Genomic DNA, 72,089 nt, shown 5'->3' with positions numbered 1-72,089 from the left:
TATCCGAGCGCTGGAACGGGAACATACGCGCTAATAGGGTTATTTCATCTCTAAGAACACATTGTTACCACCAGAGACATGAACACAATTGAAAATCATTTTCTAAAATGTACTGTATAATACGCGTGTTATAAACAAGGTATTAGTCAAGCTCCGAAACGATGTACACCCCGCTAAAACGTTTTATAGCTGACCATGCGGTATGGGCTTTGCTTATTGTTGAAGGCCGTATCGTGACCTATAGTTGTTAATGTCTGTGTCATTGTGGTCTATTGTGGGGAGTTGTCTCATTGGCGATCATACCACATCTTCATTTTTCTACAAGCGCTAAAAGGTGATTTCACCTCTTCGAACCAAGAACCAGATCTTCAAACATACGAATATAAAACATTTGAAAGGTAGAACGTATAAAAATCAAATAACAAACAAATAAGTATCCAACATAAAGTAACAGGATCGGTTGAGCACAAACACATATAAATAGGTCGTAAAAAGGTCATTTTACCTCAACAAATTTAGAACTATAACCAGAGATAAGAATATAAACAATTAAAAAGGGTGAGGATATAAAAAATCAAATAAGTAACGAATAAGGAATAAGTAATAAGTAACGAATAGGTAATAAGGAATAAGTAACGAATAGGTAACGAATAAGGAATAAGGAATAAGTAACGAATAGGTAACGAATAGGGAATAGGGAATAAATAACGAATAGGGAGTAGGGAATAAGTAACGAATAGGTAACGAATAGGGAATAGGGAATAAGTAACGAATAGGTAACGAATAGGGAATAGGGAATAAGTAACGAATAGGTAACGAATAGGGAATAGGGAATAAGTAACGAATAGGGAATAAGGAATAAGTAACGAATAAGGAATACGGAATAAGTAACCAACTTGACGTCCATTTCAAATTTATACCCTTCCAAATATGTTTTACATGTAGCGATGAAAATTCACAAAGTATGTTAACTTACTTCTTTCAAGTCTATTCTTGTTATTGTTTTATTTATTTATTTTTGTTTTAATTATTTGAAAATCGACGGAGAGCATAATGCATATAGAACTTAAACAAAACATAACCTAAACTTTGAAAATATGGTGTAGTCATTGGACAAAAGTGAGTTCCCACTAAAAAAAAGTCCTATCATTTCAACTAAAATCTATTTAAAAAAACATGTTCAAAGTAACTTTTTGAATGATTTTCATTTAATAGATACCATAAGATGTAGAATGTCGGAAGTTTTATCGTTTATTTTGTCATAACTTTTGTGAGGGATGTTGAAATGGGTAAAACACAAATGCAAATTTTACGATTTTAATTTGGTTAGAATACATGGCAAACTTTTCCAGATATGTTTTTCTCTGAGTTCACCTCGTCAGAAAATAAATATGAGCCTGAAAAATATCAGGGCCAAATTAACAATTATACTTCAAACATTTCTACATATTATTGTGTTTATTTCATATAAAATCAGTGGTGTAGTTATTATGAAATATGTTTTTGAATACACTTCGAAATTTATACTCTTCCAAATATGTTTTACATGTAGCGATGTACAATTTACAAAGTATGTTACTACTTTCAAGTCTATTCTTGTTATGTTTTATTTATTTATTTTAGTTTAATTATTATTGTGTTTATTTCATATAAAATCAGTGGTGCAGTTATTATGAAATATGTTTTTGAAAAATATTGATTTTAGTTGAAATGATAAGACATTTATTGAGTGAGAACTCACTTTTGTCCACTGACTGTACTCTTTTAGGGAAAAAAGAACTACATAATTCTAATATATCAAATTTCAAAAAGAGACAAAAAATACCTATGGGATAATCCAAATTAATTAACCGACAAACGATTTTAAAAAGCATGAAACAATGAACAGTATTCAAAATACTACATAGAAACTAAAAATAAAAATTGATCAACAAGAACTTTACCGAAAATTAGAGTCGAACCGAAAAATTTGTTTTCATATATGATTGAAAGATTAGGATAACAAAAACTATTCGTGTTCTTAAAACAAAATTCTTTTTTAAAATATTTATTTGATGCATCAACTCAAAAACATAATATTTGGTGAATCCTTTGATGTACTCATTTGGTTACTGTAATTACATTAAACTTGAAAAAAAAAAAAATTATCCATATTTTCATCATTTTATTTGCAAAAAAGGAAAAGAAAATACTTTGGTTTACATGTACTTAAGTTTGTAGTTTCAATTTATTCTGCATATTAACAGCAGTAAACATTAAATATTTTTTTAAAGGAAGCAACTTACAAAAGAAAACCTTAGATATTTTTAAAGGAAGCAACTTACAAAAGAAAACATTAGATATTTTTTATTAGCACTCATTTTAATATTTTGTTTGATGAAGCCGGCAATCAAAAGATACAGTTTGATAAAAATGCACTAAATTATTATTTTAAGGAAACAACTTTTAACAAATATTTTTTTGTCTGCCGAAAACAATTGACTTTGCAACTCGTTTGAATGCTTTTTCTTTAGTAATAAAAGAAATTTGTTGACAAAATTTACGAATGATCACCTGATAATGAAATCTTAAAAATAGCATTAAAATACACATAAAAAACATTTGATAAAAACCTAGCCCTTCTGACATGAATTAACATAACAACAGTTAAAATCTTATCAACGTTTTGCTTCAGTGGACCATTGAAATCCGCATACTCTTTCTCTTATTTTGATTGGATATAATATCCACCAATCAAAAGTCTTCATCCAGTATAAATACAACGAACGGCGCTTAATTCAAATCATCAACATATTCAGCAGCAACAATATTGATCCAAGATGAAAATATTAAGAACATTGGTACGTATCTATTTCTATTTCAATTCATATATTATCCTATAGAAATTATTTTAAAGTTATAACTGATTTTTAAATATGAACATTGGTTAATAATATATATATATGGGCCTCTAATTCTCACGTACAAAATGGTTCTCCATAAGTATTTCATTTATTTATTTTTATTTAATTTTTTTCAGTATGTATTGACCTCTCGTTTACTTGATTATGTAATTATTTTCTTATTCTATTTTTTTATATCTTTGATTTTGTATTTGTTCATTATTTTTTTCATCATTTATATATTTTGATTATCTATCTATGCATTTATGCCATCATCTTTAAATTATAAGCTATGGACATTTAAAAACTAATGCTCATTTGTCAAGTTCCATTTGCAATATTTGATCTAATTCAAATATGGTACCTTATCCATATTCATTGTTTATGGAAAAAATAACGCAAGTTTTGAGCATTAATAAACAACCTCTGTGCAAAAAGCAATACGACACTTACATTCATCAGACTTAAAACTAAGTATCGTCCATCGACATCCATTGGAACATTGCATTGTCATTTCATAAAACTAAAGTTAAGTTTGTTTACATGTATAAAAAAAGTAAAATCACAAAAATACTGAACTCAGAGGAAAATCAAATCGGTAAGTCCCTAAACACATGGCAAAATCAAATGACAAAACACATCAAAAACGAATAGACAATAACTGTCATATTCCTGACTTGGTATAGGCGTTGAGTTTTGTTTACATGTATTTTATCTTTGATGATTTCACATGTGTGCTCAGAAAAAAGGTGCAAACTAAATAAACTGTATTTGATAGATGCATATTAAAATACACATAATTGATTTGTATTATCAATGTCTTCTGTTTTGTAGGTATTCTTCTGTGTCTTTGCATGTGGTTTCTGCCAAGAAGAAGACCAATGTGATGCCCAGTATAATGATGATATTCTAGCAGGATTTGATTCCGATGATGAAGATAAATACCCTGAGTGAGTTAGCTTTACCTATGATAGTTTGTCTTATAATAATATGAAAATACAAAATTTAATCCTGGTTTCTATGATGAGTTAATTTGTCTTATAATCATATGGCGTTTGTTATTAGTGTATCCTTGTTTCTGTAAAGTTTCCTTATAGTTTCACTTCAAGAAACTAATTTATAAATGATTTGCGATCAATCTAAATTTAAGTTATTCAGGGAATCCTGCATCACGCAGATGACCAAAATTTCATAATTTTATCTCTTTTCTACATTGTTTTCTTAATAAGAACAGTGGCGGATCCAGAACTTTTCCTAAAGGGGGGCCCGCTGACTGACCTAAAGGGGGGCGCTCCAGTCATGCTTCAATGATTCCCTATATAATCAACCAAATTTTTCCCACGAAAGGGACCCCCCCCCCCTGGATCCGCCTATGAAGAAAATGCCTGTACCAAGTAAGGAATATGACAGTTGTTGTCCATTCGTTTGATGTGTTTGAGGTTTGAATTTATCATTTGATAAGATACTTTCCGTTTTGAATTTTCCTCGGTCCTTCGAGTTTGGTATTTATGTTATTTTACTTTACACCTACAAATGAATTTCAAACAGTTCACGATTTTTCACGTTTTAAAAATTTAATGCACTATCTTTCGCGTGGTTCATATTTGGTTCCATTTAATTTTTATTTTAGGCTAACGCCAAATTCAGATTTTCAAAAAGACATTCCATTCCATTCCATGTTTCGAAAGAATTTTCAAACCAATATCTTTTTCCTGATAATTATCTAGCCAAATTAATTGTTCGTCTAACCCCAGGTCTAACCCGGTGAATATCACTTTTCTTCGGAGGTGTATGCTACTTTATTCAAAATACAAAACGGATAAAAGGATCATACTAAACTATTCTTACTATATAATCCTTGATAAAACCACAAATGGAATAATTCAGATTATCTAATATCAAAAAGTCAAAAAAAAGTATATCCAAGAAACTAAGGGCCAAATGCAACAAACAAAATAAAGATAACATATCCAATATTTTCTGATGCAAATCAAGGCATAATTATGGTCATGTCGTTATAATTTATTTAAAAATTGATGATAGTTTAACCATTCGGATTTCATACATTTTGTACCTATATTAAAATATTATATAAATCATGTTAGCTGATACCAATAAAGTATTATAGCTAGCATGAAATGATTCCATGGTGGAATGTTGATTAAGCTTAGTTCAAACAATATTTTATTTCAAAAAGTGCAAGAAATATAATTAAACTATATAAATACAGGGATTCGGAAATAAGAAAAACTTATATAAATCCGTCTCCCTCTTAAAAAAAAAGACAAAATTAGGAACATAGTATAAGAAACTCATATAATCTAATTTTCAATTCACATTTAATATGTTTATTCTGTGGTTTTCCAGTTACTCAGAAGTCAGTTTGATCGAAATATGTTATCAACTCATTTTTTAATTTTGGTTCACATATCTGAGAAATATGTAAATGTTTCGATAATAAGGTAACATTAAATCAAAGTTTCAACATCTAAATCAACATCGACGATATAAAGATAATGGTTATGGACCAAATCTCCCTGTTTCTAAAATAAGTCTTTGATTAAGCTTAATTACTCTAAATCTTATTCTATCGTAGGTCTGAAATAGACGGAGCAGAGAAAGAACTCTCTAAACAGAATGCAAGAGATTATGAGCAGCTAAAGAGTGACAAAGACGCTGCACAAAGCCTCATTTCGTTAAATACAAAAGACCCGTGGATCGCAACACCGTAAGAAAAATATATTTACCATTATGCATTATTTTTAATTGATTTTCTCATTCCTGCTTCAATCTGGACCACAATCTGGACCACAATCTGGACCACAATCTTTTGAATTTCTTTTTGGAAGTGTGTTCTTTCCAATCTCCGGCCGCGCAGAGTTCATATCCGTTCCATACATGTTTTGCAATACTGTACTTTATATGACCTCTAATATTGAGTGTAGTGTTACAAAGTATTGAACGGAACGCATATGTGATCTCTGCGCCGGAGATTTTGTTCTTTCTTGACTGTTTTATTAAGGACACCAGACGCTGACAGAATAATTATTTCTGCTATTACAAGCTCATATAATTATTAATTTCAAAGGTAGACACACACTTACATCCTATATCTACATATATTTTACTGAAGATATGAATTATAGATATAGAAACAATATGAAAGAGAGGCGAAAGATACCAAAAGTATAGTCAAACTCATCAGTCGAAATCAAACTGACAATACCAGGGCAAAAACACACAAAAACGACCACAAAACAAACAACATATTATATAAAAGATATAGGAAGATGTGATATGAGTGCCAATGAGACAACTCTCCATCCAAATAACAATTTATAAAAGTAAACCATTAGGGGTCAAGGTATGGCCTTCAACACGGAGCCTCGGCTCACACTGCAAACTATAAAGGGTCCCAAAAATTAGTAATTTAAAACCATTCAAACGGGAAAACCAACGGTCTAATCTATATAAAAAAAACAGTACACAAATACAGTAATTGAAAAGTAAAGACTGAGTAACAAGAACCCCTTAATTAATCGTATTTTCAATATTTGTCAGTACTACAAACGACTTCAGATTATTAATAAAACAATTTATACTGTATTTGTAACATGTTGCTTTTTTGTTGATGTATATTTCTCAACTCCTTGGGCTTTATATTTATATGTATTTGATATATAGTGAGAAATTGGTTCATTGGCATTCATACCAAGTCTTCTTATATTTATATTTAATTTTTTTAGACAACCTGCTAACGCATCGATGTGTGAGTCTAAGTTCAGATCGTTGTATATTGGTAAAACATTTTGGTATTACGGGAAAAAGTGTTACGTGTTTAAACCTTGGTGGAATACTCTATTTACAGCTATAACGTATGCTGACTGCAAGTAAGTTAACTTATTCTTTGGTATAAAACTTCAAATAAGGAAACAGATTTAGAATTAGACGTATAACTTTTAAAAATCATGCACTGGTTCGTTTTTTCCAACCACAAGTTAAAATGTACTAGTAATTGCTTTCAAAATATCCATTTCTGAAATGAAAAGTTGTCTTTATGTATCCTGTAACCCTTGAAAGTTTTTAAACACATCTAATGTTGGTTTTAAAAATTGTCATTATTGTTGCAGGAAATACTGAACCAATTGGCCGTTTCAGAATCTAATGCATCATGGGTAATTTCATTGTTCGTACCACGCCATTAGTTAAAATTCCTTTGTTTATGACATTTTCAACCAATCAGGACGTTTTGGTGTACACTTTAAAAAAAAATTACCCAGGATGCATCAGATTCTACAACGTTATGATGTATTAATAACAAATTTACACAGAATGCTTTCATTAATACAAACTACTTGACCCATAATTATTAACATACATTGTGACTTGGATGGAGAGTCGTCTCATTGGCACTCATACCACATCTTCTCATTCATACTTTACTCATTTCAGACCACAATATTGTAAGAATGTTCCTTGCATGTCCTGGATGTTCCCATACAGATATAAGTGTGTACAAAGCAACTACAAAATCTTCAACATTTGGCTATACTGTCCACAACCATTCCCACGTATACACAGACTACAACTGAGAGCTCCGCAATGTTGTGAATGTAGGAAATTCAAAGCACCTTGGATTGCATGGGAGGATTTAACCAAAGGGTAGATAACTGAGCATGTACTTATTTGAACCAGACACTTGGAGCTACAAGAAATTCAACTGCATATTGCGACGAAGACATTCGGACATTGTTTTTAAAACATGTTATTTTCCTTCACTTATATCAGTGTTTTATAAATAAAAGGATTTCCCTTCAATTATAGTACTTGAAACTGTTATTATTGGAATTGACTCTAAACACTCCCCTAGTATATTTTGTCTGATTATACCACATTTGCACTAAAAAGCAAAATTCCTTGGTACCAACCTTATTGCATTTCATGAACTAATATAGAAGAGATTCACTATTTCACTAAGTATTTTAATTAGAATTGTTTTATATAATTTCATGTATGTTTGTATGTAATTATCATTGTTTTAACACGAATAAAGTTCTTTAAATCTGGTATACAGTGGCGTAGCTTGCATGTATGCTCGGATGCTCAAGCATCCACATCATTTTGACAAAAATAAAATAAAAATAGCAGCAGTTTAACTCGGAAGTATCCAAATGTAACAAGGCTGAGGATATGAGTATAACGTCCAGTCATTTTCGAAGCAGTATGTCTGGTCTTTCATTTAGGATAATTTAGTTTATGTAAACAAGATAGTTGAATCGCAGAATAGTGTTCCAAGTTAACTTTTGTTCGTAAAAAGGTCTACGTCATCGGCTAAGGCAAGCGGAAAGGACTGATTCGCAGACCCGTGGACATGTTTCATCTAAAATCATGAACCTAGTGGAGAGATGGCTCCTCATTTGACTATAGCAACTAACAAAAAAAAACATATCATGATATCGTTTCTTGCGACATGGTAAACGACGTGATAAAAATAAAATCAATTTGTAATAGATCGTGATAAGTCCGAGGCTTATTAATTATCTAGGTTCAAATACTAATTTTATTTTCAATCAGTAAAGAACAAAGATCCAATGTTCCCCGCCATGCACATTATATGTCATAATTTATCTATCAAAGGGCAAGGAACAAGGCATAACTCAAAAAGCACTTTTTTTCTTTTTCTTTTTTCTTTTCAATATCTTAACAAGAGAAATAAAAGCTTCCGGCACAGCAAATGAAATGTGATTTCCATTACAATTTATATTTCAAAGGGTCCATGATAAGGCAGAATGGCCGCTATGCAAATTAGCAAATTACCCCAAATTTTGCCATATGTCATAACTGGTTAACAATATTTGATTACGACTTATTTTCCAAATTGTCAAAGACATTGCTTATGATTTGAGTTTCACTTAATCTAACAAGATTGTACACATGAGAGTGCTAACAAGACCAGACGATCGGACGCCCGGTATCTTATGTCTCCTGCAACGCGTTTAGCTCAGTAATAAAAAATCAAAAACCCAATGTAGACTCAAATTCCTGGAAAGAGAAGTCACTTCAGTTACTACATTCCGAAGTTCCTGAATTATACAGAAGTGCCGCTGTAATGGGGTCCGTTTTTGATATGTCAAATATAAGATTGGGTGGGAAACTTTACATCAAATATTTATGAATTGAATGATGGTAGTTTCGAGGAAACAATAAAATTTGGTTAAAAATATAAATATATGAATTGGTGGGTATTTTGAATTTAAACAAAAATATAACTAGTGTCGGATTCTGGGGGAGTACATGTGCTTAAATAAAAAATATTTTTCTGCATAAAAAGGCCCAAAAAATTTTTCGCATAGCTCCGCTCGGCGAAACATCCACTTCATTTCAACCCTGGCTACGCCACTGGTATATGTTGTCATGTTTATTTTGTCTCTAAAAAGCATCTTATTACCTTAAATTCGCCATCACCAAAACGTTTCCTGAATTTATAAACTGTTTATAAAACGAATGAGAAGATCACAAAGAACCAAACGTTAAATAAAATCGTAATACACTATGACCAAAATGAAGAACGTCGGGTTTCCTATGTACACTGCAACAAAAGATTGAAAAACACAAATCCAACCAAAACAGAGGGTTTCCTTTCGACTGTCATCAAAGTGAGAGGGTTAGCACTATAAAACCAGGTTTAATCCACCATTTTCTACATTTGGAAATGCCTGTACCAAGTCAGGAATATGACAGCTCTTGTCCATTCGTTTTTGGTGCGTTTTGTTATTTGATTTTGCAATGTGATTATGGACTTTCCGAATTGATTTTCCTCTAAGTTCAGTATTTTTGTGATTTTACTTTTTTCAACACTACACATGAAACTATAAACATTGAGAAATCCAGGGATGAATTCCTGTTCTTCTGCAGGAAGTTGCAGTTTTTGTTCCTTTAGTGATATCAAGTTAGTAAAAGAGAGGCGAAAGATACAAGAGGGACATTCAAACTTATAAGTCGAATATAAACTGACAACGCCATTGTTAAAAAACCCAACAGACAATTAATAGTACACAAAACATAGAATAGAAACTAAAGACTGAGCAGCGCGAACATTATCAAAAACTAGGGTGGAACTCATGTGCTCCGGAAGGGTAAGCAGATCATGCTCAATGGCATTTGTGGCACCCGTCGTGCCGCTCATGTTTATACAAAGTATTAAATATAATTCGGGAGGTCAGATTTGTGAAAAGTAAATACAATGTATGCCGTCTATACCTGCGTATGGCGCTCGTATGTAACCGAACGAATCCATTGTCCTCTCATAGTACTGCTGTATCATAGTACTGCTGTATTTAAGTTTTGTTTTTTTTTTATATTATTTGCACTTTTTAATCAAAAGAAGTAGTTTCTATCACAAATGATAACGTGTCTTATATATTTATTTCAAGCTTAGAAAAAATCTGTTTTTTTAAATTGAAGATCATATTCATGAGGAAAAAAACCAGGTCTCATTCGATTTATTTTTATCCATGCATAAAAATGTTTTTAATTCCGTCTCATTCTTGTTGTGTCGGTCTAACGGTAGAAGTATTGTATTAAAACGGTACTCCAGTTTCCGGATCAACAGATGGTTGAGTGAAATAAAAGAGTCCATTTTTTTCTGATTCTTTTCTGTACTCATTTTTTTCTGTTTAATTAAATCAAAGACAACAACCTAAAGCCGGGAGCATATAGTCCAGTAGTTCACGTTACTTGCTAAATGCCTGGTATAACTTTTTTCTATTTTTAGATATCATTAGCTTACGAAGGGTAGCTGGTTTACTTTAGTGAAGTGTTCCACGTTTTGTTATTAAGGGGCCTTTTATAGCTTATACGGTAAATGTTTTGCCAGTTGTCGAAGATCGTGTTAATTATAATTGCAGATTAATCCTTACACCGGACAATTGATTGGTCGATTGATCGTTGCGTCCAGTGGCAAATATTTCATGAATGGTCAGGCCGAGAAAAAATCAACAACAACTATATATAAGGTAGGCCCTGCAATATAATGGTCGATCGTAATAAAGGGCAGTATCTGGACTTTTACTTGACCACAGCTGTCATTCGGTAGAAAAATCGTCGTAAAAGAATACAGTTACGGTGGTCAATAGAAATAAAATATAATTCAACTGCAAAACCTTGGGTTGAGTTCAATATCGTAGCAGCTACGTAGATTTTGACTATTGAACGTGTAGCTATAGACTAGTTGTTACTTTAAGAATTGAATGCTTCTTTTTGTAAATTTATTGGGTTGTAAAAGCGTTGACCGAAGTACATTTTGTATGAACTTCATTCTAAAAATGTACGCACGGTCAACGCTTTTACAACCCTATAAAGTTACAAAAAGAAGCATTCAATACTTATAATTACATTTTTTAGCTATGATTATGAAAACACGAATTTTATATATTTTATTATTTAATTCACCTGTGCACTTTATTGTTGGAGCACGTGTTATCATGAACGAAAAGTTGTATTGAGCAATGCAACTGCTTACGGAATAACACGAGATGTGCAGTTAGCCAATCAGAATAAAATATTATAATGAAACATACATCTAATGTAATTATATAGATATTGGTAGCAGCTAACGATATTGAATATATAACATTGGTAAATTCACATTCAATTTGTATTATCAAAAGGCGGAATAATCATAAGAAAGAAAATATGTCTTTGCCACTAATTTAATGATATACTGTACAAAAAGGTAATGAAAAGTGTTATACTTTTAAAGAAAACTCAAAAGGCAACTCACAACCATATGCGAAACAATAATTAATGAAAGTTGTAGATCCAAGACTTATAGGGTTTGAAACCCTATAAGTCTTGGATCTACAATAGTCACTTTCCATTAATCATGATATATTGAAAACTAAATAGTTTGTTTTTCAGATTGTACATGCACTCGGTAAACTGAAAATAGTGTTAAAACAGTGGAGATCATTTAAAAAGAGAAAAAAACGTGCGAAAGGGTGACGGGTGTTTTTTTTTTATCGTCAAAACTTTGAGAGAGCAGTTCAATTTTTCTAGTTTCATCTTTTGGCACTTAAAAATTTGTTTTCCTAACTATATGTATCTTATTTAACAATGTATCTATTGGTTTTTTTTTAATCAAATCAAGATATACAATATTCATCTCTGGTGGACATATATTTTTATATAGTTGTCACACTCATCCATTGAAAACTGACAATGTCATTTCAAACAAGGAATGTTGACGAAAAGACAAACAACGGTGCAAAAAAGACAACATCGAAAACTTAAGACTATGCAATACGAAGCACACCTAAAACTGGATCTCAGGTGCCCTATAGAAGGGTAAACAGATCCTGCTCCACGTGACACTCATGTAAGTAAACCTACGGTGATGAGTCAAATTAGAGGAAGAGGAAAGAATTGTGGTGAAAACAATTATGGAACATGTCCGTCGGAATCTGTGAAACCGTCAACCAACTCGAAATAGCGCTCTTAAATTGTTCGAAGGTATGCTTGTAATTTCACCACTTGGATCTCTTAGTTGAATAGCTTCCGTGTAAGAAGCAACCTAATTCAAGAAAACTGTGATAGGATCGAAATGCAAGTCGGAAATATTGTAGTAACTGGAGAGACCGGTATAAACTCCATTTGCAGGTTTTACTTGAATTTTGCTACATAGAAATGGAAAGCCCACAACTGGGAAGCTGAAATAATCTCCTATGAAGAAATGTTCTCAACCAACCATGTATGTTGCTGTTGATGAATTTGAACGACAAAAATTGTATCTTTCCGTCGTAATCTGTGAAACCCTCAACTAACTCGAAATAGCGATCTTAAATTTTTTCGAAGAAATGCTTGTAATTTCCCCACTTGGCTCTCTTGATTAAATTGCTTCCGTGTAAGAAGCAACCTAATTAAAAAAAACTGTGATAGGATCGAAATGCAAGTCGGAAATATTGTAGTAACTGGAGATACCGGTATAAACTCCATTTGCAGGTTTTACTTGAATTTTGCTACATAGAAATGGAAAGCCCACAACTGGGAAGCTGAAATAATCTCCTATAAAGAAATGTTCTCAACCAACCATGTATGTTGCTGTTGATGAATTTGAACGACAAAAATTGTATCTTTCCGTCGTAATCTGTGAAACCCTCAACTAACTCGAAATAGCGATCTTAAATTTTTTCGAAGAAATGCTTGTAATTTCCCCACTTGGCTCTCTTGATTAAATTGCTTCCGTGTAAGAAGCAACCTAATTCAAAAAAACTGTGATAGGATCGAAATGCAAGTCGGAAATATTGTAGTAACTGGAGATACCGGTATAAACTCCATTTGCAGGTTTTACTTGAATTTTGCTACATAGAAATGGAAAGCCCACAACTGGGAAGCTGAAATAATCTCCTATGAAGGAATGTTCTCAACCAACCATGTATGTTGCTGTCGATGAATTTGAACGACAAAAATTGCACCTTTTTAACGATAATGTGTGAGCCTCTTGATTTTTTTTTCCAAACCCAGAGGTCTGGGGTCGCTGGGGGGGCTTCAGATCACTCGCCGAAGTTCGTGCGTACACTTAAGAATGGGCCTTGCTACGCCACTGAACGCTGAATAGTTGGGTACGAAGCATATAAAAACTATGTATGTACCGTGCAATTGATTTATCATGATAATAAATGTGGTTATTTAGCACATGGTATTAACAATATACGTCTCTATAGATTACGGTAACAATTTCTGTTAGAAAGGGTGACACAAATATTGAACTACACAAAGAAAACGATGAAAACCCCTTTACGATGCGCTGCTTAATTGATATTATTAATTCACGCGCGTTGGTATTAAAGATAAAGAAACTCATGAACATTGGACAGCTATAAATGGCACTGAATAATATGCTTATATGCATATGGAAATAAGGAAATAGACGAACGGATCCGTCTGTTGGATCCACCTTTAAACTCTTGCCTCGGAAATGGGGAGTCGAAAAAAATAGGCAGTGGCTATTTTGCCGGCTTTATTTAAAATATCTTATTTCAAGCCTGAAAATAGCTTATTTCTATAGAAATGGATATTTTACCTGCAACATCAATATAGTGATTGTGTTGTCGGCGCTGGAAAACAGAAATTTTTAAAATATGAAGTATTATGTTATTTCGCTAGCATTAGGTAAGCTATTTTGTTTACCATATGCAATTCAAATAACTGACTATTATTTTAAAAGTTTATTGATCTAAACATTTTTGATTTTTGAAGCTATGTGATTGACTTTGTTATAATAATGTTTAGTGAGATTTTAACTTTTATTTCTTAAAATATAACTCAGTTGAAAAATATGAGATTTTAATCATATCCATACATGTAACATTTGACTGGCACTTACATACTGATCTAAGAAATGATTTCAACTGCATGTTTAACGTTAGATATGATTTTACTGCAACAAATGGATGCTTACTATTTTATTTTGTTTTTTTCTTGTTATAAATTCTTAATAGTTATTTATAATTTCACTGCATGATAAATGTTTGAACTTGACTATTATATTTGTCTCAAATATTTTTATCTGTTTAGAGGGGGGATAGGACCTTTATCGGGACTCCGGGATCGGGTGTTTTTAAGCTCGGGATTTCGGGATTGACCCTTTCGGGATCCGGGAATTCTTTTTTCGAATCTCGGGACCTCGGGATTTCGTGTTTTTAAGCCCGGGATTTCGGGATTTCGTATTTCTAAGCCCGGGATTTCGGGATCAGGACCCCTCCTACCCTCCCTCTGTTTACTTATTCAGCTACTGATATATCAGTAATTATTTGATTCAGTTATGTTGGCAGTTTTAATTTTTCTGATAGTATTTTTTTTACATTAATTTTTTTTTTTGTGAAACTATTCAATTGATTTTGTTAGATTGTATAATGTTTAAATGAAATTTATATGAGATTTTTAACTTTCGGCTGCAAAGTTTACAAATGGGTTTACTGGATGGTTTTTTAATTTCACTTAGATTCATAAATGGTTTATTATATGAACTGCGTCGGATATAAAGCAACCTGATGAAAATAAATATCTATATATAAATTCCCCCAAATCCTTGGGTTAATATGTAACCCAAAATATCGTTTAGATACCCGCTGTCAAAACCGACTATTTGAAATGTTCGAAATCCTAATACCTATTTTAGGTTCTTCAAATTGTATGAATTGTCTCCCCTAAAAAGATGCAACTTCGAAGTTGTTGCAGAATGTGCAAATGTCAAAAGCAGTCAGTATGATTCTGCGACATGGTAAATAATGTAATGCATTAAAACTAATGCATTATCTAACAATTGTCCCTATGTCATTAAAAATTACCTTACAAAAAGGGGGAGGATATGATCTACCATAAATTTATTTTCAGTCTTGTCTAAAAATAAGGTCAACTTTATAAAACATTTAATTATCCAGATCACAAAACAGCAAAAATTATTAGAAATTTAAGATCCGGATACTACCTAAAAAATTATCAAAACAAAATCAATCAAAATATAGACCCAAAGTGTGAATGCGGTCAATTAGAAACTGGAACATTATTTACTATTTTGTGAAAATTATGAAGAGGCAAGACAGAAACTTATACATGAGATATACTTCAACACAGGATCGTTACACATTGATTTGGAACTTTTATTGTCAATAGAAAAAAACGACAATGTCTCCGTCTCTAATGAAACACTAATGCGATTGTTGGGTGACTTTATTTGCGAGTCGCGCTGGTTTGATTAATGTAATGTTAGATTTTTTTGATTTTTTTTCTTTATTTTTTTTCTTTCTTTTCCTTTAAATTTTCATGTTAATTAATAAATGTAGATATATTTTTTAATTTTTGGAAAAATATGTTAAGCACAGTTGCCACCTAATAGACTAGTATGTATTTTAAAGTACAAGTGAGTTGTTTACCAGAGTGAAATATAAATACACGCGAGATTTAAATAATTACAAGGGAGACAATCCAGTGTCAACAGCGACACCTACAGAATACAGAATACAGAATAAAACATGTAAATTAAACTAAAAAGTCTTTTGAAGACGATCATGATTCTTAACCTATGAATAAATACAATAGCAGCAGACGGATAAAGAAATTCTGAAAACCCCATTTCGGCTTTGACTTGTGCCGTTGTAGTTGCCTTTTTTGTAGTCCAAATAGTTATGATCAATTATGACATCTTCCTGGCGTCACAGAAAAAAAAAAGCTTTCAAGATGTCATTATTATTTTCCCGGCTTCACAGAAAAAAGTTAAATTATAGCCTTTCAAAAAGTCATAATTATTTGGACTAGTGGTCGCTTTGTAGTTTTGACGTTGTGTGAGTGTGCTAGCTAGCCTCAAGAGGAAGAGTATTTAGGTTTGAATAGAAACCAGGTCTTTTCACCCAAAATCATGTTCATTCCGGATCCTAATGCACTATAAACCCTCAAAAGCTACAATGTAATAAGATTTTGTTATTCTAAACCAGACTAGAGACTTCATGTATACAGTATACAAACCTGATTTCAAACTATGTACTACATGTGTATAGAAGAAGAGACAAATAATATCACTTTGCATCTAAAGACAACAATAATCCAAAGTAAATAATATGAATGTAGGACAGAAAGTCACAGGACAAAAAGTCACAGGACAAAAAGTCACGGACAAAAAGTCACAGGACAAAAAGTCACAATTCAATTTTTCTGATTATTTTCTTTGAATAAAACCTACTTATTTCTACAAAAATCAGTTTTGTATTTTTTTTAACTGTTGTATATAAACCAACTTTGTAAACAAAATTTATCAAAAAAATATCAAAGATGATTAAATAATTGTTAAAAAAACAAAAAGTCAAAGTGGCTTGGCACTTAAATGGCTTCATGGTGTCAAGAAATATGTCTTTTGTAAGATTAAAATTAAATAAATCTTGATTTTTCAAGTATAATGACACATTTCATTAACTTTCATATGAATATATGTAATAAAAAGTTAATATTTCAAGATATTTCTCTTAAATATTCAAACAATTGTCAACAAATTATTTGTGACTTTTTGTCCTACCAAATTTGTGACTTTATGTCCTGTGACTTTTTGTCCTACCAAATTTGTGACTTTATGTCCTGTGACTTTTTGTCCTGTGACTTTCTGTCCGTTTACCAATAATGAGGCCCCTCATGGGAGGGTCCTAGTAATCACATAATCACCATTTTTTTGCCAATATAATCACATAATCATTAAATATTTGCTTATCTTTAGTAATCAAATAATCATAAACTAAAAATACAGTCCTAGGTAATCAAATAATCATGAAATATTTGGCTTAATAATCAAATAATCATTAAAAAAACGGCCAAGTAATCACATAATCAAAAACCCCATGAGGGCCCTCAATAAATTACCATGTCAATTCGAAGAAATACCCACGCAAATGTCATGACTGGGATACACCATTCACATTCCGATCAATGTACTCAGTTAAATAAAATATATATTCATGATATTTTTTAACTATATTAAAATTGGTTTTGAATTTAATTAATCTATCAGAAAAAAAAATTATTTCTCGCAGACAACATGGACAAGCCTTTATACTATACACCAACTCGACACTGGAGGTAAAAAACCCTAAAATATAATGGTATATGGAATCGTTCAAGCAAATTTTCTCATATTGATAAAGGTGAACTATGTAGATTTAGAATTGTGTACACAAAAATAAGATTAGAAATAAAGCCCTATGAACATGATGAAAGGTGGAATTAAAAACAAACAATTGTATAACATTGTTGTTATTAAATTTGAAGTTAAAATTTATAATGATTACGTGTATTCTGTCAACCCCTGAAAAATAATAATTTTCTCTTGACTAGTTCTGGATGCAGTGGTCAGGAAAATTAATATTTTGTTATATATGTATGCTAAATAAAGTAACATTTTAAAAACCTAAAAGGTTTTCTTTAAGTTTTTTTTTTAAATTATTCAGACTTCATGAAAAATGAATGTTGTCATGATTATTAAAGGCCATAGATCTAGTTTCTAAAACTGGTCAAAGAAATGCAGAAGATATCGAATGGTCATCAAATTGAATTAGTCACAATGACATTGAAGCAGGAACATGATGAAGCAATCAATATTATCAATAGCTTACACTTGTAATCATTCAAATCATGCATTCATTGGCATTATTCAAAATCAAAACAAGCTCTAAATATTAATTATATAAGTACTGTAAATTCAGATATTCTGAAAGTATTGCGTGCATTTATTATTGCAATTTTGTCATTTTAGATTAAAATGAGATATTTAGTTATGCGATATTGAGAAAAATCCTGATTAATTCCTATCAAAATTATCAAAAATAATACTTGATATCAGCATAATAAGTAAGAGATGATATCGATGAGTGCTTTAGAAGGGTAAGCATCACCGTGTATCATCGTACAGCGGATATAGGTACTAACCAAGCAGGCATGATCGATTTTGAACTGACACGGTTACGAAAATCTTTGTTTAGTTTTATCAACATTCAGTGTACATTTCTCAACATCTGAAATTTCTGCTTTAAAATAATTTTTGCATCGATTTTTTCCTATTTATAAGACAACTTTTATATTCTAATATGAACAATTAACTTGTAAATGAGCAAATAGTTGTGAATGTCAACACCAACTGTCAATTTCGATACAATTGTCGAGACATTTACATGTTTTACCTGTAAGAAAGCTAAAACAGGGCAAAAGTAATAGTTAAAAATCACAAACCTACCTGTGATTACCCATTCCTTGAAATGTTTTGGGTAATAAACGAGTATGAAAATTTTATTTTTGTGTACGGTGTACATCAACTTAACTATGCACCGTACAGAAGGAATTATGTGGTCAGTTAAACACTGTACACAACACTTCTTTCGGAATAAAATATCGAAAAAAACATATGCATGAAAGATTTCAATGCCAATTATTGATACAACTAGTACTGTACTTATTACACACGCACAGTGGCCTTCTACCATAAAAGAGTTGCAAAGAATATAGAATTATATAGGATGAGACGAGTGCCAACTTCTTTGACAAGTATTTGCACATGATTTTAGTAATCTTGTTTTGGGAAAATAATGAGACATCTCTAATCATCAACCTACAACCAAATCATTTCTTAAAACAACAATTATGTTTAGATTGAAGTACACATTGATATTATGTGACCAAAACAAAGATTTTCGTTACCGTGTGAGGTCAAAATTGATCACACTCGCTTGGTTAGTACCTATATCCGCTGTACTGATGATACACAGTGAGCATTTTCTGTTTAAATAAATTGAATTGTTCAAGTACAATTACTGAAAATTTTAGAATTGGATCATCTTATATTAGAAAGAAGGAGGATCTTTCAGTCTTTGAAATCATATTACATGTATAAGAGCTATATCTTTTCATATTTTATTTTAAACTGTTCAGGGTTAGACCTCTGCAGGAAATCAAGTTTGCTGTCATTCTGACAGCCTCTTGTTTGTATATACTGAAATACAAATGTATATAACCTTAAGCCAAACAAAATTTGATATGGATGAAAAAATATAGTAATCTTTTTTTTTCTTTAATGTTAATTTATAAATGATGTACATGTGTATGTTGTTAAATGTACATATGACATGTACTATGTATTCTTTATTTTTCATTTGATTCCAATTTTCGTGGATTTTTTGGGTGAAGGTGAACTACGCAATGAAATGTTCAACGAAAGACAAATTTAGTATAGGCTTGTATGCAGACTTCAGGAAAACCATAAAATTAAATATCCACTAACATCATGAACATTTTTTCACGAAAATTGGAACCCATGAAAATAAGTGAATCCACAGTAGGAGAGAAATAGAGAAAGTTATAAAACTTAATTCTTTAAAAAAAAATAATTAGCAGTAAACTGATTACAGAATGGTTATATTACATGGTCAACAAGAATTGCTGTTTGTATATATATGCTATTAAAAACATCTTTTTAAATTCAGTACGGGGTAATTTTTGTACAAATAATCTATTTACTTACAATGATATACTTATTTCAGTAAATTTTGTTTTTTATATAACATTTTGAATAATTTCCCCTTAATTTTCTTCACAATTTACTTGTTGAAGTAATTTTTTTTTCAATCCCTAAAATTCTCTAAGTTTTGAGATTTAAATACATGCCTTTAACCAGTTGTTAACAACTTTTCTCAAAGTAAGCTAATAATTTTTAATTAGAGTTCAATGTTTGAAACTATCTTCATGATCTTAATTGAGCAAGGTCGTCAAAAATTGTCCCTTGCATTGGTCATGTTACTGGCTTGTAAATGAGCAGAACACTGTCACTATTTGCGGGGGATTTCCCCCATGGAGGCTCCATCTTGGAAATTTTGAAAGAGCAATTCTGTCCACAATTTAAACAAAACAATAAATTTTACAATGGCTATAGGCTTGTAATAGTATGAAGAAGCCAAAAAACAACATTAAAATATATTTGAAGGCCCCCTTGATGGTTTTGTTGAACTCTAGGATTCATCTTGCACGTAAAAACCCCATGGGCATTTTGAAAAGTTGGCAGGTATGTACATGTAGTCCGACAAGCTGGGTCCGTGGACAAAACAGCCATTGGACGTCAAAGTAATCTCGGACTAGCAGGTATGGAGCAGTGTTCTGAAGATAACAGACAAATGAGATTTTCTCTGGCCCTGAAGTTACACTTAAATGATTAGTAAAGACAACTGCAAAGGACAGACAATTAAAAATTCTATAAGAGTAAGAAAAGAAGATACTATGACTTTTTTACTCATTTAAGTAAAAAAAATTAATATCCAAGGGACATAACTAAGCCTATAAAATAATTTACCTACATGTATACATTTGTACAAGTAAATAAAATACAGTTGTATAATGTATTGTATCTTACAAATTTACTTATATAAGTATATTAATATTTACTTCAAGTAAATAAAAAGTACTTTTACAAGTAGTACCCCTGACTGTCATGACTTTACTTGCTTAGTATTTTGAAATTTAACATTAATTAACAATAGGGTCAAGGTTATGCATTGAGCATTAACCCATATATATATTATAGATATGTCTTTGGCAAAAATATATTTTAATTTATACATGCTATAAGCCAGTAGATGGGTTAAATTGAGATGTCATTGACCAGGACATATTCAATAATCCTTAAATTTCTACATTCATAACATTAAAGCATGTAAATTTTTCACACAAAATAAATATTGTTTTTGTGCCTAGTGATGATCTGACATTAATTTAATACTAAGGATCTGTAGTATAATTGCCAATGACACATTTGTACAACTATCCACCAAAAATTAAATGAAGTGAATGTAAGCAATCTCAGGCAACCACACATCCCTCAACAGTGAGATAAACCTGATATATAAAAGGCCAGGACATGTCATGAAAACTATAAAATTTTTCAATTGAGCCTAATTTATAACTGATTATATACAGACATGAACCAATGACAACCACTGAACTTCAGGCTCCTGTGTACAATTTAAAAATGAGATAATTTGGTAGTGAGACAACTCTCCCAACTCTCAACTGAAGTCAAAATGACATACAAGTTAACAACTATAGCTTAATGTATGGCCTTCAACAATGAGTAAAACCCATATGTTTTTTTAAACTTTAAAAAAAAATATAATATATTAATGCCTTCTTTATCATGTTTATAGTCTACTCTCTAGGGTGACATAAAAACAAAATTAATAGAAAATAACAGCATGCTTTTGACACTGTCAACTACTTTTTCAGTAAGTTTCAGAAAAAAAACCATGCAAATGTTAAACTGTGGTTCATTTTGTCTCTTAAGATAAGTTTCAATTTTTAAAACTACATTGTTATATAAAGACAAGTCTTGAAACTCTCTCTGTATAATTTTGCTAATTGTTCATAATAATGTCAGACAGATGAGTATTAAAGGAGTAGGTCTGGTAAGGGCTCATTTTGGCCTAAACTTTCAGGTTCATTTGATGGAAGATTTTGTACACTTTTTAAACCCCTAAGTGGCTACTTCAGTCGATTCATTTAGTTTGTGTGAAAGATTTAAACTGATTTAGTCATTTCAGAAGCTCACATTCAAGCTTAAGTATGAAAAATCTATCAAATATGCCATAATATGTCACTTTTCAGATAGTTTTTGTCAAAATGAAAGTGGCCGCATCCGTGTTCACCCTTAACCTTTATATATGTTATATATTATCATCAAATACAACTTACATTTAAATATTAAAGCCATATGAATCCTCAAATTAAAAAAAAAGGATTGCATATGTTTTTTTATAACAAAATGGATAGTTTTCACTATTAAACTTATATACATATATACTTTTTTCACAAGAAAATTCTTTAATTTGTCCACATTTAGAAGAAGTTAACTTTTTTTTTAATTGCTTGCTTTCAGGAAGCAATTCACAGACATATTTCTGTATGCAAAGTGACCTTAGCGTGAACCCTCTTGTAAGAATCTGGTGATCGCAATACGCATGGATCTGTCACTGAAATAAACTATTATCTGATTGTACATGTTAACCACATGCTAAATATCCATGCTCCTTTGTTGATTGTTTATTAATGAGGAGACAATCGGTAAATTTCAGATTCAAAACACGGCATTTATTGAGCTGCCATATTTGTTAAATCATAACAGACAGAGAGAAAAAAAATGACGATTATATGATATATTTGCGTAAAAAATGATAAAATCGTGCACAGAAGACTAAGTTTATGACATATACATGCATTGGTTCAAGAATTGGATAATCATAAACATTATTTTTCACCAGTCACTGGTTTCATATGACTTTAAGAATGAACACAAATGCGGCCACTTCCATTTAAGACGAAAACCGTCTAGAATTTAACTCAAATGAGAAAATTGTGAACATTTCAGTAATTTAGCATGACTTAATGATGCTAGTACCCAATATATGTGCATTTTATGGTAAAAAACAGCCCATACATTTTGTATTTATGTAGCAGAAGTATACTTTCCAATAAATAGCTTAAAGTTTACATTATAACAATTTTGACAAACTGATATATATCGAGGCCAAAAAGGGGTCTTACTGAACCTACTCCTTTATGTTTGTTTTACTTCAATTTCCCAGTTTTGATTTGAATATAAATATAAAAATGTTGTTTCTTACATTTTCAGACCATTATTTCTTCTAAATTAATCTTTGGGTTTTTATTCTTACTTGAAATTACTCAAAATAAATATTGAAGTGTAATAAACAAGAAAAATTCCCACTAGAAAGTTTTGTATACATGTAGATAGTAAGAGTATCGCAATTCATTTATATAGACACTTATATCATGATTATAACAATATGTGTTACACATGTTACACACAGAGTGGGCTGGGACTTAATGTCACTCCCCATACATTTGTAATTATCTGATTCATCTGTAATATTACATGTATGTGTTGTTATGCATGTTATTATATTGACTTTATCTTACCCTCTAGATTGTCCATTTATAACATGTAAAAATAGTCATAATTTGGTTATGCACATTCAAACAATGTTTTGAATTGATATTATTGACAAGTATTAACATTTTTTGTTTCAAAATTTAGTAATACTAATTAATTGATAAAGACTTGCATGCATTGTATCATAAAATTTTGCAGGTTTTCCAAATTGTTGTTTTATTTATATTTTAGCACATTTCTTTATATACATGTTTTAAACTTCTCTTTTATATCGTTTTATATCATAATTATTATAATCTGTAATAAATATAAATGGATAGGGAACAATTTTAATCTTTCCTTTATCCATTTCAGATTTTGAGAAGAAGCCACATTCTGCAGGATGTTCATAATTGAAGAGGATATGTTTGACTGTCAATTGAATGGTGTCTGTAATCTAATTATTAAGTAACCATGGTAACAGGATGAAGAACCACAATATGGAAGAAATGTTACAAAAACCTGGGACTATTTCTAAGCAGGAAATGTCAACCTACATCCAAAGCAGAAACACAAAGAATTACGAAGAATTCATTTGTGGATGGGGAGCAGCCTTTGTAAATATTGGGTTTACATTCCCCATTAATAAAGTCATGTTTCGACAACAGCTTCATGGTGTGAGGGTTTGCAAGGCTGTGGGACAGCTACAAAAAGAAGGCATGCGTCATTTGTATCGGGGATTATTGGCTCCTCTGCTTCAGAAAACTACCTCACTTTCGCTTATGTTTGGTGCCTATTATAAAATTCAACATCATTTGACAGTTGAACATCCATCTTTACCGCTTCATGGAGTTCGTATATTTTCAGCGTTAACTGCAGGAACTTTAGAAGCAGTGTTATGTCCCTTTGAACGAATTCAAGTTTTAATGCAAGATCGTCAGTACAAAGATCATTTCGACAATACCGCTCATGCATTTAAAGAAGTACGTAAATATGGATTCAGGGAATATTATCGTGGATTATCGGCAGTCTTACTAAGAAATGGACCAAGCAATGTTCCGTTTTTCTTGTTTAGAGATTATGCCATGGAAAATTTGCCAAGATCGGATTCCCAAGCTGATAGAATTTCTCAGGACTTTTTCTGTGGTGCTGTTTTAGGTGCAACTTTAAGTACTATATTTTATCCTGTCAATGTAGTGAAGGTTAAAATGCAATGTAAACTTAGTGGTGATTTTGACAGCTTTTGGACAGTGTCCAAAAAAGTGTGGATTGAAAGAGACAGAAAGTTAAAGAAATTGTTTAGAGGTGTACACATTAATTTTACAAGATCGTTTATATCATGGGGTATTATAAATGCAACTTATGAATTTTTAATGAGAAATATGTTTGGTAGTAATACAAGGCTTGCAGATTCAAAATCATAATATAGATTGGCATTAATATTACTCAATAAATTTCACCTGACTGGTCATGAGAAGATAGCCTACATATTAATGATCTACTTTGTATTCTAATATCTATGCAGGAAGGGGATACATGCAAGTCACTACTCAGTGTATTCAGATTTATAGTATAACCAGTGTAGATTTTATATTTTCTATAAAAACATTTTAATAAAACATTGATAGAAATTGAATATTTTTTGGAGGGAACATTATTCATATCAAATTCTTTGTTAGTTTGTGGAAAGAGAAATGACAATATCCATTCTTTTTACTTTTCATTTTACGGCGGAGTGTTAAATTTGGTTGCTATTCAAGTATACAGAGATTATTATCTCCCCTGAATTTTCCTTATTTTGCCAAAAATATAATTATCTTTTAAAAAATCACAGATTTTTTATTCATTAATCTTTCAAAAATTGTAGTGTTAATTTTTACATATCTTAAATACATCTAACACTGTCTAATTAATTTATAATTTAAGAATTTCTAAATGAATTATTATTATTAGAATATTAGGCCATAGTTATTATATTTTTAGTTTTACGAAATTTTTTGACAAAACCAATGGGTAGGAGGACGAAAATAAAAAAAAAAAAAAAATGCTGCTGCTGATTTTTTTTTAAAACCAACCGTTAATATAAAAAAAAAAATTTATTATTTCACCAGGAGATTTTCTACTAGTGTAACGAACTATTTTTTTTTTCTTGACAAGGTTTGAATTGAAAATCAATGTGCAACAACTTACTAAATCACCAAGAGCATAAATTTAGATTCTTTCATGCAGTTATGAACTAAAAATTATTTTTTTTGCATGAAAAACACTGGGTCGGAGGAGAACAAAAAATAAAAATCAACATTTTTAATTTTATTTTTTTTCCTATTTGGCAAAAATTAGAGTAGGAGGGTTCGTAAAACTAAAAATAAAAAAACTACAGCCTAATGAATTAAATTTTGACTTGCATGTATAAATTTTAAATATTAGTTCACAGATGAAGTAATTTTTCTGTCATTATTCTTTGAAATGTAAACTCTTGATCTATTTGTATTCTGTATACATGAACTTCATTTTAGTTCACTCTGACACAGTCATGACAGTGGTTTGTGGTGTTAAATTAAAGCTCAGTCTTGGATATTCTGTGTTCTACTGTAAATTCAGAAATTATTGCGTGCAGTTATTATTACTATTTTCATGATTTTGTCATTTAAGACTAAAATGCGATTATCATTTTTGCGAAATTGAGAAAAAAATCCTGATTAATTTCTATCAAAAATTTCAAAATATGAGTTTAAATTATTGCAATTATAACCCTGTTGAAATTTTCCCAATAATAAAACATTGCAATAATTTCTTAATTTACAGTTATTTGACAATGCTTGTGGACAATGTTTGTTATGGTGTTATCCATCCTCATGAACTTGCTTTTTTTATTGCACCTGTTATCTGTTTTTAAAACTTTTGTGATTATATATATATAGGATAAAGGGTCTGGATGGGAAACTTCATATCTGTACTCTTTAATATTTTGTTCCTTATAATTCTCCATTTCTTATATTTAAGCATCATACATGTTATATTTCTTTTTATATATTTATTGTTTTAGTTTTTTTTTCTCTATTTTTCGTCTTTGGATGTTTATTATTCTCTAGTCTGTAAACCCCATCCAGATTCTAATGATAAGCTTACAAAACCTTTGTGTAATGAAATAAAAACCTAATAGTTTTTACTTTAACCAACCTTTTACATTTTAAGTTTAAAATTATTTATTGTGTTATATTTTTGTATACCATGTATACCTGTTTGTTTATTTGTTTGTGAGAATATTTATAATGCCTTGGTCATGTTGGTTAGTTCATTAGATTCAAGCAACATTTATCTTGACTGATTTATGTGATTTTCAACACTTGTCTTTTATAACATGTTTAATGTGTACTATTTTGTTAAAATGTGAAAAAAGGACAATGTATTTGTATTTTTGAATATTCAGGAAAAAATTAGGGCATTTGGTATCGCTATCTTAGTAATATGCAGCTGCTGAATGTGATAATGAATTAATGTTTACTAATTTGCAGTGTTCTGAGGTGTATAAAATAGATGTACTATTTTAACAAGTGTGTTATGTGTGAGGTAGACATATTAATTTACATGTAGTAGATTGTAGACAAGTTACTGTTGTTTTTGCTGTTATAGAGTGTATGACTTGAAATGTGAAAAGTAGTCACAAAATATGATTTGCTTCTAAATATTCAATTCTGCTGATAATTTTACAATCTTTTCTTTGTTCCACTAACTTCATTTTACTGCAACAAGATTTGGGTGTATATGTATTTTTTTAGTAATACATGAAACAGCAACCAAACAAATCAAATCCAAAACAAGACATTTACTAGTCAAAAGACGTCTTTCACAGATACATATATATATATATAGACACTGAAGTGTTGAAATTTAAGAGTCTAAGAGCCTGATGAATGAATTCTGAAAAAATCAAATTCATTTATGAAAAAACAAAAACAACCTCACAATTTAAATGACAACCAGAAACAAGTGTCCAAATTTGTCTAATGTTTAATAATGTTGAGTATGGTTCAAATCAAGGAGATTTGGTTGACTGTCACTAAATCTGAAATTTTGGTCTTTTTGGGTGGTATTCAAATGGTATAACGGAACTATTTGTAAGAAAAGCGTGACAATAAAAATTCTATGACCCTATTTTAAAAATGAAACACGCTTAGTAAAAAAAGGGTCCTACCTGCACATATATTCCATTACTAACCATTAACAAATGGTTTTCAGATATGCAAGTGTTTGTAACAAATATATTCCTTGAACACTACACTTTTAAGAGAGGCTTGTGAGACATACATTGTAAAGGCCCAAAAAAGTCCTTCTGTCTCTCTTTTAAGACAAAACTAAGTACAGAAGATGAGCACACACTATTCTTTTGCCTGGTTGTTACCTATATACTTAACATGTGAAATACTACCTCAAGTAAAGAAATAGAGGGTGAATTTCAGCTTATTGAATTCTGGGTACTTACAGTGTTATCACAAGAAATTTATTTATTTAGTTCCTTGGTTGACTTTCAAGCTTCATGTATAGCACTGCCATTACTTACAAATGACATTGAGAGAACAAGTTGTATTTTAAAACACAAATTATGTTTAAAAAAACAATTTCAGTTATTTTTGAGCCTGTCCCAAGTCCGAGGAGCCTCTGGCCTTTTTTAGTCTTGTACGATTTTTGATTTAAGTTTCTTGTGTATAATACGGAGATTAGTATGACCTCCATTATCACTGAACTAGTATACATATTTGTTTAAGGGCGAGCAGAGGGACACCTCTGGGTGCCTAAGTTTCTCGCTACATTGAAGACCCATTGGTGGCCTTCGGCTGTTGTCTGCTCTATGGTCAGGTTGTTGTCGCTCTTAAAGATTCCCCATTTCCATTCTGAATTTTATTGTTATTTTTACACTATCATAACTCAAAAATAAAACAATGGTGTTCATGGCTGTCAGGATTCCATGTTTATCATGTTCATCTTGATGTTCATCAATTTGTGACTTGGATGAAGAGTTGTCTAATTGGCACTAGTACCACATCTTCTTATATTTATTTGGCAAATTCACTAAAACAAATATCCAGGAAAATACAAGTTTTCCTGAATCCATGAAAATTTGCATCAATACAAAAATTAATGAATCCACAGTATGCCAAAACTATTTGCATAGAAAGTTATATTAAGAACAATGCTTGTTCTAAAATGTCTCTTTTTTAATATTTTTTTGTATGAAATGTTAGATGACTATGTCCTCAATTATGGCAGCTGAAAAGTGTTCAGCTGTTAAAAAATTATGCATTTTAGATAGAAACCAACATTTATGAATTAAAATTGCAAACATCTTTTTAAAAAAGTACCATCTTTCAAGGGACAAATTTTTGCCTTAAGGATGTACAAATTTTTAACTACGGCCCTTTGAAAATGCCCAATTTTGATGATTTTTCCCATTTTTCATCAATTTTTACCTATTTTTTGGCTATTATCATGAAAATAATCACAGTTCCACAATTAAACTTTTTTTTCATACTTTAAAAAAATATATAAAGTGGACCAATCTAAATAAGTTTAACTAAAAAAAAACTATAGGTAGGTGTTAATATAAGAGAGTTTTATTTTGATGCTTTTTTGCTGTCAATTTTGTCAATTTGTGATTTTTCTCATTTTTTTTGGAAAAAATGCATATTATTTCAACTTTTTTGTTATAAATGATTAAAAAAATACATATCTAAGAAATTTGAAAAGACAAAAATGATATGGGATGTACATGATTCTTATAAAATCATTTTTTGTACCCCTCACCCATTTTCTCAATTTTTTGGTTAAAAAGTCTGATTTGATTGGTCGTAAAATTTAAAAACTGGATTACTCAAAAACTATTGATTGTAAGTACACAATTTTTTCACAAATTTATGTTTGATTATAATATTTTAAAAATTTATTGATATTTTCCACTTGTATCATTGACATGTTTTGGAAATGATTCCAGAACGAGATTTCAACGAGACTGAAATGTCAGAAGAATACATCCTTAAGTGTATAAATGAAATATTAGTAGTTTGAATGACACTCATGTATATTTATCTTCTTGGGTTTATTATATAATAACAGGATAATAATATATTTTCAGAAAGAATTTCATTGTTTGCTGATACAAAATTAATATTTTTTTAGTGAAATCATTATTATACAAATTAAGTCTTTAACGCAGTCAAGTGTACATTTAAGATACTTTGGATTCATTATTATTAGGGGTGTACCATTTTTGAGGATTTCTTTGGTACTGAAAAACCTCAAATGGTCAACCAATTGTACATTTTCTATAAGGTTGTATGCATACATTGGCAAAACCATGAATTCAAATATCCACAAATATGCAAGTTTCCAAAAAACCATAAAAACTGGTACACATGAAATAAATGAATCCACACTAATTGAGTACCTCCTCTAAATCAAAATGCTTGATGTACAATCTTTATATAATAGATGAGGGGCCTCATTATCATGATTATAGAGATATGAAACAGATCATTAATATATATATTGTTATAGAAATAGGTAACATTACAGGTATGACATAAGATGGTACCATTAATAATGTCTCATTATTATGTTATATATTTTCTATATAATTATAGATTATCGTTGATCATCTCAATGAGATTGATTTTCTTGCTTGAGCCGGTATGGTGATAACGAGAAAAGCAATCGAGTTGAGATGACCAATGATCATCTGTTTATCGCTATTTTACCTATGAAGAGGTTGTCAATTTCATGTCAATTTCATTAGCAACGTCACATGCCTCTTTAGTTTCTAGCAATAATTTTCCATCTCAAGCGAGAAGCATGATATGAAAATTATCACAAAAAAAGATCAAAGGAAAAATGCACAAAATAGCGATAATGTTATATAATATAAGTCTAAAAGAACTCTGTGTGATCTCACAATTAACATAATCCAGACTAACTGTATTTATATAATCTTACCTGCACCAAGAAATACTCACACTATTATTATATCTAGTCCTATTATTCAGAAATTCTTCTTGTCCGTAATTTGAATAAAATTTCTGATAGTGAATTTAATTATGTAGTAGACTAACAACAAATTTGACATGTGCTTGTTAAATTCTTTGATAGAAGTTTTTAGATGGTTTTTTTATCACAATTTCAATATTTGTATTACATTACATGTAAGTTTTGAATTTTCAAATATTTTGGCTTAAAACATGACTGAAGAGACATTAATTGTCAACTGCACAGCTAATATTGTGCAGAAAAATAGGTACTGTAAAAGTTATTGCTGATCAAACCTAATGTTAAGTGGACAAAAAAAAAAAAAAAAGAGAGGGGAGCAAATCTTAATTTAGTAAACAAAAAGGCTGCTGATCCAATCTGACAAAAACAGCTATTAAGAGAGAAAAGCAAATCCTGATTGCTGATTTTAATCAGTTTGCTGCTTATCAAAACTCTTACAATTCACATTTGCATAAGATTGACCAAGGTAATCAACATCATGTTCACAAAAATACAGAGCAATTTATAATTGGTGGAACAATTAATTTCATTTTAATTCAATTTTTCTTTCAACTTGGTTCATAATGAGAGAAAAAATGTCCATATTTTATAAAAGGTAATCTCAAGAGCAATCACATGTATTGTAAAAGTGTTTCTAGGTATTTTACACATTATGTCTTGCCCACTTGACATTAAAAAACCAACAATCAATTATTATGCTTGCTCAATTTATGAAAGTATGGTCAACTTTTCTCTAGCAATTCCTTAAGCTATAGCAGGTTGTAAACTTCAGGATACCAGTCCAAAATTCTTCTTTCTTGTATTTCAGTTATTTCTGTATGAAGTTGTTATAATTATACATGATATACGTTAGATGATGTTGGAATAATATATATATATATTCTACTGTTTGTGTTTCTACAACAATGAATAAAATTTCAAAAATACTAGCATTTTTTTTATTTTGTAAACAAAGAACAACAGAAAATGTATTGATATGTCATACATGTTGAAAAGAGGCTGGAGATACTAAGGGGATATTCAAACTCTATAGGCTGAAGAGAAACTGACAACACTATGACAAAAATATAAAAAGAGACAATGAAAAGACAAGTCAAAAAGTGTACTGTTACATCACTGTCCAAGGTTAGGGGGAGGGTTGGGATTCTGCTAACATGTTAAAACCCCCCCACATTATGTATGTCTGTGCCTGTCCCAAGTCAGAAGCCTGTATTTCAGTGGTTGTCGTTTGTTTATGTGTTACATATTTGTTTTTCATTAATTTTTCACATAAGTAAGGCCGTTATTTTTCTAGTTTGAATCGTTTTACATTGTCATTTTGGGGCCTTTTATAGCTGACTATGAGGTATGGGCTTTGCTTATTATTGAAGGCCGTACGGTGACCTATAGTTGTTAATTCTGTGTCATTTTGGTCTCTTGAGGACAGTTGTCTCATTTGCAATCTTACCACATCTTCTTTTTTATAAAACATTACATAGAAATCTCAAGACTTCAAGCTACATAAAAAACTTTTGTCAATTATCTTGAAAAAATCCTATACTATAGATAGAGCAAACATTACATTAAAACTGTCAAAGAACTTACAGAAGCTAGGAGATATTGCCCTTAAATGATGAATGTAACAATCCCCCCCCCCCCTAAGCTCAATTTTTTATATTGTCTAGAAAACTCTAAAAGATAGATATGAACTTTTAAATGTAAAAATAATCTACAAATTAGGTCTGTTAGAAGCCTGTAATTCAGTTGTTGTAAAGGTTCATGTCTGTCATCATGTTTTTTTTATTTTTTATTTGTATTTATATTGTAAAGAATAAGCCTGTTAGTTTTCTTGTTTCACATTTTTATGCCCCACCTACGATAGTAGAGGGGCATTATGTTTTCTGGTCTGTGCGTCCGTTCGTCTGTCCGTTCGTTCGTCCGTCCGTCTGTTCGTTCGTCCGTCTGTCCCGCTTCAGGTTAAAGTTTTTAGTCAAGGTAGTTTTTGATGAAGTTGAAGTCCAATCAACTTGAAACTTAGTACACATGTTCCTTATGATATGATCTTTCTTATTTTAAAGCCAAATTAAACTTTTGACCCCAATTTCACGGTCCACTGAACATAGAAAATGAAAGTGCATGTTTCAGGTTAAAGTTTTTGGTCAAGGTAGTTTTTGATGAAGTTGAAGTCCAATCAACTTGAAACTTAGTACACATGTTCCTTATGATATGATCTTTCTAATTTTAAAGCCAAATTAGACTTTTGACCCCAATTTCACGGTCCACTGAACATAGAAAATGAAAGTGCATGTTTCAGGTTAAAGTTTTTGGTCAAGGTAGTTTTGGATGAAGTTGAAGTCCAATCAACTTGAAACTTAGTACACATGTTCCTTATGATATGATCTTTCTAATTTTAAAGCCAAATTAAACTTTTGACCCCAATTTCACGGTCCACTGAACATAGAAAATGAAAGTGCATGTTTCAGGTTAAAGTTTTTGGTCAAGGTAGTTTTTGATGAAGTTGAAGTCCAATCAACTTGAAACTTAGTACACATGTTCCCTAATATGATATTATCTTTCTAATTTTAATGCCTAATTATATTTTTTATCCAATTTCGTGGTCCATTGAACATGGAAAATGATAGTGCGAGTGGGGCATCCATGTACTTTGGACACATTCTTGTTTATGCATTAGTTTTTAACAGCTGTATTTACTGAATTGTTTTCCCTGACGTAAAATTCCTTACAGGTATAGTCACATTGTTTGAACTCTGGTGGATAGTTGTCTCATTTGAATTTAGTCAAAATTGTCAGCTGCCTGAGGGGTGGATCCAGCCAATTTAAAGAGTAGTGTTGCCAACTATTCATCCCCATTCAAATGCATTGATCATCTAAAAAAAGGGGGGTTCTAACCCCCAGAACACCCCCGGCCCCCTCTGGATTCGCCACTGTATCACTTTTTACAGGTTTTTGATCAGCAAGACACAATCAACAAATATGTCAACACAGCTAAAATTGTCAATCCACTTCTTATTAGAGTAACTGCCCTTGAATGAACATTTTTGTCTAAAACTATAGAAAATGGAGAGAAATTACTGTTTACACAAATAATAATATCAGCAATACAAAATAAACAAAGAGTGCACACGCTGAAATGTCTTACCTTCTTTACTAACCATTGATATTATGTTGATAGTTTTACTATCACATAAACTTAATATGATCCAAGAAAATTAAGGCAAGACCATATAAATCTTACCAGAAATACATGTTCACCTAACAATCATTCAATACATTAAATATGGTTGACCTATTGCTTATCATGCTTCTAGTTTCTAAGAAACGGACTTAACCACAAAAAATCTTTAACCAATGAACCACGAAAAAGAGTCAAGGTCAAATGAACCATAGCAGGAAGATGTGTACAGCTTACAATCCTTCAATTCAACAAACATAGTTGACCTATTACTCATAGTTTAAGAAGAACAGACCAAGACACAAGAACGGAACACTGAGCAATGAACCATGAAAATGAGGTCAAGGTCAAATGAAACCTGCAAGACAAGACATTTTCATCATTAAATATTTCCATTTACCAAATATAGTTGACCTTTTGCATATACTAGTAGTTAAGAAAAAAAAAAAAACTCAAAAATTTTAAAACTTAGACCACTGAACCATGAAAATGAGGTCAAGGTCAGATGACAATGCCAGTTGGACATGTACACCTTACAATCATTCCATACACCAAATACAGTAGACCTATTGCATACAGTATAAGACAAACATACCAAAACACAAAAACGTAATATAATCACTTAACCATGAAAATGAGGTCAAGGTCAGATAATGCCTACCAGTTGGACATATACACCTTACACTCTTTCATATACCAGATATAATAGATCTTTTGCTTAGAGTATCTGACTCAGATAATCTGAGATATTGACCTGACCACCAAAACTTAACCTTGTTCACTGATCCATGAAATGAGATCGAGGTCAAGTGAAAACTGTCTTATGGGCACGAGGACCTAGGAAAATATGCACATACCAAATATAGTTATCCTATTTCTCATAATAAGAGAGAAATTAACATTACAAAAAATGTTAACTTTTTTTTCCCAAGTAGTCACTGCACCATGAAAAAGTATGCCAATTGAAAGACAATGGACATGTAACAGACGGAAACTTCGTAACATAAGACATCTATATAATATGAACGTATGAAGCATCCAGGTCTTCAACCTTCTAAAATATAAAGCTTTTAAGAAGTTAGTTAACGCCGCTGCCGCTGCTGCTGGATCATAAATCCCTATGTCGAGATTTCTGCTACAAAAGTTGCAGGCCTAACAATAAAACTAGAGAATTTTCAACATTGCCGAGAGTTGACATTGTTGAAGCTGCAAATAGGTCTAGGTGAGCAACACAAGTTCTTCAGAGCCTCTATTTTTTAAAGTTGAATAAATCATAAAAATCCCCATTCCTTATCTATACCCTTGCATTATAGACATTAACACATGGCCTTTAGGGTCATAAAAAAATTGTTATAATTATTGTACTCCTGAATAAGTTAAAAATGCTTTCTGCTCAGGTAATTATTACAGCAACCAAAACAATATCAATCTTCAAATGTTTGACTTGGGTATCAATACCAAAAAAAAAAGAACAGATTGTTTTCAGACCCTAAAAGATGTAGCAAGGACACTAGTTCTTAATAGGAAAAAAAATTCTGAGAGGAGTGCCTGTGCCCCCACTCCATCTTCCTCAACCAATGAAAGCTGGCGGCCACGAAACAGCTCAAAATTGGCGCTTAAAATTGACGTTAAAACATCAAGAATCAATCAACCATACTCAGTTGCGGATTCAGAGGGGGTCCCGGGGGTGGACCCACAGGTGTGAGCCAAAATTTGTTCCTGTGAAAAAAGTTCCAGTGGAACTATTATCACAGGAAATATGTTCTGGGAGAACTTTTTTCATAGATAATTTCAATATAATTTGTTCCATCTCTATGAAATAAGTTCCACACTTTACCTGGTGAAATAAGTACCAGGTTGGTGAAATTTGTTCCTTGCCTAGTGAAATAGGTTCCAGGTTTATGAGATTTGTTCCTTACCTGGTGAAATAAGTTCTGGGTTTGTGAAATTTGTTCCTCACCTGGTAAAATAAGTTCCTAGTCTGTGAAATATGTTCCACTGGTTAAACAGGTTATGTTATATACTGAACATTTGTCATCAATGAGTTTAAAGTTATCATTCAAGTGCATTATAAAAATAAGTATATTATATTGATAATATAATACTGAAATGAAAAATGTAAATCATCCAATAAGAATCTTGTGGACTATAGCAAATGTTTAATTATAAACGTAAAAAATATCAAAATGACAGTCCCACTTTGAGCCAGAAAAGAGTAGGATAAGAAAAATCTTTCAGAAAAAATTAAAGTCAAAGATGAACATGAACATATGAACTAATTTGAAAAGGACAAAATAACTGATTAATGATTCCAAAAGACATGAAGAAACAAAAGACACACTCTTTTGAAACTGTTCCATGACAAGTACATGTATGACTAGAAACAGGGCCATGACAGTTAACAGGAACCAAGGAGGAATACCACATAAAACATAGATACAAATTATGATAAATTACCATCGCTTTATCCTGTAGAACTTTACAGTCATGTCTACAATAATTGCACATGTATCCCATGCCAGCACACTCAGTACAGCATTTAGCATGTTTAGCTTGCTTTATAATTTAAGTGTAACAAGAAAATGTTTCGCTGTGCAATATGTTGCAAAGGTACTTATTTCAGTGAAAATAGGTTTGAGAAGAACTTATTCATTGATTTCTTTGAAACACTGGCGTAGCACACGGTACGGTTGGTACGGTTCCGACCGTACCAATTTTTACTGCAGGTACGGAAAACCGTACCAAAAAAATCAAAATATTAAAAAAAAAAATATGCTAGAATAGTATGCAAACTTCCATACAATAAAGTTTTACATTTACCTCTGCCTATTTTCTTAAAGAAAGAAAAACACGTCTTTCAACATTAAAAGTAATGAGCATGTCAATGTACGTAACCGCAGTACCGTAATCAGTTTATTGATTACCAATTAATGATTAAATAATCGAAATTGTTAAAGATGCTGTTGCGGGTAATGTTGGGTGTTGTTATTGGTTCATGTGCCACATGTGACACAGACTGAATAAACAGAAACTGATGGCCGGATAATCTGAAGAATGCTATAGCCAGCCAACAATCGCCAGCTAATTCGGAAAATCTCCACATGATGTTACTAGCTCTTTAAGTTTAACGCATCAGTTTGGAAACATTTTCAAGGTCGAAGAAGCCAGCAGTTTTTTTTTTATTAATTGTTGCAAGTTTTGATTCCAGATGATGTAGATATAAACCTCAAAACAATTAGAAAAAGTAATATTATTGTTTGCACAATGCCATATCCTTAGGTTTGCAGGTCACAGTAAACGATAAATATAATGATTTCACTCGGTTTTTTTTTAATAAAACCACCACAAGTCAAGTTCAAAATCAGTTGATTGATTGTTTATTTTCTTAACATACAGTTTCAAATATTTCGAGCATAATGTCAATTGAAATCAGAGGTGAGGGCTTTTTTTATAATGTAAGATACCGTATTGCAAAAGGGGATATAACCTTTATCGGGACTCCGGAATTGTTCATTAAAAGTCGGGATAGGTTATGTTCGGGACTTCGTAATACAAAACAAAATGTACCTCTAATGCTTCATACCCCCTTCTGCACTGTGCCTTTCTTTGAGTGCCCTTCCGTAACACGAAACCCGAAAATAAATCACCATTATTTCACATATCTATACTTCACCAGGAGGCGGTTTTCGTGAGACCGCCGATTTACTTTTTCCATTGTTTATTACAATAATTTAGAAAACCTGTAGGAATGGCGTAGAATTTATGTAGAAAGTACATTGTATTTTTAAAAAAGAATCGCGATCAAGGGACAAAAGACAAACCAGAGAACAAATAAGACACACAAGGACAACCAACACCATTCAACATTGAAAACTATAAAATCAAACTAGAAAAACGGACCCCTAAAAAAACTGGTGCAACTAAAGGTGCTCCAGAAGCGTAAGCAGGTCCTTCTTGCAAGACAACCGTTGTCCAAAAAATCACGGTAATTGCGACATGCTCTCTAGTAAATGTGCATATGACAAAATTTTGCGCCTTTCCCAAGTCAGGAACCTCTGGCCTTTTTTTTTTCTTGTTTGTTTTATATTTTAGTTCTTTTGTGTGTTATGGGGTCTAGAAAGGTGTGCATCCCCCAAAACACGTTGTTTCTGCGCCGGCAGTCCTATACATTTGTAATAAAAGACTTCTGAGGTTCATATCATTTACACTCAACGTTTTTAATCATGTATTTTTTTATACTATCAATGTTTAACCCGAGTTGGGGTTTGGTAGTAAAAAAAAATAGATACTATCCGAATTCGGGTTCAACATTGACAGTAAAAAAATATCCGCTAAAAAACGTTGAATGTAAATGATACGAACTTCGGAAGTCTTGTATTATAGGACTACCAGACCGACTGCAGCTTATCCCATGCATGCAGTGTGTGAGGATTGTCATAGTTTTTTTTCACCCATTCCCGATCCTTATTCATTTTTCTATTCACTATAGCTCAAAAGTTGCTAGCCGCACTTTGATTGTTTTATTTTAAAAATAAAAAAAAATTTATTAAGATCCTATAAATCATGAATTTTGCACAATGATTTGTCGCGAGGTATAGTATGACAGTGTTGTTCTCATTCACCAATCTTGCTATGTAAATGACACAAATATAGAAAACAAACCGCAAAACCTGCAAGACACAGCCATTCATTTTTTTCAAATTGTCTTGTAAAAAATGCTGCTGTTCAAAAACATTTGTTAGTGCCAGGAAACACTCAGAATGCAGGATTTTAACGCTATAAACCCCAGAGCTTCTGCCGTAATGCAGCCTCGCTCTGCGAGGCTGGATGGGCCACTTCGTGTCCCATATGTCTAATTTGCAGAAACCGTACCATTATTTTTCCGCATGCTACGCCTATGTGAAATATGTACATATTGGTCTTAAACTAATATCACAGGAACTTATTTAAAACTTTTAACAGTAACTGGAACAAAATTCATGGAGCTATGATATTTGTTCCGGAACTTATTTCATATTTGGTCAAAAAATTAGTTCCGGAACAAATTTTACAGTGCTGGAACATATTTTCTGTGATATAAGTTCCGGCGGAACATATTTCCTATGAAATTAGTTCCAGCGGAACAAATGTCACGCCGGAACATATTTTTTGTTACACAGGCACTGGTTTTTTTTCTGAGACAGTGCCTGTGGGTGGACCCCCCTTTTTTTGACGATCAATGCATTTCATGGAATGGGGACATATAGTTGGACCCCCTTTAGCCTTGGTTGGGACCCCTTTTAAAAATGACTGGATCCGTCCCAGACTCCAGTTTTATTTGAACAATCTGCATGACATAAAACCATAGATCATGCAGTACCATATAAAGCTAAGGAAGAGCATAGATGGGTATTACATCTATGGGAAGAGGCTTTGTTTCATTCCCCTGCACCAATTCATCCCCAGAACCCAGAAGGAAAACATGACAGTCAGAGAATGTGGTACACCATAACACGTGCTAAACTTAGGTTGATACCTCAGAAAGCCTTTGTTGTGGGTTAATATTGTAGTTCCTTTATACAAATATCTACTAGTAAATGATTATAAGTCTGTGAATTTCAGGTTCGTGAGATTAGTTTAAAAAGGGGGGGGGGGGGGGGGGGGGGGGGGGTACAAATGAGTGTTGTTGATGTGAATAGGGAGTTTTGTTTTGACACTCAATTGGTAAAAACATTGTTAAAATAATGTTATGGTTATGGAACAGGATATATTGAAGGAATTACATTTTTTTTGGGGGTGTGGTTCTAGGGATAGTGGCTAGAACATTGAATTTACATAAATATTCTATAATAGATTTATTTTATAACTGTTCCTTGCATGATCACATTAAAATATTGATGATCAGCATGTCAATCAGAAACAATTTAAGTTCTGATTTTCATTGTACTTTGTTCCCTTCATAGTAAGATTCAAAGGGGAATACAGGCCCTACCTAAATTGGTAATGTTGGCAAAAGTGTATTTAAATTAATTCATAGGCCCTGTCTAAATTGCTTAAGTTTACAATGGCGAATTAAATGAATTCAAAGTGGAATTGGTCCTACCTAAATTGGTAATGTTGGCAAAAGTGTATTTAAATTAATTCATAGGCCCTGTCTAAATTGCTTAAGTTTACAATGGCGAATTAAATGAATTCAAAGTGGAATTGGTCCTACCTAAATTGGTAATGTTGACAAAAGTGTATTTAAATTAATTCATAGGCCCTGTCTAAATTGCTTAAGTTTACAATGGCGAATTAAATGAATTCAAAGGGGAATTGGCCCTACCAAATTGGTAATGTTGGCAAAAGTGTATTTAAATTAATTCATAGGCCCTGTCTAAATTGCTTAAGTTTACAATGGCGAATTAAATGAATTCAAAGTGGAATTGGTCCTACCTAAATTGGTAATGTTGGCAAAAGTGTATTTAAATTAATTCATAGGCCCTGTCTAAATTGCTTAAGTTTACAATGGCGAATTAAATGAATTCAAAGTGGAATTGGTCCTACCTAAATTGGTAATGTTGGCAAAAGTGTATTTAAATTAATTCATAGGCCCTGTCTAAATTGCTTAAGTTTACAATGGCGAATTAAATGAATTCAAAGTGGAATTGGTCCTACCTAAATTGGTAATGTTGGCAAAAGTGTATTTAAATTAATTCATAGGCCCTGTCTAAATTGCTTAAGTTTACAATGGCGAAATAAATGAATTCAAAGTGGAATTGGCCCTACCTAAATTGGTTAAGTTGGCTATGGTGTATTTAAATAAATTCAAAGACTCTGGCTAAATTACTAAAGTTTGCAATGGTGAATTAAATGAATTTAAAGGATACTGGCCCTACCTATTAAACTGATTAGATTTACAATGGTGTGTTTATATACATGTATTCAAAAGGATTATTAATTGCCACTACCTCTTTCCCATTGGCAGTTGGGCTGATTTTCATTGGATTGATTAGGCCAAATAAAAAAGTATGTGTGGTTCCAGTTACATAGATGAAAAAAAGTTAGGGTAGGTAGGTAGGGATTTTTTTTTATTTTATGGTGGTTTTTTTTACATTGAGTCTATGGGAGCAACATTCTGACTTTAACAGTGCTTAATGAAAAATAACAATAAAATCTTTAGGGTAGGCTTTTTTTAAGCCGAAAAATTAGGGACGGTAGGGTTACCGGAACCACACATATATTTTTATTTGGCCTTAATAATTTGTCTACATCCTTAATATGCATGAAATGTTTGCCACTGAACATTTATCAAACAACAAACTAACAATCTCTACATGGTGTATGTGTATAACTTGCAATTTTTGATATTTTTATTTTTGTATTAGATTTTGATATAATTTATTACTTGAAAAGTTTGATAGAGTTAATTCTTATTATTTAGTGAGTAGTTTTTAGTCATGCATCAGTGGTTATATTTATTGTAAGACTTTGTCATGGCTCAGTGAGTTTTGATCGATGGGTTTTAACTCTCTAGGTTTTACTAGTTTGTGTTATGAAAACTCTGATCTGTATGATCATTGGTTAATTAAGTCATATGTCATTTTGGAGGGAAATTCTATTGTTAGTTAGAATTGGATTTATTTTGAACTGAGTAGTGTATGCTGTCAATGGCTGTTCAATTCGTTCTATGGAATAATTTGTATTTATATTTGGTGGACAGCTTAATTTAATTTTTATAAAAACATAAGGTCAGTATTCTCAACTTCTCCTTTTGATATATATATACAATACTGTGAATTCATTTATTTTTATGGGTATCAATTTTTCGTGGAGAGGAAAACTTACATTTTCGTGGATATTTAATTTGTGGTTTTACCAATCTCTGCATACAATTTATGCCTATAAATAATTTATGATTCGTTGAACATTTAAATTTGGGGTTCAACTGTACCCACAAAAACCGCGATAAATGGTATCCAACGAATAAAAATAAATACACAGTATATTCCATTGACATTCAATGAGTATACATTTCACCAGTGGCTTTGAAAGGCTTTGTAAGGTTTTATGTTTTTCAGAAGTTGTGTATACTGCCAGGTGTTGATATGGTTAAGCGTGGAATATTTGGATGTTCACTAGGTCCTTTATGGTGTTATTTGGTTCTGATGTGATATCTGACTGAAATTGATCATGAATGACTTTTTCAATGATGGCAGTTATGAGGTTACCATCTTTTTTGAGAGCTGGGATACATGATTTGTCTGTTCTTATTGATTTTATAAACTAGAAGAGTTTTAGACTATATTCCGGTCAAAATTTTGATGGGACATATAGTATACAAATGTCCAGTCTCCGGCCGTCCGACTGTCTGTCTGTCTGAAATTATACCACAAGTTTTTTGTACCACAAAGGGATAGGATTGGTTATGGAGGTAATGGCTCAAACCATTTAGGAATTGGGGGCAAAAAAGGGGGAAAACAAACTTAAGGTTTCCTGGTTAATGGGAAATAAAGACATTTTTAAAGCAGTGTAAGGTAGTTAATCCAATCAATTCGCAACAGCATAGTGAACTGCAGTAAAAGCAAAATATTTAATATAAATTCAATTCTAAGTTCTTTGACTACAGTTATTCTATTTCACAAACATATTGTGTGTCTAATATTTAATTGCAATCCAAATTCAGACCTGTATCAATTATTAGTGCTGATATTGTGTCCATTTTTGTCCCAACTGTTTGCTCAGCGAATCAATTTATTATTAGGTGGTCTGTCCTTTCTATATACACTAAACAGTTCTTGCAGATTCATTAATATTCGTTGCATACTAATTTTCACGAATTTCGTTGGTACAGGGCAAATAAAATATAAAAAAGAACATTTGTCCTTTTAAGAAAATACATCAAATAAAATGTCCAGTGGCAAATATAACAAGACGAATAGAGCTCACATTCATGTATCTGTCTAGAGAACAATTAACAGTTTAACCAATCAAATTTGTGTAAAGTTTTTGAACTGGTTGGCAAAACTTACTGAAAACTTCTATGTTGAAAACCTTGTATTGTAGGGTCAATAGACTCAAATAGTCTATGGGAGCAACATTGCTAGATCAAAAATATTCCCAACAAAACTTTATATATATATAGGGAAGGTATGGGTACAGTAAACACACATACTTTTTTGTTTGCAATATATTTTCTGGAATAATTTTAATATTAAATGTTTCTTTTCAGTACTTTGACACTTAGTAACAAACCTAGTCATCTAAAATCTAAATTGGTAGTCAGATGCATCTAGGAAAGCAAGACAGTATATCAACTTCATTTCACAAACATGTTGATTTTCCCTTGATACAGTAGACCAAGTGAATACAGGTATAGTCAAATAGTTTATTACAAAACTTAATCAATTTTTTTTTTATCATCCGGATTACTAGCAGGTTTATCTGATAATATATTGTGCTATATGTATATTAACAATTAGATTGTAAGTTTCTGTGGTGATCTAAACTAAATATACCTAAAAAAAAAATTCATAAATGTTTCATTTGTGTTTGAGACCGAATGCTTCTGGATTTGTTTTTTGATGATGAATTTCTCCAAAAATTCTTTTTGATAAACTTTTCTCAGATTTGACTACCATTATGATTTGGACATTAAAGTATACAGTGGTATTCATCTTTGATAGACCTATTGCTACAGTTTAATAGCTGGTAAACAAAGAATATGCACACAGGAATATCCATCCAGAACACAAAATCAGTACATAGACAGCATAAATAAACGAACAACAAAGGAACAGTGCTTTTATTGCTGTTCTTCATCTCATACATAATCAATTTGCACAAAATTTATCATTTTCACTCAAAAGTTTGAATAAGTTTTAAAAAAAAATTAAATGTATGAAAATATACTTTTTGTTGCTATTGATATACAAGTCATTTATACAGACATACATTTTATCAATGAAAGTTATCATTATAAGTTATAATAAGGTAATATAAGTTAAGTACTCTTTTTTAGCTCACCTGGCCTGAAGGGCCAAGTGAGCTTTTCTCATCACTTGGCGTCTGTCGTTGTCGTCTGTAGTCTGTGGTCGTTAATTCTTACAAAAAATCTTCTCCTCTGAAAATACGGGGCCAAATTAAACCAAACTTGACCACAATCATCATTGGGGTATCTAGTTTTAAAAATGTGTCCAGTGACCCGGCCAACGAACCAAGATTTATAAAGAATGATTAATAATATAGAGTTTTAAGTTCCATTCTTTCATATTTATTAAAAAGAAATGATGTTTTAGAGGAGCCAACAACTGAGCAGGGAGCAGAAGAGAGATTGATGACCTTGAAGAGTAAGCAATGTGAACAGTAAGACAGATGTTAAGTATATCTGGGGTTACCAAATATTATGGTAAGAACCTCATCTATAATCAAACTTGGTGAGTATTCTTTTTGTTGGTTAGATATTATGCATCATTATGAAAAAAGGGGGGTGTAGGGTATAAATCAACAAGGCAGCTACCCAATGAAAATAAATAACCAAAGACATCTACAGGTCTTCAACTATAGACTGATGTTTATACAATACATGAACTTGTAAATCATCCAAAATGTCAGCACAAAAAGTAAAAGATATGTGAGTAAAATGAACAGACTAACAAATAACTTACATACACACCAATATCTGACCTAAGCACATGAGCATGTTGCAGGGTGAAACTTTTTTTTATATAAAGCCTACCCTTTTTGTGCAATGCCTAACCAAACTACAAAATTTCATACAGAAAACTTTTCAAATTGAAGGGTTTCAAATTTTGAATAAAGTAATTTGTTAATCTTTAAAAAAAAAAATGCCAGATGCAATTAACAAACAACAAAATAATTGGAAATCTTGACTCCCCTGCAAGAGAAAAATACTCTTATTATTGAGTAAAATGGCCACTACCTCGATGGTCTTTAAAATTAATTCAGTTGCTCTGGTCATTTTTCAAAATTTAACAAGTGAATGGAGTTGTTTTGATGAAGCTTACCTTTAATCAATGGGAGATAACTGTGACCACATGGATCATAATTCTGAAAACTTATCCTGAAATCCTGGACTTAAAAACTCAAAATCCTGAGGTCCCAAATTTAAATAAATTTAAATCTTGACATCCTGAAATTCGAAAAAAAGAATTCCCGGATCTTGAAAGGGTCAATCCCGACATCCCAAGGTTAAAAACACCCAATCCCGGAGTCCCGATAAAGGTCCTATCCCCCCTCATATCTGTAATTGATAACTAAGATAAAAGAAATACAGAAATTGTTTACATTAAATTGCCTTTTGCCATGCTTACATCAACAAAAATTTTTTTTTCATTTTCCAAAATAAATTCCAAGGCTAAGATGTAGGATGCCATTCTTCTAACAAAATACCACAGCATGGAGACCCAAATCAGCACAATAAAATGTCCAATGTGTGTCCTACATCTTGAAATAAATATCATTTTAAAAATGTTCAATTATCTTCAAAAACATTTAATATTAATTTTTTTTACTCATTTCTACTCTGTTGAGACTATTTGACTAGCACTGCACTTTGACTTTGACTAAGACAAACAAAATGTTTATTGAAGTTGAATGGCCTAAGTGGTGACTTGGTTGAGGTCATGGAAAGCATTTTGTCATTGTTGGTTGTTTCATGGGCTTTGACCTCTTGAGTCATAAAGACCTTATGTATGTTAGTTCTATTGAAATGTTCAATGCATTGTCAATGCTAAACATTTGATTGACTTTTGACTGATTTTTTTTTAGTTTCTGAAGAGTATAAATGAGTTTGAACAAAGTGCAGCATAACTTTTTCTGCATGATAAGAAGATTTGATTTTAATATTTTCACCAAATTTACTGATGATAGCAAGGCTTATGGTTTGTGCAATATTAGAATATGCTTTTTTCACAAAGAGCTTGTCACTTTCACTAAAAAAACATTAAAGATACCATCAAATTTGTAAAGCTAAGCTTAAGGTTTGATGTGTTATACACATAGGAGCTTGAAATTGTTAAAAAAAAAATTACTTAATTATCTTGTGTATTTGTGTCAGCTTCCATTCACTTTTTAAAAGTTTGAAAAAATACATTAAGAGGCATTTATTAACATAAATTAAAGTAGAATAATGGAGTAATGACATGCAATTAGCAAGTAGATATAGGAAGATGTAGTGTGAGTGCCAATGAGACAACTCTCCATCCAAATAACAATTTATAAAAGTAAACCATTATAGGTCAATGAACGTCCTTCAACACGGAGCCTTGGCTCACACCGAACGACAAGCTATAAAGGGCCCAAAAATTACTAGTGTAAAACCATTCAAATGGGAAAACCAACGGGTAGCAGTCTGTTTAGTTAAATTTTGTAAAAATGAGCTAAAAACATTGCTTATTTATCATTTTTTTCCAAGACTATAATTCAACCTCATTTTAGTCTGTATGCATGCAACATTTAATAGGTACCGTTGTAGTAGAAGGTTGCTCAGCTTGGTCAGATAATAAAAAGAACAGAATGTCAAACTAAAAAAATGAAACAAGGGAGCCACCGCACACAACAGGTTTGGTGACTGGTTTTTCCAACAAAAAATACAAATCTTATACAAAATTGAAAATAATGTCAGAGACATCAACCCAACCAAAGAGCAGAAAACAGCCGTAGGCCACTAATGGCTCTTCAACTCAACCAGAAAACTCAGCATCAGGAGGCAGGCTTCAGCAGGCCCTACACAAAAATGTGTACTAGTTCAGTAAAAGTGGATGTCATACTAAACTCAAAAACATAAATGAACTAAAACTAAAAAAACATACAAGACTAACAAAGGCCAGAGGGTTCTAACTAGAGACAGGTGCATAAATACAGTGGGTTAAACAGGTTTGAGAGATCTCAACCCACACCTATACCTCTAGGAGCCAACATAGAAAAAACAATTCACACAGTAAAACTCAATTAAAAAGAAGTCTGTGTCCCATGTCAGAAAAGGTAACATAAGAAACAGACTAACTAAGCCAAAAGGCAATAGTTTTGGTACTTTTACAGCAGTTACAATGCTAAATTTCATGGAAAAATAAAGTAAAAAAAAGTTAATTAAAAAAAAATAAAAAATTTTGAATTTTACTTTATAGAAAATAGAATAAAGTTTAATTGATTTTTTTCTTATATGCCCGTATGTAATGTTGTATATTTATTTATGTTTCATTTCAGAGTTCACCAACAGATGTTTAATTTTATAATTTTGAATTTTGCAGATTGCAGCAGGGGGATGTTACAGTCATAGACCTTGAATAGACTCCGTTGTACTAGACCAGGGAGGGTAGCGCATAGTTTCCGCAGCACTATACAATAGTAACAAGATCACTCTACCATGAGCTTGTTAAAGGGCCCATTTGATGAAAGTGACACCAACGTTCTCCAAAACACTACAGATTTTTTTGCAGATGCAGCCGAGAGGATGTTTCAGTCATGCAACGTTCTCAAACACTAATAATTTACAATTTTTTTTTGTTTTAGATGCAACCTCAGTCATAGACCCTAGAGTATGGCTATGTTGTAACAGATGAAGAAAAGTGGCATATAGATTTCTGTATGTCCATTTCTTTGTATAAAAGTGATAAATTACTAATCTTTCTTATTTATATCCATTTCAGAGTTCTTACAAAGATGTTAAGGTATACAATATTTATTATTTTTGTCTTTTTGTGTGTTTTTGTCAATGAGAGAAAACATACAGAACAAATCAATCTGAAGTATTTTAAAACTGGTGTAATTTGAGACAGAACACCCTGGAACACAAAAAATATCCTACCTCACAAAATTAAACACAACATCTTATTTTCACCTTTTTTCATTGAAGCAGCATAGTGAGCATACACAGTGTAATCAAGAATGTATGCATGTCCTTGAACATCTAGAAATAGAATATCTCTAATAGTAAACAGTCCGGTATAATGATCAACAAGAGCTACACTAAAAATAAAGTAAAAAAAGTTAATTTAAAAAAATATATATTTAATTTTTGAAATTTACTTCAAAGAAAATAAAATAAAGTTTAATTGATTTTATTCTTATATATGTGTAATGTTGTATAATGTATTTATGTTTCTTTTCAGAGTTCACCAACAGATGTTTAATTTTATAATTTTGAATTTTGCAGATTGCAGCAGGGGGATGTTACAGTCATAGACCTTGAATAGACTCCGTTGTACTAGACCAGGGAGGGTAGCGCATAGTTTCCGCAGCACTATACAATAGTAACAAGATCACTCTACCATGAGCTTGTTAAAGGGCCCGTTTGATGAAAGTGACACCAACGTTCTCCAACACACTACAGATTTTTTTTTACAGATGCAGCCGAGAGGATGTTTCAGTCATGGACCCATTTGATGGAAATGACACCAACGTTCTCCAACACTAATAATTTACATTTTTTTTTGTTGTAGATGCAACCTCATCCATAGACCCAGAGTATGGCTATGTTGTAACAGATGAAGAAAAGTGGCATATAGATTTCTGTATGTCCTTTTTTTTGATGGAAGTGATAAATTACTAATCGCTCTTTTTCATATCCATTTCAGAGTTCTTACAAAGATGTATAGGTATACGGTATTTATTATTTCCGTCTTTTTGTGTATTTTTGTCAATGAGATAAAACACACAGAAAAAATCAATCAGAAGTATTAACTGGTGTACAAATTTGGAGGAACACCAGAAATATCCTACCTCACAAAATTTAACACACCAGACACATTAATTTTCACCCTTTTTCAATGAAGCAGCACACACAGTGTAATCAAGAAGTTATTCATGTCCTGGAACATCTAGGAATAGCATATCGCTAATAGCATTTCTACAATTATCCTAAAAATTCAAACAGTCAGGTACAATGATAAACAAGAGATACACAAAAAAGGAATATACCAAAGGGCCAATATTAAACCATGTGGTGAAAAAAGACAAGACAAAACATAACCAAAAGAAATGACAGAAAATTGTCTACACTGATAACAAAATATTGTACAGCAACAACCCAACAAAAGACCTGAGAGCACCAAGCACCAATCCAACCAAAGACCAGGGATGATCTCCAGCACTGAGCACCAACCAAAACAAAGAACAGGCATGAACTAGGGCAAAGAGCACCAACCCAACCGAAGACCTGAGAGGTTTTCAGGCACCATGCACCAACCAAACTAAAGAGCCAGGGATGATCTCAGGCACCAAGCACCAACCTTTCCAAAGACCAGGGATGATTCCGGCACAACAAACCAACCTTACCAAAGACCAGGAATGATCTCAGACACCAAGCACCAACAAAAAAAAAAAAGGGTGATCTCAGGCACCACAGAATGGTAGCAAGTATTTGATATGTTAACTTATTTACTAATTGTTTAAGTTAAATGGTTTTTTTTCATTCTTTGCTCCATTTTTTCTATCAAAAATTGTCAAAATGCAACATGAATTTTTTATGTGTTTTTTCATCTCTTTCTTCAAAATGTTTTACTTAATATAATAAGTAAATAATTTCTTGAATAGAAAAAAAAATTGGAAATGTTAATTTACTTTAATCAATGAATGAAAAAAGAAATGTTCAAACCTTTTTCATGCATAACCAAATTATTAAATGTGTTAAATAAAAGATTATAAATAACAATTTTCTATATTTTTTTGAGTAAATTAAGATATGCTTCTATGAATTTTTACAATTGAACTGTTCCAAAATTTAATAATGTATCTTTTTTTACAGAAATCTAAGGTAAAATAACAAATAATGACTTGGGTTTACATGAAAACACTGATATCTTGAATGACAGTAGCATAGGTGGATCCAGGGAGTCTTGCCCCCCCCACCCCTTTTGTGGGAAGATTATATAAGGAATCACTGTAGCATGACTGGAGCTGACCGTCTCATGAAAAATTCTGGATTCGCCACTGAGTAGTGAAATAAAAATTCACTAAATTAGAAGGGGAGGTAACTCGTATGAAATGAAGGTTTCGATACGATATGGTATTTCAACTAAGTGTCTAAATTTGGGAAGTAAAATTCAGGTACACTATGCCAAGATCAAAATCCATGTATATTTTACTCTTGGGAAAGTTGAGGGGGTACATTATTAAACCTAGGGTATTTTATTATTAATATATACTGCTTAAATGTGATTCTATCTGAATTGAAATCAGTTTGCCCAGGTGAAAAAGCCTCCTCCACTATTTTATGGAAGAAGCATTTAGTAATTGGGAAAATGTGATTGAATTTGATTCTGAATTTCTAAAATTAGTTAATATTTATATATAAAACAAAATCGTTTATGATTATCACAAATATTGACCATCAAAATTTTTAACAAATTGTTTCTGGATTATGATGAGCCATTTTTAATTATAAAAGTTTTCCTCATGTTATTTATTATAGAAGCCAAATGATCATTTGATTAATAATAGCATAACACCTTCTTCTTTATTCTCATAATTAAAAAAATATCGAGATAAATATGCCAATATAAATTCAAGTGGTACTTATTACATTCTTTTCGGTGGATTCTTGAATCAGTTTCATTTAATATTTAAAACTTACCAAAAAGTATTTTCCTTTAGAACATATTCAGTTTGAATACATAGATGACAGTATTTTTAGTTAGCATTTCATGAGAACAACGTAGTTAGAATTTTGACTGGAAATTTAAAAAAAAAAAATCGGGCATTCAATAGCGATGTATAGATACAATTTAGAAGGTACTATAAAAACTGGAAATTAAATAAAAAACTCAGAAAGAAGATTGATTTGATTTGATTACAACATACACAAAAAGCGTCCCCGATTATTAAACCATTGAACAAAATTTTCTTCTGGAATGCAGTAAAATGCACATAAATTTCAGTAGTTCAATTTGGCATACTTTAATATTCAACAACAGTCTAAGCTAAAAAAAAAGAGGTTGGAGATTAACCCAGAGTGGAAAGCCCGCTTATTTGATTTGTTTATAATATTTTGTCAAATTGATTAATGTAGAAATGGTGATAGTTGAAATAACTTTAGATGAGGTTTATTAAGTTGTAAAACATTTTAGGTCGTTGGGTCCAATGATCAACTGATATTGATAAAACATTTTTAAACATTGTCTTGTTTGCATTGCCAGTGCTTTTGGGTGGTTGAAATTGGGTTTGCATCGCAATTCATGCAATTTTTGGTGGTACACCAGTTTGAAAGGATAAAAACTGAAATTTCAGATTTGTAATTAAACAATTTCCCCAATTTTTTTACTGTTTTCAATACATCTTGATTGTCAAATTGGAGAATAACATAGTACATTTGTACTTGAAACTACATTTAGGTCACAGTCATCTGCATTTAAAGTTTCATAGCTGAACATTATTGTTCATCTTGAAAGTTGTTTTTGAAGATTAAACAAATATCAAATTATCATTTCAGAAATACATTGAGCTTTGAGCGCTGCGTCTCTTACTAATATATAACATAGTTTCTTTTTGGTGTAGCTTTCAGTAGTTAGTGTCTGGTTTTTTTCTTCTGTTTTTTTTCATTTGTTCTTTGGATAATGTTATGGTTTTCGAGTGTTCTGCTTTCAAAGGAATCTTTATATGTAATTCTGAAATGAAAGTATTTGATACTTGTACGGTCATTTAAATATTAAACAAAAACCAATTTGGAGCTTAAAGCTACTTTGAACTTTTTATAATTTTTGATACAATATCAAAAGCAAATGTCTTAAATCAAATTCTAAATTGTATTTGACATATTATGATGTATTGGAAACGAAAAAATTAAATGTATATTTGAATCTTAAATTGAATTCAAATACAGTATTGTGAAAAATTACCCGAAATGTTATTTACTTGAGCGTCAACAAAATTATTTCAGGGTATCTGTTTCTTTAAAGCACTTATTGCTAACAAGGTAATGGTGAAGTAACATTTAAAAATTATAATCTAATTGGATATATCTCTTATCTATAAAAATCACTTAAATCTTTAACCAAATGGGAAAGCAATTAATTAAATCATTTGACACACCCCCTAAAAAAAATTTCATTCTGAGTTATCTTAAAACTATCATCATTTCCCAGAGAAATTTAAATAATCATCCCTAGCATTAAATGGTAGTAAAATCTATTTTGCTTCAGATATCTCATTCTTGGGTTAATTTTTCAACTCTAATCCCCAATAATATGCTTTCATTCAGACATTTTACAAATTCTCCATACAAATCCCCAAAAAAATAATCTTGTGAAAAACTAAAATTTGTGGTTCTCATGAATAATAATAAAAAAAAAACTGTCAATGATAGTGAATCCACAGTATTCACTTTTTGCTTGAAAAAATTTGTAATCAAGTTTTATCATTAAGCCTCAAATGTTGTATATAAGCAACATCCATTACTTTTAAGCAAGGGAGATAACTTGTTTCAAATTTTAATTTTATGATGAAAATTCTAAAAATAATTTCTGGGAACAGACTATTTGTTTATGTCTTCTTTGTCCATTCAACATCATATTTTTCTAATCAGTGTAATTTTTATTCGATTTAAAAATATTTAGTAAATATTTGGTTTATAATTACGATTTTGACTTTTACCGTTCAGGAGTTATGGTTCTTGAAAGATTGAAAAATGGCTTTTCCAGTCGTGTCCGTGCATTTACTCATGAACTGTTCGACCAAAGCTTTTCAAATTTTAATATGTTGTTACTGATGACAAAATGGAGGTCAAGTACAATAATGTCGATTTTGACTTTAACCGTTCATCAGTTATGGTTCTTGAAAGATCGAAAAATGGCGTTTCCATTCATGTTGTTGCATTTACTCATGAACCATTCAACCTAAGCTTTTCAAATTTTAATATGTTGATACTGATGACAAAATGGATGTCAAATTTGATATTGACGATTTTCACTTTCACCGTTCATCAGTTATGGTTCTTGTGATATTAACAGGACATAAATAAATGTTAATAAATCCGGTTTGCTGTCGTTGTGACAGCCTCTTGTTAAAACATTTATTTAGATTCATAAACTATTCTGGATTTTTACCAAACTTGAACAGAACTTGGACAAAAGCTTCTTTCAATTAAAAGATAAAAAAAGACTTTAGGGACTGCTACGGAACATCATCAGGATTGCAATTACAGGAAAGTACAGAATTTTGTAATGATAATTTGCATTTCACAATGACACCATCAGGATAAATTATAAATAGGGAGTGAAGGTAGATGTGAATTATCTTTAACTGGATCAAGAATGTAAAAATAAAATATGTTTTTGTAAATTTGGACGACATTTGACTTGCAATTATGTACCATTTACTATGCTGGATGTAGTACAGACTTGCTTACAGTACCATTTCAACACTGGAAATAGTACATTTGTCTGAGCGAAGCCAATTGGAAGCACGTACCTCTTAGTGAAGCTAATTGGGAGCACATACCCTCTGTCTTGTTGCGAAGCCAATTGGAAGCAGTACATATATACCTCTGTCTGCTAAAGCTAATTAGAAGCAGTACCCCTGGCAGAGTGGTCCCAATTAGAGGTAGTAACTCTGAGCGAAGCCAATTGGAAGCATGTACCTCTGCAAAATTTGATTAAACACTATTAAACACTATTCAACAAATTTTATTAAACATTCTTTTTAAACTTGACTCCCATTATTACCTTCTTTTATTTTTTATTTATTATTTTTCCTCCTGTTGACATTGTGAAGTGCAAATTATCACTTCACCATTTTGTACTCTTTAGTTTTTATTCTAGAAATTAAAACATGCCAATATAGTTTAATTACTCCAACAAACCATGAAGTATTGTTATAAGAATTATCATAAGTGAATCTTTTATAGACAATTCAAATAAAAAAAAATACTATGCATTTTGCTGATTATATATTTTACTGGGAATTTAACTTAATGTAACTGTAAATGTAAAATACCATTAATACTTTTTTTCCAGCCTTCAATTTTAGTTGAAAAAAATGAGACCTAGTCATCCTACATTCTGTCAGCGGCGTCGTCGTTGCCGATCACAAATATTCACTCCTTTCTAAAACTATTCTGGATTTCTACCAAACTTCGACAAAAGCTTGTTTATGATTATAAGATAGTATCCAGAAGTAAATTTTGTAAATAAAACAAATTAATTTTTCCATATTTTACTTATAAATGCCAGGATACAATACATTCACTCTGTGGTTAAAAGTTTTTAAAATTTTAATAACTTCTTAAAATATTTTGGATTTGTAAAAAAACTTGGACAGAAGCTTGTTTACGATCAAAAGCTAGTATCTAGAAGGAAAATTATTTAAAACTTTGTTCCTGTTTTTCCGTATTTTACTTATAAATGGACTTAGTTAACCTTAAATACAATCTGAAGTTTTAAAACATTTATTAGATTCATAAACTATCCTGGATTTTTACCAAACTTGGACAGAAGCATCTGTAACAATCAAAAGATAAGAAAAAGACTAGGGATTGCTACAGTGAATCTCAGACACTGGGTTCTATGGAACCCTTACAATTTTTTGATGATCAATGCAATTGAATCAGAACATAAACTAGTTTGAACTCTCTTTAGAAATGGCTTAAACCACCCATGGGGGGGGGGGGGGGTTTAAATAATTGCTTTTTTATCATTTGAAGATGGAAAAAAACTATTTACGTTATTACATGGGATTTGTTTCCTCTACAAATGGCCAAAAAGAGCTATTTCCTGTCTGTGTATTGACTGGAGCTAGTTCTGACTGTTATCCTCCATTTAAGGAACCAGTCATTCCAAGAGTTACCTTGTGCTAATCCATCTCTATTAATGTCAAGATATCAGTGATTTCTTTTCTTTTCAAACAGAGGTTTTTGGAAGCAGTCTTATGAAAAACAAAATTTTGACATCACCTGCAATTAATATGATACATGTATCAAACTTGATTTGGGAACAAAAATGTTTCTTTTGAATTGTAAATTTTGGAACTTTTTTCTTCAGTCATTATAGTTTAAAATTTAATGATTTTTATCACATGCAATTTGAATTTGGACAATTGTTTTTTTATTCTAAAGAATCAGCATTTTTTACCATTTCTTTAGTTCACAATTTTTCTTTCTAAATTTGGTCCTAAAAAGTTTTCTACTTCATACCACTATTTTGCATTTAATAAATTTGTATTTTATATTTTCAGTGTTTCTTGTACCATCAAAACTTCAATGAAAGATCATTGCACTCATGTTGAAGTTGTGAAACTCCTAGTATGAAATTGTTTGAGGAATTTTCCCCACTTTTATCAAAATTTACAGACGGTACCAGTTTTGTGTAATTATGACTTAACTGCAGTTTAAAATATTAATAATTCTTCTAATTTTTCTTGAATTGGGATCTTTTTATCTAAAATCTTTTTGAGAAGGTAACAATTTTTGTTTCAAACTCATATCTTTAGAACTCTCATAATGAGCATGCAAATTGATTAAGATTGATTGTCATCACCAATTTTTGACCTTTTAAAATTCCATAAACCGTATTTAAATTTCAGTATTTAAAAGAATATTCTCCATTGTTAAAGGAAAATATGAATTTGCACAACTGAGCTACTTCAGGCTATGATCAATTTTTGGAGTATAATTTTCATGCTTATGATGTGCATGATGATAAACTTAAAAGAAGGGATATTTTATTAAACTATGCTCCAAAATATTAGAAAATGTTTGTGATTACATTGAGAATTACTTCAACTGCCATGAATGGAAAAAGAAAATATTGTGAGATGCTTTTGAACATTCTTGGGACAATTGTACACTTGATTAAATACAATGGAAAGGACATTTCGTTAAGTGCATAAATTTGATTCAGTGAACTGAACAGCACAAAGAATTATGTTGAAAAGCATGAAAAAGTAACCATGGTAGCAGCTCCAAGGAAGATGGTTAAATAAATCTTCAACCAAGTCTGAGGCTTTACCAAGAATATAAGCAGGCAAGTGTAATTAAGTCAAACAAGTTCTATACATTCTACACATTATTTGATAAAAAGTGTATATTTAGAGCATACAACGCAGTTACAGTGGAGAAAGTGATGTTGCTAACGTAAAATGTTATTTTTTGCCTTTCAATGGGAGATAACTCATTGTAAAATGTGCAGATGATTTACCTTTATGAACAATAAAATATGTTTAAACCATTATTTTTGTGGAGTTGAAATTCAATAAGTTAATTTATAAGATTTTTTTTAAATTTTTCATCTTTTACATTGATTTTACAGTTATTGATGTTATACTTTTGTGTACACGTAGTCAGAAATCCGAACAATATTGGTAAATGTAGGGGAAATGGAAATAAGTAAAGTATATAAATTGTCAATTTTTATATTTTAGGTTCTTTCTGTGAGATGTTTTCATGGTGTGGGAATAAGACTTGGTGGTCTAATACAGCTAATATATAGGTAGGTACCAGTATACAGTTTCGAAAAGAAGAAAGAAAAAAAAGATAGATGTAGTACATGTATAAAAATAATTAGATCTATTTTTTACTTGCCTTGCCTTGAAATAATCAAACACTAAATTTCTGTTATTTATTTCTACCCTCTCTTTTGATATCAGTACAAATACAATGTATAGTGTCAATTGAAGGATCTAACATGATTATTTGGTTTGTTATGTTGTTGGATTGCTGTCTAGTCAATATGTTCTCAACATCTAGTACATGAATATAACCCATTTCTTTTTAATTTTAATACAGTAACAAGTGATCCTTTTAAACCATTTTATTAATAATATGACAACATTTTATATTTCAGATTAGCTTCACAGCTTGTCTGTAAGGATTGAAGTTGGGAATGGGCATTGGAGCTGGCTTTTATGGTAAGAACCAGTACATAAATTAATGAATTATTCAGCAAAGAGCATGTACAAACCTAGTTCTTCATTATGCTAAGAAGTATTATACTTTAATTATGCAGAGAAGTAGTATACTTTAATTTTTCTTAAAACTATAATCGTATATATAATCTGGATGGAGGACATTAGGAGGTATGAAGATAAATAAAGGAAATAAAAAATATACTGTTACTTAGAAAATCTGTTTTCTAAAATTGTTCCCATATATAAAGTAAAGAAGATCATTGTCAATGAAATAACTCTCTCAGAGACCAAATGACATGGATGTAAGCAACTTATGGTCACTGTATGGCCTTCAAGAATGAGCAAAACATATACTTTACAATTAAGTATGAAACAGAAAGTAGGCGACATGAAAAAATGTGAAGCAATTCAAACAAGAAAACCAACAGCTAGATTTATGATGAAACAATGAAGTAACAAATATGTTGAACAACAACCAACTACTTGTCATCCCTTGTTTGCTAAAGAATACTGGTTATTTGTAAATTCATGTCAACACATCACTTTAAAACAAAGTAAATCAATTTTCTATGCATCATCAATGCAATAACCAGTTACTGATTCCTTTGCATTGAATATTGTTCTGACAGATATTAGAATGCATATTTCTTTTTCAGGTGACTTCAACTGTGGCTGCAGGAAATTATTGTGCAATACAACTGAAACAAAAAAGAATGTAATTAAGACTATTTTTGTGTATGTTTGAAAAAATGTTTATAATTTTAATCACAAAAAGATTCTCCATTTTCAGCAAGACTGGAAGTTGTATGCTAAATTGATACTTCAGAATTTTACAATATAACTTGTAGACCTACTTGAGACTATCTTTATAATGGTACATGTGTATTCAAAAACATTTCCAGTAGGTTAAGAATGGAGAATCTAAAAAAAAAAAAAAAAAAAAAAAGAAATGTATTTTTTTATTTTTCGTATTTGTATGATATAAATATTTTTCCAATGTTTTGTTATTTGTAGCATTGTTTTTAGCTCAAATAAATTATTTCAAAAAAGTATAGTAAAGAAACATCCTGGTGAAAAAAGATTGATTGATTTTTAGTGTTACTCACCACTTTCAGCAATATTGATTATATCTTGGTGGCCATTTTTTTTATTGGTTAAAAAAGTCAAAGTAATGGGAGAGAACCACCAAATTGAAAATGGATGTACTAAATAATTTTTTTAAATGTTTGAATATTTTATATTGAAATTATTTATTTTTAATTATAGCTATACCATTTTTTTGTTGTTAGATATAGTAATGATGTGGAGTCCAAACAGGTGAAATTTTTGGCAAAGGGAGGTAATTTATTATTCCCCTGTTTAACTCCTTATTCTTGAAATTTCCTCATGGTAGGGAATATACAACTATTTACTTTAATTTCACATTTGTACAAGTTTTGGGTTTAATATCAGATGTATACTAGCTAATAAGGACTATTATTCAGAGTTCTGTAAATAAAAAAATGTAAACAGAGCTCTAGATAATAGATTTGAGGGTGGGAGAAATCATGGGTTACCTCTTGTAGAATTGATTAGGTGAAATTTTCAAGATAGGAGATTAATTGAAAGTGCATCTGATATCTTTATTCATTTCTAAAAATAATGGACCAAAAAATGACAGATTCACACTCAGATAATGATGGCAGCCACCCTGGCAGCCAGGAGAGCAAGCAGCTCTAAGGAAGATGGTCAATAAAATCTTCAACCAAGTCTGAGGCTTTACCATGAAATTGAGAAGGCAAGTTTATTGAAGTCAAACAATTTTTATACATTTTCTAGAAATATTTGATAAAAAGTGCATATTCATCTTTCTTTTCTGTGTGAAAAACATCTTTGAAGAATGTATTTACCAGTTTAATATTTTGAGATACCAGTTACATTAACAAGAATTTCTATCACAATTACTGGAGTAAATCCTGAGATAGGAATTATATCTCAAGGGGAGACTAGTTTTATTAACAGCAAGATTTGTTCATTCAATGGGAGACAACTCATTTTCATTATTCAAATTAGTTGAGTTCAGTTGAAATTCAAATCATAAAACTTTGACAATTTTGTTTTGTTTTTCAATCTTTATAAATTTTACAGAATATGTGGATGTTATACTATTGGTACATGAAGTAAGAAATCAGAACAATTTGTAAATTAATCTTTAGGTTGACATAGAAATTGGTTTGTAAAATTAATAAATGTGTTAATTTCTTTTTAGGTACTTTCTGTGGCATGTTTTCATGGTGTGGGAATAAGACTTGGTGGTCAAATACAGCTAATATATAGGTAGGTACCAGTATGTTAATCCTGTTTAAAAGAAAATAATTCTATAAATAATATTATTTGGAAATAAATACTGACTTTAGGGTTAAAGATTTATAAGAGTTTGGTCAACAGTTACACTCTTTATTTTATCAGTACCATATATGACAATATTCACTTGGCAAACAGTGGAGGATCCAGAAATTTACATAAGTGGGGGTCGCCGCGATATAGCCTTTTTGTGCTAATGCGGCGTAAAGCAACCAACAATCAATCAATCAATCATAAGTGGGGGCCCACTGACTGACCTAAGAGAGAGCCTGCTCCAGTCACGCATCAATGATTCCCTATATAAGCAACCAAATTTTTTCCAAAAAAGGGGGGGCCCGGGCCCCCCCCCCCTAAATCCGCCTCTGGCAAAATATGGTCTTAGTATAGATTTTAAATTTCAGCCTTTATCATAGAATATCAAAACATGCCCCATCTGGTTCTTCAATGGTTATATTTCAAAAGACTTAATGCAACTTAAAATAAATCACTTCTTTATAATACATTGTAGACTATAAATATATAATAATAGGTAGTTGAGTTTTTGATACTGACTATATCATGTGGAATATCTGGACGAGCCTGTTAGGCAGTAAGATCAAAGGGAAAATATACGAATTACCGATAATTAACTATATTTGGAGATATCATCAAAATGCGATGATTTTATGGATTTTCTGACCTTAAAGCTTTAAGAATACCTTTGGTCTAAAATGTTTAATAAACTAAAGGTGCTAAGGGTAATATTTAAATTACAAGACATAAACTATTTCTGGATCAGGGAAAGTGAATTATGCTAAAAAAAGTTCTGAATTGTGAAAAAATTGGGCCTTCATTGGCGCTTTTGCAAAAACAGCAGAATTGCATAATCAACAGGTCACAACTTAGTAGTTTATATTGTGAGGTGCCAAAAAGATGATGTGGTTATTTTGTATCAATAATGATACCACAACAATGTATATGTCAAATTTGTAGTTATTGGGCCTGAATCAAAAAAGATTAAAATCTTATGGCCAACTTTTGCTTTTTTAAACCTACCCCTTATAGGATTGAATTGAGTTGTTGGTTTGATATCTATTATTATATATTTTACCCATTTTATATACCTGTAACGTAGATAGAGTATTCCAGAAGTGATCCTTTAAAACAATTTTGATTGACTAAGCATTTTATGTTTCAGGTTAGCACCACAGCTTGTCTGTAAGGATTGAAGCTGGGAAAGGGCCATTGGAGCTGAATTTTATGGTAAGAACTAAAAAATAGATTGAACTATTCATCCAAGAGTATGTAAATACACCATGGATTTTATTATGTACACATGTAGATCTAACATTTTTAAAATGTTTTCCAAATTAAAAGTTTTAATTATACCGGTACCAGTAATCATAAGGGTATATAAGAATAAAGAAAGGTTATAAGATTGCCAACTACACAATTATCAATAAGTGAAGCAAATTACAGTCACCGTAAGACATTCAGCAATGAGCAAAATCGTTATGAATTTTAAATAATACAACTGGTTGAATATCACAATAGGTACTCATATTCATCATTCTAACCTCTGATGCATAACTTTGAAGATAGATTTTTCTGAAATCCGTAATATTAATATTGCATTTTTGTCCATTTATTAAAAAATCACAAGAATAGATGCATGCAATAATTTGTGAATTTACAGTACCAGTTTTAAAGTAAGCAATAAGAGGTACTGAATATGACAAAATGTGGAACAATTTTAAACACGAAAACCAACGCAATGATTCATATAAAAGAATAAAAGAAAATTAATCAAGACACACATTGATTACTTTTTCGTCCTTATTTGCTAATAATTGTATCTGATAGATGATGTTTAAATTTTTATATAGGTTTGATCATTTATTTAAGAATGTTTATTTCTATTACAGGAAACTCTGGCTGCCACATACATTGATTATGTGATATAACAGTGAAGAATGTTATTCAGAAATTTTTTGTATATGTTTTAAAAAATGTGTAAAGATTCTCCATTTTCAACTAGATTGGTAGCTCGTATTTAAAATTTCAAAATTACTCTTACTTTTCTTATCGTGCTTATGGAGACTGTTTCATAATTTAGATCTTATTCTTTATTCCCCACCCTCTGTAACTGTATTTCATTTTTACCTTGAAAATGAAATGAAACGGACCAATTTTACTTGTAAACTTAGTAATGGTCTGTCTAGTCCAAAGGCTTCGAGTCAGTTCAGAATGGAGAATCTAAAAACAAAAAAACAAAAACAAAAAGAAAATGTATTGTGATTTTTGAGTTTCCTGAATTGTTAGATATTTTTACAAATTTTTATTATTTTATTTGTAGTGCTTTTAGCTAAACAAATTACAATTACATAGATGCCAACCATTACGATTTTTCCGTAGTTTTTCCGATTTTGCGATACAAACTACGCTATTACGGTCAAAGTCGAATAGTTACGGATTCCCAATCATCGCCGTTCAATTTTGTAAATCGCGGATTTTTATCATTACTTTTCCTTCCTGGTCCGGTATTTAGAAAACAACAATGTAATGTTTCCGGTTTCTCGTGAGTTATCAACCTATTGATGGGAACTAACTGACTTCCGAAGAGGAAAACTTGCATTTTATGAAGTAGATTTCCCCCTTTCTCTACTTCTCCTTGACAAAACGAAAATGTACGAGTCGAGAACATCTGAACAATTAATGAATGGAATTCATACTAACAGACAACATGTTGAACGACAAATTTTAGTGCACATCATTTTGCAACCACTCGTCAGTAATTTTTATTGGTAAATGCAAGTTTTTGAATGATTACTGAAAACTTTTCAAAAATACGGAAAATTTGATAGTTTGTTACTGATTGTCTCAAAAAGGGTTGGCATCTATGCAATTATTTCACAAGAAGCAGAGTAAAGGAACATTTTGGTGAAAAAAGATTGATTGATTGAATTTTGGTGTATAATGCCACTTTCAGCCCAATTTGTAATATCTTGATGGCCATTTTTTATGGGTTGAAAAAGTTAAAAGTAACAGTAGATACCCACCAACTTTCCCCCAGGGAACTGTCAATTCTAGTCAATTAAGCTTTGAGTCAATACACCTACCACAGGTTGGGTTTGAATTCTCAACCTCATTTTGACATGCTAGAGAGATACAATAATACTTCTTAGACCACTGCCACTAAGGCCTTTAGGTAAAAGTTAAAGTACTAAATTAGTTTTTGAAATGTGTTGTAGTTTTTACATACCGTGTTATTTTTTCATTTTGATTATACTATATTTTGTATTGTTGTTAAATATAGGAAGGATGTGGAGTCTCGACAGTGTCATATTTTCAATGCAAGGGGAGGTAATTCCCTTGTTATATTCCTCATACTTTAAATTTCCTAAGTGTTTATAGGGAATATAATTTTTTTTATTTTAATATTCACCTTTGTACACATTTTCTTTAAATATCAGATGTATACTAGCTAAAATGACTATTATTTTAGAGCTCTGTAAATAAAAAAAAATATGTAAGCAGAGCTCTATATATAGATAATAGATTTGGAGGGTTTGAGAAATAGTGGGTAACTACAATTGATGAGGGGAAATTTTCAAAAAAACTGATTTTGTTAAAACTGTAAAGTGCATCTGATATTCTTTTTTTTATACATGTATAATGTTATTTCTGAAAGCAAATGGACAATAAGATAATGAGGACATGGACCTCCTTGGCAGTTATGATAGCAGCTCTAAGGAAGATGGTCAATTATATCTTCAACCAAGTCTGAGGCTATACCAGGAAAAATCTGTGGTGAGTTGAAATGTTCCACAAAATTTATAATAATATTATTATAGACTTTTAAAACTTTTTATTTATTAAGGGTTTTTGTGTGATATTGAAGATATCTGCATCATTTCATAACATTTTTTTATAACTTGTATTTAAGGAAAATGTTTTCTACCTTGTGTATCAAGTCAATATTTTGAAGATATTATATAACAAATTCATAAGAAATGATACAAGGCATAATTATGTTTCTCTTCTTAAGGTGGTACCTAACACTAACTCTGTAAAATCAGGAGAACGTTTTAATGAAGTTGTGTCCATATGGGAATATTAAGCTTTTCAATGATCAAAATAAGTGTTTGTCAAACTGCTATATAACCAGTGTAATTTTTCTGATTAAACGGTAGGTTCAAATTTTTTGAAATTTTTATGTTTTTGTCAAAGGGTCAAAGTAAATACTTTGTCAAAATTTTAAGAAAATTAAAAGAGCCAAATTAATTTCAGTTAAAGTGTTAGGTACCACCTTAATTTTATCTTTTAAACATTTTTTTTTATTTCAGGTTGTTGAAATTACAATGTTTTCCTGGTGTTGGGAGTAAGACATGGATATCTGATATTGTTAACATGTTGGTAGGTATTAAAGCTTTTATTTTTAATAATTTTCATAGTATTTGACATCAATAAATTTTTTGAAGGTTTGAAATACTATATACAATATGATGAAATACAAGTTTATTTTTTGCTAACTTAATAAAATTGAAAATGTAAATCGGGAATATGTTGGAGAGATAAAAAAAAAAACCTTACAAAGGGCAAAAAACATAACCATTAGTTTGATTTTGAATACTAATTATTTTCTTGCAGAATTTTGTTTGTTATCTGAGAACTTTTAAACAATTATTATGATGTACATATTTTTTGAAAGTTGAGAATAACTGACCTTGAACTTTGTTTTACAGGTTAGCATCACAAGTTTTCTTGGGGTTACTTGCTTGGGGAGTTACTAGAGCTGTTTCAAGGTGAGAATTTATTAATCAACAAACAATTTAAATTTATTTATTATACATGTATCTAATTTTAAATGCCCCTAGATATCTATATATCTATTCTAAATATATGTCAATGTAAAATGTTGTACCTTTACTTTAGAAGTGTATCTATATATACTGATTTGTCTCCCTTGCCCTGAACAAGATTAGGACCGAGACTACAATTAATTCCTCTATCAGTTCTTTATAATGTTTTGTCGCATTAAAAAAATTTGCCTATTCTTTTTGTCTAATTTTTGTTGTGTGCAATGTACAGTACAAGTCCAAAAATATATGCAATTTTCAGAAAAATTTCATGTTTACATCATACAAATTTGGCCAATACACATCCATACCCCTATAGGCAAGTCAAGAGATGTTCCGAAAAATGTAAATACTACCTTTTTGCACCTGCCCGAATCACTCTTTCCTTATCAAAATCAGTTAAAATAAAACATCCAAAAGTTTATTTCAGCTCTTCTTTCATTTCCACCCCAGAAAATTAAGAAATGTATGAGAAAGGGAAAGAAAAAAAATAAAGAAAAAATACACTATAAATAAAGGGAACTATATTCATGGACAACGAAAAGTGGGGTCATTAATTGTGGTCTTGGGTCAGATGTGAAGGGGAGATAATCTGATATCAAGTAAAACCTAGCTATCATAAAAAAGATGATCATGTATGATAACTGCTAAAAAAGTTACATTCAGTCACACTGGACCTTACCAAATTAACATCAAACTTCAACTTAGGTAAGTTTTGTTTAATTTGTTAATTTAATAAGTCCAATCTACCCAGAATCACATGAGTCTTTAGAGTTCAGTTTTCTGTACTTTTATCATATTCTGTTATAACAAATTGAACTCCACTTCACAAGGTGTAAAGCATGGTAAAATTTTTGAATTTCCACCGTTTTGATATATATGTACAACTGTATCTTTCCAATAGTATTTGTAAAATATATATCCTTTATATATGTTCCGGACCATATGAGTATTTGGACCATACGCGTATGGTCATGACCATATGCGTATACTCATATGCTTATTAACGGGCCGGACCATATGAGTATTTGGACCATATAGGTATATTTATTTTTCCAAATTACATTATAAACGTTTCAATAATACAAGAACTTTATCTAAAAAAAACAGTGATGGTTTAAAACATGACAATTTTTTAATTTTATAATAAAAAAATGCCATAGTTAGTTTTCATCGCTAGTTACATTAGTGCATGTAGGCTTGGATGACATTCACTTCCACACGGTATCATAGCTTTTTTGCATTTGCAAGTTTTGTGCACGATCTTTTTCATTTACACATTTTGTTTGCGAGTGAAAAACAAGCCTTTTTTGCAGCTGCGTACAGTGATACCGAGGTCTTTGGCAATTCTGATGTCTACAGTGTTTTTAAGAAGCTCTAGATCTCAAATATCGTAAAATGGTTGACTGCAATACACCATCTTCACAACACAACTTAAATAAACTAATAGTATGCTACTTTCCAGTGACTTCTTATGTAACAGTTCATTAAGAAATTTTTGGAATTTAATTTTTTAGTCGACATATTGCCATTTACTCGTAATAACAAATCGGTTATGACCATCGGTATAAAATGTGTTTACTTTAAATTTGACAATTAAGTAAAATTAACAATGTGAAACTTCTTATTTTTATTTAGCTTATCTTTTTATTATAATATAACGATAAAATTACCTATATGATAGCGTCTTTTGAATGAACGGTCATACAATATGAAGAGTTTAGAAGTATTAAAAGTAAACTGTAACAGAGTGTTAATTACCCCGACCATACGCGTATGGTCCGACCATACGCGTATGGTCGGACCATATGAGTATATACCCATATGGTCATGACCATACGCGTATGGTCCAAATACTCATATGGTCCGGAACATATACACATGATATTTACAACATTTATTTTCCATTTGAATTTAAGACTTCATTACTAAATGTACTGTCATTAGTAGTGGGTCGTTTGTAATGTTTTCTAAAAACACTATCTTTTCTCCATCCTGCTGTTCTTAGAATAGTATCTATAGGTATCTTACCACTCACTTCATATTTTCATTACAAATTTCAAAAGAATTTATTCCTACTTTTTATCATTGAGAAAATTTTGTTTGGATCTCAGTAAGGGTCAATAAAACAACAAATAACAAAATATTCATTAAATTTTACTTTTTATAAAGTGAACTTACCAGCAGCTTCTGCATTCACTGTGTTAAATATTTCCAATAATTGCTCAGGTATATGATGTCAAGTCTCATAATTGTAAAGTTTGGAAAATTTATTTTTGTGTATTGACAGATTTCAGTAAAATGAAGTAGCTAAAATAAGAAGAGTTTTCACATTCATTGATATGTTTTTTTTTTAAATTGAATTTTATTATATATATACCCTTAAGATTATTTTGATAAAATAATTGAAACTTAACTTTATTTCTTTTCAGTTGAAAGTGTAACAGTTGCTGCCTTGTATGGTAAAATCCTCAGACAATAATCCTGCAAACAGTCGGATGAACAGTTACTATCTCTATTGGAACAATCTGTAGACAGTAGTCTTGTAAGCAGAATGAGTTTTTAACAAATTGTATTTTTATTGCTGTATTGAATTTCAAATTATAGATTTTTTTTAATTTATATTACTTGCATTCAATTATTGTTTTGTGATTGATGAAAAATTAAACTGAATTTATTGTTATTTGAGGGGTCCCAAAGGTATGCCATATGGTTTCTCAAAGTACCCACACGACGTACATAGGTTTACATACATTTTTAAGTTGTGTACATGTAAGCCTTACAAGGGCTTTGTGAAATGAGTTTTGTCGTTTACAATCCAAAATAGTAGGATTTTGATGGCCAAACACTATGAAAAGAGAATATGAAACTGGTCCCCTGTTAAATATTTTAACTACCAAGTTTTTGACCCCAAATAAAAATGTTTGGGTTTTGGGTTTTACTTCACTGACTGCCTAAGAGGGGACCAGGCCAGCCCAAGTGATTCCCTTTATAATCAACAATTTTTTTCCCACAAAAGGGGGGGGACCCTCTAAACCGCCTCTGCAATGGGGAGATTTGTGTTTTCTGTCTGTTTGTCCATCATCATCTCTCATCCACGGCTTATAAACTATTGGTAGATTTTCATTGAAACTTTCAGATTATCTTCTGGCAGTGTGTATTTTGTTTTATTATAATGAAATTTTGGGGTTCTCAATTGAAAGAATGGACCTTTTAAATACTTTGTTTTAACTTTTGGAAGCATCTCCTAAAATTAGTTCATCATATGAAGGATAGGTTAGCTTGAAATTTTTGTATTATGTTTTTATCCTGCTTTTAATCTTGTCTTAAAAAGTTGGATCTCATTATGACAAAATTGTCATGACATTAATACAAATTTTCAATATATTCTACTTCAAGACAATAGTATATTACCACTGTAGCTTTGAAGTATATATAAGGTTTGCTATAACAACATTTGTGTTTTATATGATTTTATCTGATTTTAGTGGTTTTTATCTGATTTTATTTGTTTTAATTGTAAAATCTTGTTATACCAAGCCTTAATATGATTGGGTTTGTTCGGAAACTAAAAAAAAATACTTTTACATGCAGATATTTATTTTCATAATGAGATCTGACATTTTTATGCTTTTAACTCTCTGTTAAATTCATAAACATTCTATTTCACCCTTCAACTATTGATGTAGTCCTTAGAAGATTGATCAAATTGTTAGATTTGTGGATGCAAGTTGAGAATCTGCTCTAACTAAATCTGTTGATATCAGCTGAACTAACCTATCCTTCAATATGAGTAATAAGATATAAGAAAAGAAAAAATCCATTCTTTGATTAGAGAACCTTTAGAAGTTATAAAAAGTAGTACACAATGTCGGCAGAGACTGAAGATTATTTGAAAGTATCTGGAAAGTCCCATTTAATCTTGATAATTGTGGGTTAAAGTTGTAGATGGATGAGCAAACATATCAAACACTGAATCACTATACCACATTCCGGCCTAATGCATAAATCAGACTATAAAATAATAACTGAACACTAGTTATCTGCCTCCCTGGTTCCATAAATAAATATGAAAATATACTACTTAATTTTAAAAACAAATAGCTTAGAAATTTGGAAGGAGTAAAGAAACTATATAGTTTTAAACAGCTTGAGGTTAAAAATGTGAATGAATGAAATGTAATCTGTTCACCGGTTGTTAGAGAGGCCTCCTCCAGTGGTACTTCAGTGATTTCCTAAATAATCAACCAAATTTTCCCCACCTCTGCTATTTCAATGGTTACAATCTAATCATTTTTGCACCGATCAAGATATTTAGTTTGTTTTAATTACCCAGTAAATGAGTTGAGTAATTCTCAAAAAATAATTTGTACATGCATGTTTTAATATTTTTATATTATAGCTTTTACCACAGTTTTACATTGTATCAGAATTGTATTGTTTTTGGATGTCATTTTTGTTGAGACAAACTGAGGATTCTTTTTTTATATGGAATTCTATTATTTATTTATAAGTTAAGTAAGGACTAGAAAGCCTTAAGTTTCTATATTAAACAAAGAATAGTCACTAAATGATTACAAAATTTATTACATGTATCAAAAAATGTACATGATTTTATTTTAATTCATAAACTTTTATACGTATTTATATAGACTAAGAAATTACATTAGGATTATTTCCCCCTATAATAAAAACAACCAGGAAAATAGATAGAAATAATCCTCAGTACTGTCATTTATTTTGCATTATTGTAATATTTGCTACTGATACCAAACCCATGATGCAGATATCCTTTTCCTCCTTTTTATTTAAAGATAATTTACAACCGTGATCAAAAGCATATCACAAGTATCTGTTTGTTTAATATTTACACACATCTTAAAAGAATCAGATTGTGTTTGGTTTCATTTGGTTATTTTGTATCATGTAGGATCATAATAATTGGTAATAAAAATTTATTTGGAAAATCATCTTATCTTAATTGTATCTGAATGACAAGTAAAGGGGGAAGAGGTTTCTGCGGTCGAGGGTGTGACACATGCAGATGCTTTAATTATATTTAATTATATTTAGTATATTTATTTATATTTAATTATATTTATTTATATTTAATTATATTTCCATCACTTGGCGTCTATCATCATCATTAGCTTGGCAGTGTACCATCAGCAGAACTTACGGATACTTAACAGGGTTGTCTTTTTTAAAACTTTATTGTCCAAACTTTAAAGGTGCTGGATAGCTTCATATTTGTATCAAGATGCCAAATGGTCTTTTTATTTGACTAGTTACCCCATTTTTATGTGTAATATGGACAACTATATTTGGTACAAATGTATATGGATTCATTGCTTAGGTATACATATAAAAAAGAAGTGGTGCCATTCCTAATGGGACAACTCTTGTGAAGAGGCCAAATGACATTTACAACTAAGGAGTCTTTTATACAATAACATCAGTGGTCTTGTATTAGTGTGTTCGCCTGTTGGAACTCTGGCATGTTAAAACCTAAACGACTCAACAATTGGTATATTTTGCTGCTGCTCTTCTTGTGGATTGCACAAAGCAGGGTTAATATTCATGTACCTGTCCTGAATATGCATTTAATTGCCAAAGGACTTTTAACAGCTGTCCATCATTACCATCATGAGAGATCGCCTAGCCTTACAAAGTCATGGTTCAGTGATTAATGTTCAGTTTTGGGATTAGGTATTTGTTTCCCTGAAACTCAGTAATTCATTAGCTCACCTGGCCTAAAAGGCCATGTGAGCTTTTCTCATCACTTGGCGTCTGTCGTCATCGTCGTCTGTCGTCGTCGTCGTTAACAATTTTTCAAACATCTTCTCCTCTGAAACTACTGAATGGATTTGAATGAAACTTAAAATGATTGTTCCTTAGATTATCCTGCACAAAGTGTGTGCTTCGATTTTTGATCCGTCAAAAAACATGGCTGCCGTTACTTAAAATAGAACATAGGGGTCAAATGCAGTTTTTGGCTTATATCTCAAAAACGAAAGCATTTAGAGCAAATCTGACATGGGGTAAAATTGTTCATTACCCGGTAGGTCAAGATCTATCAGCCCTGAAATTTTCAGATGAATCAAACAACCCATTGTTGGGTTGCTGCCACTTAATTGTTATTTTAAGGAAATTTTGCAGTTTTTGGTCATTATCTTGAATATTATTATAGATAAAGATAAACTGTAAACAGCAAAAATGATCAGCAAAGTAAGAACTACAAATAAGTTAATATGACCAAAATTGTCAATTGACCCCTTAAGGGGTTATTGTCCTTTAATGACAATTTTTCACAATTTGTTTATCATATTTGCTAACTTTAAAAAATCTTCTCCTCTAAAACTACTCAACCAAATTCAACCAAACTTCAACTGAATGATCAGTAGGGTGTATAAAATAAAGTTTGTGTTTTATTTTCTATTTCGTCAAAAAACATGGCCGTCATGGCTAAAAATAGAACACAGGGTAAAATGCAGTTTTTGGCTTATATCTCAAAAACTCCAGCATTTAGAGCAAATAAGACAAGAAGTTAAAGTATTTATTAGGTCAAGGTCTACCTGTCCTGAAATTTTCAGCAGAATTGGGTAACTGGTTTTTCAGGTATAATGCCCCTGAATTGATGATTTTAAAGAAATTTTGCAGTTTTTGGTTATTATCTTGAATATTATTATAGATACAGATAAACTGTTAATAGCAAAAATGTTAAGCAAAGTAAGATCTACAAATAAGTCAATTTGACCAAAATTGTCAATTGACCCCTTAAGGAGTTATTGCCCTTTGAAGACTTTTTTCACAATTTGTTCTCTTATTAGTAATAGGATAACTATATTTGGTATGTCCGTACCTTGCAAGGTCCTCATGCCCGTCAGACAGTTTTCCCTTGACCTCGACCTCATTTCATGGATCAGTGAACAAGGTTAAGTTTTGGTGGTCAAGTCCATATCTTAGATACTATAAGCAATAGGTCTTGTATATTCGGTATATTGAAGGACTATAATGTGTACATGTCCAACTGGCAGGTGTCATCTGACCTTGACCTCATTTTCATGGTTCAGTGGTTATAGTTAAGTTTTTGTGTTTTGGTCTGTTTTACTTATATTGTATGCAATAGGTCTACTATATTTGTTGTATGGAATGATTGTAAGGTGTACATGTCTAGTGTGCAGGGGTCATCTGACCTTGACCTCATTTTCATGGTTCAGAGGTCAAAGTTAAGTTTTTGTGTTTTGGTCTTTTTTTCTAATACTATATGCAATAGGTCAACTATATTTGGTGTATGGAAACATTTTAAGATCTATATGTCAGTCACATAGATGTTTTTTTACCTTGACCTAATTTTCACGGTTCGTTGCTCAGTGTTAAGTTTTTTGTGTTTTGGTGTGTTTTTCTTAAACTATAAGCAATAGGTAAACTATATTTGTTGTATGTATGGAAGAATTGTTAGCTGTAAATGTCTGCTTGGCATGGTTCATCTGACCTTGACCTCATTTTCATGGTTCATTGGTCAATGTTTAATTTTCTTGGTAATGTTAAGTTTATATGACAGTTGTAATAAAGTTTTATATTTAGGACTATCAACATACGATCAATGATTGGTAAAGAAGGCGAGACATTTCAGCTTGTGCACTTTTGTTTTTATTAGGATTATTTCTTAGAAGTAAAAAAGAGTTATAAAAGATATTCAAAAATAGGTTAACTGTATTTGCTATACAGAATGATTGAAAGGTTAACGTGTTTGTCTGATGAGGTACATCTGACCTTGACCTTATTTTCACGTTTTTTGGTCTGCATTGACTTTTCATGACTCGGTTCAACCTAATGTGAGTGTATCAGATTATTGTAAGGTGGTTTATCTAAAATTTCCGTTATTTTCATAGGTCATTGCAATTGATATGTTGCCTGTTTTAAACCTTATTTCTTTTTAAAGACACAGATTTCAACTATTAGACAGATGCCAAGTGATCAAGAAGAGTTCGCTTGGCCCTTATGGCCTTGTGAGATAAAAAGTACAGATCAGAGAGTACTCACAGTTTAAGTGACAAAACAATTAATAAAAACATTATGTATCTAAGACTAAAATATCAATCGGTACACATTCAACATCCAAAGAATCAAGTATAAAGACACCAATACCAGTCAGAGAAAAACATGACCTTGTTGCACAGCCAAAATATAGGTATCTACAGATTGTAGTACCCTGAATAATCATATGTGTTATATTTTATATGGTTTTAATTTACTAATAACAAAATCAATACTTATACCAACAAAATCATTATCCAAAGATTTAACTACTGTGTTGAAATAGGTAAACCTTTGAGATTTTTTTTATTCAAATGGTATCTAAATTTCCAGGCTTGATTAACAACATCAATGTAAAATTTAGAATGTTCTATTTCATCTGAAATAAGTTTTCTACAGGACCAGTAAAACTTGCACACCAAATATTTTTATTTATGAGTTAACTGCAGTTTCAGTCATGTTGACATATTTGTAGATCTTATCCTGATCATTTTCCT

At 31.2% G+C, this 72,089-nt stretch overlaps 2 protein-coding genes and 4 long non-coding RNA genes across 6 annotated transcripts; all 6 read left to right on the top strand.

Moving 5' to 3' along the window:
• The first annotated feature begins 2,763 nt into the window (after positions 1-2,763).
• Positions 2,764-7,949, top strand: LOC139497308 (uncharacterized). Its single transcript, XM_071285499.1, has 5 exons — positions 2,764-2,840; positions 3,717-3,832; positions 5,479-5,610; positions 6,629-6,772; positions 7,335-7,949. The coding sequence occupies exons 1-5, from the start codon at positions 2,820-2,822 to the stop codon at positions 7,546-7,548; spliced, it is 627 nt and encodes a 208-aa protein (XP_071141600.1). The 5' UTR covers positions 2,764-2,819; the 3' UTR covers positions 7,549-7,949.
• Positions 7,950-15,073: 7,124 nt separating this feature from the next.
• LOC139497307 (mitochondrial nicotinamide adenine dinucleotide transporter SLC25A51-like) lies at positions 15,074-25,272 on the top strand. Its single transcript, XM_071285498.1, has 2 exons — positions 15,074-15,162; positions 23,722-25,272. The coding sequence occupies exon 2, from the start codon at positions 23,832-23,834 to the stop codon at positions 24,768-24,770; it is 939 nt and encodes a 312-aa protein (XP_071141599.1). The 5' UTR covers positions 15,074-15,162; positions 23,722-23,831; the 3' UTR covers positions 24,771-25,272.
• Positions 25,273-41,158: 15,886 nt separating this feature from the next.
• LOC139497305 (uncharacterized) lies at positions 41,159-44,406 on the top strand. Its single transcript, XR_011657745.1, has 3 exons — positions 41,159-41,265; positions 42,747-42,887; positions 43,813-44,406. It is a non-coding gene; the product is annotated as an uncharacterized lncRNA (long non-coding RNA).
• Positions 44,407-55,231: 10,825 nt separating this feature from the next.
• LOC139497303 (uncharacterized) lies at positions 55,232-57,160 on the top strand. Its single transcript, XR_011657744.1, has 4 exons — positions 55,232-55,488; positions 55,886-55,953; positions 56,308-56,371; positions 57,028-57,160. It is a non-coding gene; the product is annotated as an uncharacterized lncRNA (long non-coding RNA).
• A 901-nt stretch (positions 57,161-58,061) lies between these two features.
• Positions 58,062-60,691, top strand: LOC139499223 (uncharacterized). Its single transcript, XR_011658153.1, has 4 exons — positions 58,062-58,148; positions 58,620-58,687; positions 59,892-59,956; positions 60,619-60,691. It is a non-coding gene; the product is annotated as an uncharacterized lncRNA (long non-coding RNA).
• Positions 60,692-61,601: 910 nt separating this feature from the next.
• LOC139497301 (uncharacterized) lies at positions 61,602-66,174 on the top strand. Its single transcript, XR_011657743.1, has 4 exons — positions 61,602-62,503; positions 63,040-63,109; positions 63,439-63,498; positions 65,985-66,174. It is a non-coding gene; the product is annotated as an uncharacterized lncRNA (long non-coding RNA).
• Positions 66,175-72,089: the final 5,915 nt, after the last annotated feature.

The sequence above is a fragment of the Mytilus edulis genome, chromosome 12, assembly GCF_963676685.1.
Source record: "Mytilus edulis chromosome 12, xbMytEdul2.2, whole genome shotgun sequence".
NCBI lineage: Eukaryota > Metazoa > Mollusca > Bivalvia > Mytilida > Mytilidae > Mytilus > Mytilus edulis.
Note: the sequence above shows the minus strand (reverse complement) of the source record. Positions and strands in the feature narration are given on the sequence as shown.

Excerpts from the sequence above, each read along its gene's own strand:
- LOC139497308 (XM_071285499.1), top strand. The coding sequence starts at position 2,820 with ATGAAAATATTAAGAACATTG. Across the intron at positions 2,841-3,716 it reads TGAAAATATTAAGAACATTG|GTATTCTTCTGTGTCTTTGC; the intron begins GTACGTATCTAT and ends TCTGTTTTGTAG. Across the intron at positions 6,773-7,334 it reads ATAACGTATGCTGACTGCAA|ACCACAATATTGTAAGAATG; the intron begins GTAAGTTAACTT and ends TACTCATTTCAG.
- LOC139497307 (XM_071285498.1), top strand. The coding sequence starts at position 23,832 with ATGAAGAACCACAATATGGAAGAAATGTTACAAAAACCTGGGACTATT.